This window comes from Trifolium pratense, linkage group LG7 (genome assembly GCF_020283565.1).
Source record: "Trifolium pratense cultivar HEN17-A07 linkage group LG7, ARS_RC_1.1, whole genome shotgun sequence".
Classification (NCBI taxonomy): domain Eukaryota; kingdom Viridiplantae; phylum Streptophyta; class Magnoliopsida; order Fabales; family Fabaceae; genus Trifolium; species Trifolium pratense.
Window position 1 is genome coordinate 11,302,813 of NC_060065.1, and position 72,089 is coordinate 11,374,901.

General features: G+C 31.7%; 4 protein-coding genes and 1 long non-coding RNA gene across 14 annotated transcripts; 3 read left to right on the forward strand and 2 right to left on the reverse strand.

Moving 5' to 3' along the window:
• The first annotated feature begins 9,555 nt into the window (after positions 1-9,555).
• On the forward strand, positions 9,556-14,504 carry LOC123896958 (uncharacterized WD repeat-containing protein C2A9.03-like). 6 transcript variants are annotated; one of them, XM_045947411.1, is made up of 9 exons: positions 9,556-9,797; positions 9,883-10,050; positions 10,299-10,385; positions 12,831-12,965; positions 13,090-13,200; positions 13,292-13,383; positions 13,458-13,563; positions 13,668-13,754; positions 13,850-14,504. In XM_045947411.1, the coding sequence occupies exons 1-9, from the start codon at positions 9,642-9,644 to the stop codon at positions 14,261-14,263; spliced, it is 1,356 nt and encodes a 451-aa protein (XP_045803367.1). In that variant the 5' UTR covers positions 9,556-9,641; the 3' UTR covers positions 14,264-14,504. The 6 variants fall into 6 exon arrangements, with proteins under 6 accessions (XP_045803367.1, XP_045803368.1, XP_045803369.1 ...); XM_045947412.1 differs by having other exon boundaries at positions 13,093-13,200; XM_045947413.1 differs by lacking the exon at positions 9,556-9,797 and adding an exon at positions 12,013-12,052 and having other exon boundaries at positions 10,001-10,050.
• Positions 14,505-16,358: 1,854 nt separating this feature from the next.
• On the forward strand, positions 16,359-30,226 carry LOC123896959. Its single transcript, XM_045947418.1, has 7 exons — positions 16,359-16,649; positions 16,941-17,242; positions 17,319-17,949; positions 18,052-18,251; positions 27,639-27,880; positions 28,143-30,028; positions 30,158-30,226. Exons 2-6 carry the CDS (start codon positions 16,968-16,970, stop codon positions 29,081-29,083), a joined length of 2,289 nt encoding a protein of 762 aa, XP_045803374.1. The 5' UTR covers positions 16,359-16,649; positions 16,941-16,967; the 3' UTR covers positions 29,084-30,028; positions 30,158-30,226.
• Positions 20,110-25,344, reverse strand: LOC123896960. 5 transcript variants are annotated; one of them, XR_006804709.1, is made up of 7 exons: positions 25,019-25,344; positions 24,878-24,906; positions 24,604-24,686; positions 23,298-24,513; positions 22,771-22,831; positions 21,797-22,150; positions 20,110-20,535 (listed from the first exon to the last, which is right to left on the reverse strand). It is a non-coding gene; the product is annotated as an uncharacterized LOC123896960 (long non-coding RNA). The 5 variants fall into 5 exon arrangements; XR_006804707.1 differs by having other exon boundaries at positions 21,797-21,832; positions 22,080-22,150; positions 24,604-24,906; XR_006804706.1 differs by having other exon boundaries at positions 24,604-24,906.
• A 6,419-nt stretch (positions 30,227-36,645) lies between the features above and the next one.
• On the forward strand, positions 36,646-38,622 carry LOC123896961 (ethylene-responsive transcription factor RAP2-13). The gene has a single exon (XM_045947419.1). The coding sequence runs from the start codon at positions 37,208-37,210 to the stop codon at positions 38,276-38,278; it is 1,071 nt and encodes a 356-aa protein (XP_045803375.1). The 5' UTR covers positions 36,646-37,207; the 3' UTR covers positions 38,279-38,622.
• A 14,083-nt stretch (positions 38,623-52,705) lies between these two features.
• Positions 52,706-55,222, reverse strand: LOC123896962 (probable trehalose-phosphate phosphatase J). The gene is made up of 10 exons (XM_045947420.1): positions 54,764-55,222; positions 54,521-54,661; positions 54,284-54,355; positions 54,066-54,161; positions 53,917-53,973; positions 53,705-53,806; positions 53,437-53,584; positions 53,290-53,360; positions 53,094-53,186; positions 52,706-52,924 (listed from the first exon to the last, which is right to left on the reverse strand). The coding sequence occupies exons 1-10, from the start codon at positions 55,043-55,045 to the stop codon at positions 52,853-52,855; spliced, it is 1,134 nt and encodes a 377-aa protein (XP_045803376.1). The 5' UTR covers positions 55,046-55,222; the 3' UTR covers positions 52,706-52,852.
• Positions 55,223-72,089: the final 16,867 nt, after the last annotated feature.

Consider the following 72,089-nt stretch of genomic DNA (forward strand, 5'->3'; position numbering starts at 1 on the left):
ATCTGAAGCAAATTTAATCATGGTTAAATAAACGCCTGAATAAACGGTGTTAATTAATGGGGCATATAGTAAACTCAAGATACTAGAGTGTGACGCAGTTGTTGTGCAAGGCCACGTGGTAGAAGTAGTGAGTGCCAGGTTTATTGAACTATGCTCTCAACCGAACACGTGGATAGGCAAATCACAATTGGTGGATTATACTTCTCTACTGAAAGAAACCATTGGCTAAACAGGGACCTCACTTACTTACTTCAATCCTTCTCTTCTCCAACGTTCGCACTCCAACTTGTCAGTCGACTTCATTTCTTGAATTGCAAAATTTCTAACGTCATATCATACACCATGTTGGGGTTGATTGCAATGTAAGTCCCACATTGCTAATGAAGAAGAAAAAAAAGGTCAAAGAAATTATATTGTAGAAGTCCCACATCGCTTAGAATTGTGAAGCAAGGGGGAAATCAAAACTATATAATGGACCTAAGTTCTTTGTTTGTAATTGCACCAGTCAGTAACACTTTAAGCTTATATCTGATTTTTTTGTTTTTCTCTTTTACTCTTGTATTAGAGGGTTGAGAGATGTAGTTAGGTATTTGCTTTGGAGAGTGTGGGTGTATTGGGGGCCAATGAAAGGTTGAGGGTAGTCTATGTGTTGTAACAATTTTCACATAGTGTTTATTCTCTGGTTGTCAGTTTTGACAACGGCCGTGGTTTTTTCTCCGGTTTGGAGTTTCCACGTTATATTCTTGTGTTGTTGATTGCGTTCTTTTATTTTCTCTATGTCGGTTTTTCCCAACAACTGGTATCAGAGCTCTTAGTTTGATTCAGGAGGGAGGGAGTTCCGCTGTGAAGTTTAGGCTAGAGAAAACTGATGGAAGAATCATGTTTGGCTTATGGAAAATCAAGTCAAGGATGTGTTGATGCAATCAGGGTTACACAAGGTCAGCTTGGAGAAGCGGTGGTAATAATACTCAACATCAGCCTGGAGAGGCGGTGGTAATAATACTCGACATAGTCTGGAGAGGCGGTGCTAAGAATACTCGGGTTACGTCTGAAACATCAACTTATTATGAGAATGCGAAGGTGCTAGTGGAAGTTGAGAATCAGTGGAGTGCTGAGTCATATGGACTTTGGAAGCTCCTATCACATGTGTTTGAAGAAGAAATACTTTTGAATCCCTATAGCCAGTTGAAGGTGGAGTTGTTCATCTTGGTGACGGAAAGCTTGTAAGGTTCAAGGTATGAGTGAGTTTCTTTTAACACAATGCAAGGTATTTTCTTGAACTTTGTTGCATAGATAGTAGGTAGATACTTGTTAGATAGTTCTACTATTATTGGTTATGCATCTGTTACTAGTGGTGATTCTCATGTTTTGGTTAAGTTGTGGATCTTCGGGTGGGTACTTGTTAGTGACATGAGTTTAGTTGGACTAGTGAAACAAGGTTTACTAGGTGATGTAACTAAACTGGAATTGTTGGAGCCTAACAATGGCCTGAGGTGGTTTCACAGATGTTTGAAGTTGTTCAAGTGACACATGGGCATCGGTTGACATGGATGCAAGGTGTGTGATGATAGCGTGCGGGCATTGGTTGGCATTGATGCAAGGTACGCGGTTATTTCGATGGCTGATGAACTTCCAGAGAAAGCCAACATGGAAGTTGCACTATAAATTTTCAGCAAGGTTTCGAGATAAAATTCTTGGGATGGCTTGGTTCCAAGTGAATAAAATTCTTGGGATGGTTTAGTTCCAAGTGGAGTGTACTTTTTATGGTGGAGTATGATAATTTAATTTGTCGGTATAGACAATGAGAATTATGATTGTCGGTGAAGACAATGATTGTCGGTATAGACAATGGAAAGCATAAGATAATGATTGTCGGTGTAGACAATGAAGATTGAAGACCATTACAATCAAGGTGGAGATTGTTGGGGTTGATTGCAATGTAAGTCCCACATTGCTAATGAAGAAGAAAAAAAAAGGTCAAAGAAATTATATTGTAGAAGTCCCACATCGCTTAGAATTGTGAAGCAAGGGGGAAATCAAAGTTATATAATGGACCTAAGTTCTTTGTTTGTAATTGCACCAGTCAGTAACACTTTAAGCTTATATCTGATTTTTTTGTTTTTCTCTTTTACTCTTGTATTAGAGGGTTGAGAGATGTAGTTAGGTATTTGCTTTGGAGAGTGTGGGTGTATTGGGGGCCAAGGAAAGGTTGAGGGTAGTCTATGTGTTATAACAATTTTCACATAGTGTTTATTCTCTGGTTGTCAGTTTTGACAACGGCCATGGTTTTTTCTCCGGTTTGGAGTTTCCACGTTATATTCTTGTGTTGTTGATTGCGTTCTTTTATTTTCTCTATGCCGGTTTTTCCCAACACACCAATCATGTAGGTGTATCTGATTTTAGTACTCTTATATCGTCCAATTCTAAGATGCACTACTACTCGTCGAATTCCAACATGCACAAGTGCATCATGTCTTTCATAGTGTATAAGTTAATGATATCATTATACCGAATACAAATTTTATAAAATTCATCGTTGGATTGATAGTTATATCATATTGATCATCCATGTTAAATTTTAAAGAAATTGAAAATCATATGATTAACGATTTATGAGTTTTTATTAAATATCATTAATTTTGATGGATCTCAATGACATGTCATATGATTTTCAATTTCTTTAAAATTTGACATGAATAATCTATATGATACAAACTTTCAATCCAACGGTAAATTTGGTAAAATTTGTATTTGTTATAACAATATTGTTAACTTGTGCATCAAGAAAGACATGATGCACTTGTTCATATTAGCCAAAGCCCTCTTATATCTAGCATTAAAAGGTTGTTGTTTTTAAATCTCCGCTTTTGAGCCAAAGTTTGTTAAATGAGAAGTGAATTCCGTTGCTCATAAGTTAATTAGGGCGGTCAATTCTTAGGTTAGTCGTCGTGGTTTCTATTTGACTCCTTGTATTGAAAATTAGTTAAAAAACAAAATCATTTAAGTTAGTATATGCAGTGTTTTAAAAATCGGACCGGACCGGCCGGTCGAATAGAAACTACTATGCTCCTATTCTGTGTGCTATACAGAAACAATATATTTATAAAAACGTTTTGACTTAAATGCAGTTTTACCCCCTATTTTGAATAAGTCGGAATTTTACCTCCTTATTTTAAAATCCGGAATTTTACCCCCCCCCCTATTTTATAATTTTTTGGATTTTGCCCCCCTCCCCAAATTCTGCACAAAATCTGCTTCTGAGCCTCAACTTCAAAGTTTCGCACATGACTCAATTTTGATCAATAATTCACCAAACTGGTACCAAAATGACCTTAATCGAGTTAGCTTTCCACATAATCAAACCCCGCTAAATTTGGAGTTACAGAGAGAGATTAATTCACGTTTTAGTGAAGGTCTATCCAAATTAATTATCGTATGGACCTACTACTGGTATTTTCGTCATTTTTCTCAACATTAAAATTATATTTTATTTCTATTTTTGGTATGTTTAACAAGTGCACCGGGTGCACTGTTTAACATGACCCATAAAACAAACATCGAACCAAGACAAAATATCAAAATAAACATCGTACGAAGACAGAAAATCAAACAACTTTACACTAGGACAAAATTAAAACAACACTAGAAGAAGAAATTACAAAGAAGAAAATGCAAACAAAACCTAAAAACATGTGAAAATAACATATTTAAATAGAAAAAAGAAACTATCAAGAAGAGTGATTCCAAATCAAAATTGATCCTGAATCACCTCTCTAATTGATGAAAAAAAAAGAATTAGGTTAGACGACGGCTGATTTTTGGTTGCATAACTAGTTATGGATTTGTTAATCGTGTAAAACTGTTGCCAACATCAATAAATTAACTAAAATATCTTCAATTATTTTGTTTCTTCACTTTTTTATTTTTAAAATAAACAGGTAGCTTATCAAATAATTTAGTGAACACGTCTAAACTAGACTGACACCCCTTTAAGCAACTTAAAAAGAAACTAACTCAAAATATTACTATAAAAGATAAGAAAAAAGAAGTTAATTAAAACAAAAAAACACAATAAAATAGAAGTACATAAATTTGAGGACTAAGCAAAAACTCATGTGGAAACTAAAACAATGACGATTATCTCATTAAAAAAAATTATATGTAAAATTCTATGAAAAATCAGGTGAAGGAAAAAGGAGTACGGTGCTCCAAACCACTAACATATGCAACTATAATTTAGTACTAATTCATAATCTTTTTCTAGAAAAAATATGACAAATATTATTAGGAATAATATCCTACCATTATAGACAAAAATTGTAAGCCACAAATTAGCAAGACCATCTGCGGGTGGCACCGCCACTCATAAGTGAGGGGGTGCAGCTGCACCCTTGATCTTAATATTATATATACCAATAATACTACTTCATCTATTCATTTTTATTTGTCGTTTTAGAAAAAATCATTGTTTTAATTTATTTGTCGTTTTGATAACTTAAGGTTATATTTTGTCTAATATAACCTCCTTTCAATAAAACCAATTAATGTTATATATTTGGAAAACTAAAGATTTTTTAATTTTTTTTTTGGTACCTAACATATTAAATTTGGAAAACTATTTTTTTTTTGTCTAATATATTAAATTTATTGAAAAGAGAAAGTTTTTCCAAAAAAAAAAATAATTTATTGGTGGATTAAAATTATGATATAATAGAAAAATATGGTGCAAAAACACGCTTTTTTAATTTCTTTTTTCTTCTTTCTAAAACGACAAATAAATACTGAACCACCCTGGTTTTATACTTTGCGCCATGTAACACACTTTGGCCATTCTTTAATTGTATTTAGGGTTGGGAATAGGCCAGGCGGCCTACAGGGGCCTTCGGCCTGGCCTGTATAAGCCTGGCCTGGCCTGGCCTGACCTGATTATTAAAAGTGTCAGGCTTAGGCTTTGAAAACGACCTGTTTACATAAATAGGCCAGACTTAGGCTTCTAAAAAGGCCTACGAAGCCTGATAGGCCGGCCTGTTTATAATAATTATTATTTATATAATATTATTATTTATATCTTATAAAAAAAATATTATTTATAATAATTATTATTTTTCGTAATCGTATTTGTTATTTTATTAGTTTTTAATTATTGTGTTAATCATATTATTAGCTTTTTCTTAATGTTGTAGAAATTATAAAAATTTAAATGTGAACTTTTTAAGGCCTGTTTAGCCTATTTAAAAAAACTATATAGAGAAGCTTTAATGTAACACAGACTTTTAAACAGGCTACAAAGCCAGACCAGGCTTTTAAAAGGCTCAGGCCAGACCAAAAAAAATAACATTTGATAGGCCGCAGACCAGACTTAGGCCTGTCAAGGCCTGGCCTGTTCCCAACCCTAATTGTATTGCGTACAGACAAACCTGTAATATAACTTATAACTATTATATTTTCTTTTTGCTGGCTAAAAGTAATCAATCCATTAGGCTAAGAAACAATTGATTTTTTTTTTTATTTGAAGGAAGGAAGAAACAATTGATGTTTAGTATTGAAAATATATTGCATATTGCATATGCATGTAATTTAGTTATAAATTGCATAATTTATTTGTTGTGCTTCCTTTAAAATTTAAATAATACTTATTATTTCATTGACAAATTTCAGTTCAATTGAGTCGAACCAAATTAACATGTTCTTTTTTATTTGTTTCATCCCAATTTCGCACAAAAAAAATTCGAAAAATTGAACCCATTATTTTTTATTTGTTCTGAATTTTTTTCTTTCAAAAAGTCGAACTAAACTGAACAACTTTCAATTACTTGTTATAGATTATATATGATTATAACTATAAATTAAATTTTAGGAAAATGTTTGATGTACATCAATATGAATGTATACTCCTTCAGAGAAAAATATATAAGAGATAGAGTTACGAGATATTTACTTTTGTCATCTTACTCATGTCCGCTACTTAAATAGCGAAATACCCTATCAAATTTTTTTTATAACGTCCGCTATACTTAAGCAGTAGACGTTATAAAAATAAGAAATTTGTTAAAAATGTCGTCCGCAATTTAAGTAGCGGAAGAGTAAAACGGGAAAATCATAGAACGCACGCGAAACTGGTAGGATGACAAAAGTAAATCCCGTAATACTCTATAGGGAGAGAGATAAAGATAAAATGCAATATATTGAATGAGTGTATGCGAATAAAATAAGTTCGAAATTCATCATTGTAAATTTTAGTAGTCATTACCTCTGAGCCAGGTTACTAGCTCCAGGGCGGACCCAGACATTAATTGTCGGTGTGGCTAAATTTTTTAGGCATTACTGAAAAAATTTATCGTTATCTTAATAATTCAGTTAAACAACGAACAACATATAAAATTATTATTAATACAACATGTGTATCTAGAAAAAGAACACCAACAAACCAACAATTCAGAAAATTTCTATTAAAAAAAATAAATTAACAAACTAACATATTATATCCAGAAAAGCACAAAATTTCTATTTGAAAAAAAAAGAGAAACGATTATAAATTATTGAATATATGCGAAATCATACATATTACTATTGTTTGATACATCTCAAGATTCTACTTGGACCAAAATATATAGACCCAAAATTTTACTAGCTTATAGTTTATTTTGATAAACTAATTCAATTAGCTTATAACTTATTAATTTTTATTCCAAGTTTACCTATATCTTCTTACTTGAAAAATTAAACCTATTGTTTTATGTCATTTCATATTTATATGTCACAATCGTTAATTTTACTCAATATTGCGAATTTAAGTATTTTTGACAAAGTTAAGTTGATTATTATACAATTAAAGTATATAACTTAAAATAATACACTATGTATAACCAAAAAATTGAAATCATTAATAGTGGACTATAAACTAATATTTGCACTAATATTTAAACTAATATGTATCGAGAGACTTACAGTCATTAATAATAAACTCTAAACTAATATTTACTTCAATATTTGTACGAATATGTGTACAGAATAATTTAAAAATATTTATAAAATTATTATTATTATTATTTTTAAAAAATATTTGGGCTAGGCCGGTGTGTGGCTAGCCACACCAAGCCTCACACAAGTCCGCCCCTGCTAGCTCGCCACTGCCATATACACATTGATTATCTTATTTATAGATAGGCTTAAATGATCAAATCGTCCCTGTAAGTTCGCGAATTTTTTATTTTCATCCCTGTATATATTTATTTTTTTGTTTTAGAATAGTCTCTGTATGTACAAATTCATTTGGTTTTAGTCTCTAACGTTAAGTGCCGTTACAAAATGATGACGTGACAATGTGTGACATGACAAACGAGGATGATGTGTCAATAATAATGTCCAGTCATCCACTCAGAGGGATCAAATCCAAAAATAAAATTGTAGACAGGACCAAAACCAAAAAAACGAAATTAAACCCAAGAACATATTTTTCTTCTTTTTTCTCTAAACCCAAAAATGGACTCATATTTCTCTAAATCCAGAAATTTGTGATGAATGTATTAAAACAATATTTTCTTCTTCTTTCTTCTCCCCAACCTAAAATTCCATAAAACTTTTTAACCAACAAAAAATTGAGTTTCCTGATACACCATTATTTTGATTTAATCAAAAGACCATATTAATTTACTAATAATCATCTTCAAAATTTGACATGAATTTTTAATCAAACAACTTTATATATTGTAACATTTGAGTTCCATTATATCCTCAAATGTCAACAAAAAAATTCACAAACTTTTAAGATAAAATGACTCTATTTTTATTCCTATTTTCTTTTGAATCTCTCAAATCGCATCTATTAAAACATATTTTGCAATTTATGGGTCCAGAGAAATATGAGTCAATTTTTGAATTCAGAAAAGAAAAAAAAGAAAAATATGTTTTTGGATTTAATTTCGTTTTTTTGGTTTTAGTCTCTCTGCAATTTAATTTTTGGATTTGGTCACTCTAAGTGGATGACTGGGCATCATTATTGACATATCATCTTGTTTGCCACATCACACGTTGTCACGTCATCATTTTTGAAATAACATTTAACGTTGGGGACTAAAACCAAAAGAATTTAGATATTCAGGGATTATTTTAAAACAAAAAAAAAAAACAGGGACGAAAACTAAAAACTTGAGAATTTACCGGAACGAATTGATCATTTAAGCCTTATAGATATATATGTCCACTTAAGCCAACGATTATGTAAATGCTGAGAATTTATATTAGAATTACGAAATACTAGTCACCGATAGATAAATATAATAATTTACGTATACATAGTAAGTTGCTCTAAAATCATATAAATGTAACAAGTATCATTTAACTTTTCTTTCAAAGAGAATTTCCTTTGGAAGAGTCAAATTCAGCTTTTGAACAAGACTGAGGAGCTTGAGCAAACCAAAATAGGTGTGGTATCCATGAAACAATTTTCAATCCTCTCGTGATATTGACATCCACATTGTACTAGTATTTTCTTTTCTTTTGTTGACAAAATGAATAAAATTTCTCTAGAAATATACTTTTGGAGTAAAATAAGAAACTTGGTAAAAAGAAGAAATGAGTAAAATAGGAAAGAATTGGGACAACACACACAACGTCCAAACTTTTATCTGGGTAAGTAAAAATGGGACGTAAGTAATTAGCAACGTTGTCAGAATCAGACCGATCATTGAATTGGTGAGCTCCCTGGTTCAAAGTTCAATTGTTCGGATCGGGTTTAATCGGGGTCGAATCTTTTTTAATTAAATATATATTTTAATTAATATATAAATAAAAATATATGAATAATTGCTCAATATTTCATAATTTCACACATTAAAAAGATAAAATATCACAAGTCAAAATAAAATCAAATTTATAATTCAAATCAAATGAAAAACGTATGAAAAACAAAAATCTTAGATATTCCTACGACGTCGTTGTTTTGTTTCAAATTTTTTTTTTTAAAAGTTAAAAAGAAGTCGTCTTGCAAACCTATTCCTACAACCCCGGTTCACGCGTTTTTTTGCCGGTCGATTTCCTATCTATTTTTTTGCTCAAAACCGAACCGTTTTCATGATCGGTTCACGGTCCGACCGACCGGTCCGGTCGCATTTGATAACCTTTGTAATTAAAATTTAGAATGATAACAGATGTAGCGTGTGTTTGGTTCTGCGGCGGAGAGAATTGATTTTGGCAGAATTGATTCTGTAAAATTGATTCTGGCCAAAATTGATTTTAAGCTGAAGTGGTTTATGTTTGGATATAATCATGAAAAAGTGAGTTGAACAAAAAATTTGAGTGTAAAAATTAATTCTAGAATCAGAAGCTACGATTTCTAGCTGAATCAATTCTGGAGGCAGAATCAATTTTACTTTTGAGAAACCAAACAAGTCAGAATCAATTCTACACGTCCAGAATCAATTCTGGATGCTCCAGAATTGAAACCAAACATACACGTAAACGGCAGAGAGAAGCAGTTAGTAACGGGCGGTTATGTGGACCCCACTTCCTTCCACCTCCTTCTAGTCTCCCCTCCCCCTTTTTCCTCTATAAGTACATCACTATCTGTCACTTGTTTCTCTACACATTCTTTTTCTTCCTTCGTTTTCGTTTTCATTTTCATTCGTCTAACAACAATCGTAATGGAGCAATTCAACAACGACGATCTCGAGGTCGTTACCGACGACTACTTCGAATTCTCTGATTTCGAAGACGACGAAACCTTCTCTGACAATGTTCCTTCCCGTATTTCCGTTTCCGATTCTCACCACTCCGATTTTGAAGACGATTTTGAAACGGTACTACTCCTTTTCTTTTTCTATATTTTATTCCATTCTTGAATTGAGAGATAATGAGAGGTTTGATTTTGTTTTGTAACAACAGAGTAATATGAAGACTGATACATCTGCTTTGGAAGCACGAAAAGGGAAAGATATTCAAGGAATTCCATGGGAGAGGCTTAATTATAGTAGAGATGAATACCGTGAAACTCGTTTGAAACAGTATAAGAATTACGAGAGCCTCACGCGCTCTCGTCAACACCTTCATAAGGTTCTTTTCTATTTTCACTACCTTACTTATGTTTTGGTTTCAATTCAAAAAAGTTAGTTACTACCTTCAATCATATCTTGAAGAACTTATGAAAATAACTTATAAAAAAGGAGGATATATTATGTTATAAGAATTACGTAATACTTTAATCAAAGCAAAACAGATGTCAGACACTTATTTCATTGATTTTTCTTTTACTACTTTTCTAAACTTTGGTATATATTTTTATGTTTTCGATCGGTTACCAGGAATGTTTGGAAGTGCAGAAAGGGAATTCCTTCTATGATTTTCAGTTCAATACCAGGCTTGTCAAATCAACAATTGTGCATTTTCAGGTAGAGACTTTGATCATTTTATTACTACGTACTATTCATTTGGTGGGATTGGAATTGGATTGTGCTTACTGCTTATTCATTTGTGTTGTACTTGATTAATTCACTCCTATATTTTGGATTTAAACAGAAATTTTAGTTCATTCTTCTTATGTTGTGTTGCCATATTTATATTACTTTTGTGAGATATCATGGTTCATTTTTTTGAGTTTTGGTTTTTATGAATTATTTTATCTGATTAATTGATTGTTTTATTATGTTTATATACTACTACTGTTTGTTTGCAGTGAGTCATACTTGACTTTTTGAGTAATTTTTTCGGTGTATTATTTTGGTATTCTAGTTTTGCAGGATTATGTAACCCATTCTTGTTTTGGAAGGATGGAATTAATGGCTGGCTGACCCCTTTATTTTGGTATTCTAAAGAAAGTATTTTGGGGATTTCACATGTACAAACAAGTTCTGTTAAAAAATAATATGTACAAACAAACTCCCTTAACATATGGTCCTTTTTGAGCATCTAAGTTTTGTCCATAGAAATTATGCCAATGACCTTTTCTGTTGATATTTCTGTACTGGTATAATTTATGCAAAGCCCAGATTTGGAAAATTAAATCTTCTCTGTTAAATTCTTTATCAAAATATTTTAGCCGTGTCTTTATAAATTATAATTGACCTTACTTTAGGCTTTTGAGCATGAATTTTATTCATTAAATCCATTTTTTAGGGGGCAAATATTTCTCAAAGATTATTTTATCCTGTGTCTTGTACGCTTAAATTGATCTTCTAAAATCTTTCTTAAAACCAACTGATTTTTAAAAAAGAAGTAGCTCCAATGGACGGTGGATATTGTTTTCTAATTTTTACAGACAAGTCGTTTTCATGCCAATTGATGGATATGGATGCATCAAGGCTATGGTATGACTTGCATGCTTAAAATTTTAGTGATTTCTTGTGAAGGAAAAAAAAAAAAATTCTTACATTCAACATAATGACTGTGCACACACAGCCACCTATCCATGTCCACATACAACACTTGAGATCAGATGAGAGCTTTATTGACTCTATACGACTATACAATCCCATTTCTTGTGGTCGAAAATTCAGTACACATGAGCTGTATTATACAAGTACTGTTCCTAACTGGATTTAGCAGAGTATTAAACTAAAAAGTTGACCACAGTACGCTAATTTTAGTTAAACCAACAATCAGTTTTGGGGTTCTGAAGTCAAATAGTTTAGATGGAAGAATTTAATTTGGTGGGCTTGAACTTCGGACAATATAATTAGCTGTCTTAGTTACCAATTGTGGAACAAATATAAATTCTGTACTTACATAGTTGCAGAATAGCCACTATGACTGCATGAACAATAGTTAATAGTACTTGTTCTTAAGCTGTGTTCAATATTACTGTTGTCCGCTCTAATTTTTTATCCTATGGTTGTTTCCCATTATTGCATCTGCTACTTCATATGCCTGATCATTCCCTTCTATGGCTTATTTATTCTTCCTCCTTTTAATTGATATATATATGTGCATATAATGACTGCAGCATTATTTGTTTCTGCAATATATAATATATTGCTTAACCTATTTATGCATTTAGGCCTTCTATTTCTCTCTTTAAAGCAGGTGGAAAGTGAGCAGCTTGGGAGGACGTAATTTTATGGTATGATAGGAAAACATCTGACCACATTTGAGAGGGCTCTAAAAATATCTGCTATTAGTTATTATTGATTTTGTCTTGTCAAGAGGAGCCTTGCCTCATGATGTTTGGCGGTATATTTCTAGGACTAGGATCTTGTCCATAGAATATTAGAATAGTTATCTTTCGTTGCTGTTTACCTTAATTTTTTTTTCCTACTTTGAGCACCCGATTACTGCTCTAAATATTGTTTCATTCAGCATTCATTTAAAGTCAGTCTTATTTCATGGAACCATGTTTTTTTATATATTGTTTCAGTCTATGTCTTAAGATCTTCCATAAATAAAATTCATGTCATTCACAGGTAAGATAAATAGGATTGCAGATACTTACCAGTGCAGAATTAAGCAATAGACTAATAGTGAATCATTGTGGAATTATATCTAGTATTGACATTTGAGGAATTATAAAGTCAAGTACAAACATATATTGCATACAAATTTGGTTTAATAACAATCATATATACCAACACAAGAATAAACATATTGCATTGCATACAAACATGGTTCAATAACAATCATATGTACTAACACAGTAACTTAACACCACAAGTATTCTGACATAGTATACCCACCCTACCATTCTAACATTTAGAGTAATTGTTATTCTTGGTCATTCTTCAATGTTAGAATGTGGTGCTTGATTTGTCTAGAGTGATATCAGTGTCTTATTTTATGATCATATTATGTTGCCTAGTCGGGTGTTGATATTGATGTGTTATCAATGTGTCTTGTTTTTGAAGCTGAGGAATCTGTTGTGGGCAACATCAAAGCATGATGTATACCTAATGCAAAACTACTCCGTGATGCATTGGTCCTCATTACTAAGAAGGGGTAAAGAAGTGCTAAATGTGGCCAAACCAATTATTCCAACCCTTGTACGTATTTACTGTTAGTTTTTTTATTTTTTTTTGACAATCGTATTTACTATTAGTTGATACAATGAAATTTGTTTCTTTTGTACTCAATGTCATCTTATTTTACTGTACTTACGTTCTTTAGCAGAAGCATTCTGGATTAGTTCACCCTGTATCACGAGTGCAAATTAGTACCATGACAGTTAAGGAAAACCTGATGGTGGCAGGTGGTTTTCATGGCGAGCTTATTTGCAAGGTAGCGTGCATCATGATTTCTTTCAATTGAGAAATAAACCATAACATACAAAATTCCTCTTTTTAACGGGTTTGAATTATTTTTGTACCAGAATTTGAATCAATCCGGAGTCGCATTCTGCAGTAAAATAAGTACAGATGATAATGCTATAACCAATGCAGTGGATGTTTTCCGCAATCCCAGGTAAGCATCTAAATACAAAAGCTTATGCTTGAAATTTTTGTTGCCTGGTTCATAACTCAACTGTCTCTTTGCAGTGGGTCGTTGAGGGTCATCGCAGCAAATAATGATTCCCAAGTTCGGGTTTTGGATGCAGAGAATTTTGCTTCTCTTGGTTGTTTTAAGTATGATTGGTCTGTTAATGTGAGTGTCATCAACTGATATTCCTGGTACTATTTTGATTTTCATTTCTAAGAAGTAAGAACACTTAGCAAATAACAATTATGTTTCAATATTGACTGTTGCAGAATGCTTCTGTTAGTCCGGATGGAAAGTTGTTGGCTGTTCTCGGGGACAGTACTGAGGGCTTGATAGCTGATGCTAATACTGGGAAGGTAGTTGGTTTAATTTGCAGATAATTTTTAGCTGTTACATTGTCCTTAATGTTTCGTTTAGATTCTGATTTTATATAATTTATGGTATCTCTCAGGTCACTGGAAACCTAAAAGGGCACTTGGACTATTCTTTCGCATCTGCATGGCACCCAAATGGACAAATATTGGCTACTGGAAATCAGGACACAACATGCAGATTGTGGGACATAAGAAACCTTTCACAGTCCATAGCAGTACTAAAGGGAAGAATGGGTGCAATAAGGGCCTTAAGGTTCACATCCGACGGACGGTTTTTGGCCATGGCTGAGCCAGCAGACTTTGTCCATATTTTTGATTCACAATCTGGTTATACACAAAGTCAAGAGATAGATATATTTGGCGAAATTGCTGGTGTATCTTTTAGCCCTGACACAGAGGCTCTGTTTGTTGGTGTTGCTGATCAAACATACGGTAGCTTGTTAGAGTTCACCAGAAAACATTATTATCAGTATCTAGACTGTATGATTTAATCGAGCCGAATGCCTTATAGATGTACATAGATGTGATCCATGTGCATATCTACTGGGAGATTTCTAAAATAGGTTTAAAATTTGCATTTGCAAGATGTTTTTTCAAATGTTATTTTGCCTTTGAACATGATGATGCTGTAAATAGCAAATTTTGCTCTTAAGAGCTTATTTAGCTAAGGCTTTTTTCTTTTTGTTAGAGGTTTAATTGAATAGTTGATAAATTTTGCCTCCTTTCTTGCCATTCTATATTTGAAACAATAGAGTGAAGTGAAGCATTATATTATGTTGCTTTGAACTTATTTTCTCCATCCAATTTGAGGACCTGGCAGAACGGCTATTGTTGCACACTTGTTTGTCCCACTGGGACTTATTTTCTAGTTGTCGGCAGTTATTTAAAATTTAAATTTAACCTGAAATATCTTCTTCTTTTTTTTTGTTGATAATGTTTGATAATTGAAATATCTATTTCTTTGATAATTGAAATATCTATTTCTTTGATAATTGAAATATCTATTTCGCCAGAGTAAAATTGAACAGATTGAATAATGAAGCGTGGAAAACAAGACATGTTCATTTCACACTCGATTACTATTTTTTGTGAAATGAGGAAGTAGAATGGATTAATAATCAATAAGATCAATTTAATAAAGTTATTTTTCTATTCTTTTATTTATAGTATGTTGACACTTGTGATTATTTTTCTATTCTTTCATTTATAGTATGTGACACTTGTTGTGTGGTGATGGAAGGAATATTACCTAATTTACAGTATCTTTGTTGTCGACGGTTTCAAAACTGCTAGGATGGGTTTGGTAGCCAAATGTTAAAATTGTATTATTCTAGAGGCCACTGTCATGGAGATGGTGGTTAAGGTCTTGCGGTTAAAGGTCCCATCATCATTCAAACAAAACATAGAGTTTATTGAAATATTCTCTCTCTTCCTTAATATAAGAAGAAATTCATTGAAAATGTATATAAAAAATGAACTTAAGACAGTAGCGAGTACTATATGCAACATATTTAATATCTTGTATAGTGTTGCCTCCAGGTTAATGCCCAATTCTATACGCATGGTATTACTTTTCTTCTTTTATGATCAAATTCAAATCTAAATATATGCTACTACGTACTACTGTATTAAACAACATGCGTAATTTTCTTTAAGAAAAGAGGTCATTTTCAATAGATCAAACAAGAATTGAGTAATTCAGTTTGAATGAGAAGGTGGCAAAACCTTTCAACAATCAGATATAGGAACCGACCATCATTTTTTTTACAAACATTTTGATCTTTTACACTTACTAAAATGTTAAATAACTCCAAGTCCAATTGTTTGTTACATATGGTAGCTCCAAATGATAACAGATGGAAACAAGATATGAACCTCCCAATATTTTATACCAAATCATAATTAAAATTATAAGTTTCTAATTCATCATTTCACAATATTTAATATCATATCATGATTTTTTTTGCCGTATTTCATCTTTATTTCATTGAAGTTATGAACATCCCATTATTTGAACCAATCAATTGATACTTTGATCAAATTACTTTTTCTTTTTTTAAAATAGAGGACAAAAGAAATTAGTATCAAATATATAGAAAATTAGTATCAAATTTAATACATCCTAACATAATATATAACTACATGATAATTTTGTTTTTGAACGGATTTACATAAATAGGCTTTGGCTAATATGAACAAGTTGATCAAGTGGTGCATGGTGCACCATTTGTCAATAACCATATGACGAATATGAATTTTACAAAGTCCACCGTTGGATTGAAAGTTTATATCATATAGATCATCCATACAAATTTTTAGAAAAATTGAAAATCATTTGATATGTTATTGAGACGTATCCGAATTAACGGTATTTAATAAAAACTCATAAGCCGTTAATTTTGATGGGTCTCAATAACACATCAAATGATTTTCAAATTTTCTAAATATTTCTATGGATGATCTATGTGATATAAACTTTCAATCCAACGGTGAATTTTGTAAAATTTATATTCGTCGTAGAGTTATTGAGAAGTGGTGCACCATGCACCACTTGATCAACTTGTTCATGATAGAATTTGCCATAGATCATTTTATAACCGAGACCTCAATTATGTCGTAAGAGTCCTACATGATGACCTGAACAAGGGCAGATGCACATTGCTTATCAAAAAAAAAAAAAAAAAGGCAGATGCACATTGAGCCCTATTTTTTATTTTTTTATCTACTGAAAAAGAAAGACACCTCCTTCTCTCTCTCTAGCTGAAGGAGCAGCGGCGGCACCTCCTTCTCTGCTGTGCGACCACAACTGTTTTACACCGGGAGGAGCTGAATCGCATCAAAATCTTCTCTTATCCCAAAGTTTTCTTTTCAATTTCGGTAACCAATCAAATCCCTAATTGAATTGTTCTGCTTTTGGTGCTCTTATGATTGGTTGAATTTGTTTTGTTAAGCTTGTCTCATGATTTCTTTTTGGTTGATTTGGCTATGTATCATGGAGCTGTTTACTTTATAGTATTACTAGTTGTTAATATCACTTTGCATGCACAAGTGCTGCTATATCGCTCGCAACATTGTTGTGCAACATGTCCACTTTACAAATTATTACATATTGGAGTTGTGGTGCTGAATTTTATTAACCAATTGAATAAGTTATTCTTTAATATACAGGAAAATTCCATTTAGCGTTCATCCAGAATGGCGAGATGGGATGCTATCCTATCTCTTCCGGTACAAAATCCTCCCACCTTGGAAATTTCTTCTGATGAACTAGTTTGGTCAAAAGTCGAAGGTTGGCATCATAAATTAGATACAGTTGCTCTAATCCCCTTTGCCAGAGTTGACGATTTTGTCAGGGGTCAATCTAATAATAAAGAATGTCCTACAAGATTTTATGTTAGAACAAGGCGTCGGCATCGCCCTCCATCAACACCTTTAAAGCAAAAGGTTGATGGCACACTAGATTATATTTTGTAAGTTGTAAATGTCTATTTCGCATTTGGTATCTCTTATTCCATCATCTGGTTTTCATATTCCATTTCCATGTAGGTATTGGTGTTCCTTTGGTCCAGATGATCCTAGAAAAGGTGGAGTTGTACCACCAAAGAAGAAAAATGCTGGTCGACCAAATACCAAGAGAGGTTGCACCTGTCACTTCATTGTGAAACGCCTCATAGCCAAACCTTCGGTTGCACTGATCACATATAACAATGATAAGCATGTGGATGAAAAAGGTTTGCCGTGCCACGGCCCACAGGATAATAAGGCTGCTGGAACACCTGCTGAGTTTGCCCCATATATTTCAGAAGATCTCCGACTTCGGGTTTTATCTCTTCTATACGTCGGAGTGTCAGTGGAGACCATTATGGACAGGCACAATGAATCAGTTAAGAAACAAGGTGGTCCACGTAACCGCGATGACCTCTTGACTCACCGTTATGTTCGACGACAAGAGAGGGCAATCCGTCGTTCTACATATGAGCTAGATACTGATGATTCTGTTAGTATCTGCATGTGGGTTGAAAGCCACCAGAGTAATGTTTTCTTCTATGAAGATTTCTCTGATTCGGATCCATTCATTCTGGGCATTCAAACTGAGTGGCAATTGCAACAAATGATAAGGTTTGGGAACCGTGGTTTGGTTGCATCTGATTCAAGATTTGGTACAAATAAATTAAAGGTCTGTTAGCACCTTTCTCAGTTGAATTTTAGTAACCAGAAACATATAATTTTCATTGAGTTTTAAAAAAACTAACATCAAGCACATTGGTAAATTATGCAGTACCCTGTTCATAGTCTTCTAGTATTCAACTCAGACAAGAAGGCCATTCCTGTGGCTTGGATAATAACACCAAAGTTTTCATGTTTGGAGGCGCATCGATGGATGAGGGCTCTGTATAATAGAGTTTGCACAAAAGATCCTACATGGAAGTTGGCTGGCTTTGTAGTAGACGATCCACAGTATGATGTCCTAGCAATCAGGTGGGTTCAATATATCGATTAAGTTAGATAATTTCATTAATGATTGGTGCCTTCTTATAAATGCATATAGTTTTGTGCAAAAACATGGTTGAAATGTGCTTAATACTAGTTAGGAACCCGTGCAACACACGGGCGAGGACGATTCTATTATCTGATTAAATACAACACTTAGATAATTGGTAGTTAATATAACACAACCATATAAAAAAGACATATAATAATATAACTGTTGTTATAGTTAAAACCTAAACCAACAAACAAACAATAACTTAAGAGTATCATTCAGAAAACGCACGGGAAATTGTTTATAATTTATTTTAATAAAATAGTTAGATAAATGTTAATTAACATAATATAACTATATTATAAGGAAAAGATAATACAAAATTTGTCCTAACATTATAAACATAAGATATATGCATAAACATAACTCTTTCGAGACGCCTTCCCTTCAGGTGATTCTAATTCATTTACCTTATCAATAGTCTATACTATAGTCTCCCGTGTTATAATAATTGAACATTTATCTATTGATTGTTCCTCCTCAATTTAATGACACATTTTTAGTTACCCTTAAGACTAACCGAAAGCATATAGTAAATATAAATATATTTGATGCTATAAGCAAGCTAAGTAGTCATCATTCTTCTTCTGCGGCCAATCCCTAGTATTCTTATTTTACTAATATCAAAGTACAAAATTTGAGTCTACATGTCTCTATATTGGTCCTGAGTTCGATCCCCGGCTGGTGCGAAGAAGATGAACTCTGTTTCCGCATAATTATGCAGCATTCTAACATCCACATAAAATGTGATAGGCAAGCATTAATAACACTTAGTCTGGTTCTTTAATTAAACGCGTAAGCACTTAAATATTCACTTGAACAAATAATAAATTATATCACTTTACCAATAAAAAAAATTATATCTTATATTTATGAATGAATTCAGTCTCTCATGATAGTAGATCATTAGGAGCACCTTAAAAAGATAAATATAGTACAAAAACCACTCACATAAATGTTTTTTGAACTTATATATTAGTCTGCCGCATAAAGCTCTTCATTGATTAAACTTTATTGAGTGCTTTTGAATCGTGCACTATAAAGGAAAGGGTGAAAAATAAGGCAACACCAATAGAATGTGCTTAATCTCTATGTAATTAATATATAAGTTAAGACAATATACAAATAAAAAATGCGGTGTACATACTTTTAATAGTACACGATACAATAGAAATTGAGATAACTATATCAAGAATATACAATAGAAATTGTGTCTATCCTAGTTGCACTCAGGCTTTAGCTAATCTTCCACAAACTCTAGAGTTTCCTTGTAGTTGGAGAACTGGTACAATATCAAGCTCGTGTCGAGCTTTTCTGCTTGTATATGGCACTAACCGAAAGCATATAGTAAATATAAATATATTTGATGCTATAAGCAAGCTAAGTAGTCATCATTCTTCTTCTGCGGCCAATCCCTAGTATTCTTATTTTACTAATATCAAAGTACAAAATTTGAGTCTACATGTCTCTATATTGGTCCTGAGTTCGATCCCCGGCTGGTGCGAAGAAGATGAACTCTGTTTCCGCATAATTATGCAGCATTCTAACATCCACATAAAATGTGATAGGCAAGCATTAATAACACTTAGTCTGGTTCTTTAATTAAACGCGTAAGCACTTAAATATTCACTTGAACAAATAATAAATTATATCACTTTACCAATAAAAAAAATTATATCTTATATTTATGAATGAATTCAGTCTCTCATGATAGTAGATCATTAGGAGCACCTTAAAAAGATAAATATAGTACAAAAACCACTCACATAAATGTTTTTTGAACTTATATATTAGTCTGCCGCATAAAGCTCTTCATTGATTAAACTTTATTGAGTGCTTTTGAATCGTGCACTATAAAGGAAAGGGTGAAAAATAAGGCAACACCAATAGAATGTGCTTAATCTCTATGTAATTAATATATAAGTTAAGACAATATACAAATAAAAAATGCGGTGTACATACTTTTAATAGTACACGATACAATAGAAATTGAGATAACTATATCAAGAATATACAATAGAAATTGTGTCTATCCTAGTTGCACTCAGGCTTTAGCTAATCTTCCACAAACTCTAGAGTTTCCTTGTAGTTGGAGAACTGGTACAATATCAAGCTCGTGTCGAGCTTTTCTGCTTGTATATGGCACATTATGTGCACTAATTATTACTTGGTATTGGATATAAAGTCGTGACCTATTTAATCTCATGCTTGATGTGTTACCTAAAATTGCAAAAATTAGAGTTTCAGTAGGGATTAACAAAAGGCAGCATGGTTCAAAAAAAAAAAAAAAAAGGCAGCCAAAATCTTAAAATCACTCTTTTAAGGTCGCAGTCCCGTTGATATTGAAAGCTACTCCCATATTTCCCTTCAGCTTGTATACACTTTAACCAATAGAACAAATTTTTTACTCACATAGGCCATCCAATATTAAACTCGGTGAGATATAGAAGGGAAAGAGGGAATTGAACAAATTTGAATTGAAGAGGGAACATGTGTGTATATATAATCATAAACAAAAATAAAAACCAAATAGAACAAAAAGACAATAGGTGACTAATGCATTTAAGTAACAACAATGTTTTAAAACACGAGATTATTTTGAAAAGTCTTCAAACATTAGATTTAGTTACTGAAACCAAGAACTAATAAACTGAATACAATACCTAAAGAAAAAAATGTGACTATTGAGATCTATCATTCACTAAACACTATTCACTCTCTCATTCTCTTCTACTTCATTGTATTCCTAAGAGAAGAATAAAGACCCATAAACACAGCAACAAAAGATGGAAATATGTCGTAAAAAAAAAAGATGGAAATATGAACATTTTCATATCACAATATTTTTTTTTGGATGAATCAGATAAAATTCTAAGAATAAGACTCGTAAGGTTCATGTTCAATTAAGTACCTTCCAAATTTATATTAGAAACCAAATTGTTATGGCTTGACATATTTAAAGGGATTATGTCCTAGTACGTGAATCAACAAAGCCTTCTAAGAATGAGACACTTAAGGTTCATGTTCAGTTAAGAAAAAATGGCAAGGGAAAACATGTAAATCAGAATGCTAAGGGAAAACATGGCAAGCCACTCCTTCATCATGGCATTGCTAATCTTGCTACATTCTCTCAACAATAGTTAATAGCAACTTTCCAACTTCATTCTCGTTACTCGCCGTCAAAAAAATGAATGTGTTAAAAATGTCTGGGAGAGCAATCAAACAAATCAAAACTATAGGATTACCAAACTGACCAAGCATTGCTTCTCTGCAAATTTTTTGCAAATTTCTAAAATCAAAACTATAGAACTCCAAAACCAAACTAATGAAAAACTCCAAAACCAAGTCTTATACACGAAAAAGCTAACAACCCATTGCACTATCCACTATATGTACTTGAACACTATGTATTCTGCTTCTTCCAAATCAGCCGGGAACAAAATTAAATTATGACAATCAAAATACATAAAACTTCTACTACCTTTGCAAGAAGCAAGATGAATGGATCTTCACTCACCTAATAGCATAAAATACAATCATAAGTACATGTTCAAGTAAATTTAAAGTCAAAACGGCTAATTGATTTTATTTTGTATGCATTGATATATAAAGTGGTTGCTTAATATAATAAGATGGCATCCCCTGTACTGTTATTTTGTTCTTTATATACTTCATATAAGTCTGTAGTTTTTAGGATGATGAACAAATATAAAAGATAGATAGCAATAATAAATTAATTTATGGAAGATATCTTAATGTACTACCTCTTTCTTCATCAATGAAAAGGAAGTGAGAAACTTAAATGTAAATATCGTCTTCTTGCACTTCTCCTTTCCTTTTAACGGCAACCACACATTTCATTGAGTCTAAGGCATTAACTGGGATTAAAATTGGTAATGTAAATGATTAGACAAATTTCTTAACCATCTGTTACAAATGAAATTGAACATAAAGCTATACAATATTGGTAAGGCATAACATGATCTGGTCTTGCATAAAATGGGAGAAACATTTGAAGATTGTCTGAACTATGAATCTTACACAATACAACCAAACAACCAGAATCTAAATCATATGTTTTATCGTAACTCAACCTCATTCATTACATAACAAATAGACAAAAATAACAAATTAGAAGAATCACTTTTTACAAAATCATGGAAAGCAATGGAAAATTTTGGGGAGAATGAATTTGTACAAATGTGTTCTAATGTACCAGAGCAATTAAAGTAGTGGATTGATCGAAAAAAACAAAGAAGACATAACCTCACTGAGTAGATTAAATACAAACTCATCAATAAACCACAAAGTTGATTAAACTTTCCTCACTTACCCTTTTGTTTCAAACTATCTAGCTTCACAGTTTTGGGGTTAGCAAAACATAGATAGACACAAAAGGTAAAATCACAGTCTAAAAAGGTAAAGAAAAAGTTGGTAACAAATATGTTGCTATACCTTAAATTTAGTGTCTTGAATTCATACTTTTGGTGACTATTTAAAGACTCCTTGTTCGTCACTGCACAAAAAAGGGTTAGCAATCAAATGATATATTTGTTTATGGCAATTGATACTTAGTAACTCATAACATGCAAAGATAATGCATCAGGGTCATCTTATTGTTAGAAGCATGAACAGTGAGCTTTAAAAGACTATCCAACTTAAATCCATAAGAGAGGATCTAATAGAATGAATTTGGATTCAAACATGAGAGGGTTATGTTCATCATCTCGCCATTAAAATTCATTAGGGGTTTAAACTTCAAAAATAGATAAGTGGGATAAGGATTCAATAAATTTTAATGGTGAGATGATCAACGTGATAAAAAATCCTAATAAAATCTCATTAAAGTTTTTTTCTAACGATAAATAGGAACAGCCAGTGAGTATCGAAATGTTAAAAATAGAGCTAGCACCATCAAATCTACGTCTACCATGTCCAGAAACAGATAATGATAAGAATTACTACAACTAAAAAAGACTTACCTCTTGTTGTTCCCTGATTCAATGTATTACACAAAAAAAAGAATTCTCTTCATGATGTCCTTTAGTTTGCACATTCTTCATCTATCTAATACTTAATATCATCTTGCATAAAAGAATACATAAAAACCAAAAATCATACTTAATAGTTAACGTCATCATAATCACAACAAACATGTGAAACTGAAATATGAAATAAATTGATCCAAACACCTACAAAATGACCAAGGCTCTAATATGGAAAGAAATCACACCACTTTTATTTTTCAGAAGCCTTGTTACAACGAAAGGTTTTCCAACACACAAATTCAATAGATTTCAATCACAACACAAGACTCAACAACATAAATAAGCAACAATGTTCAACAAAAAGACTAATCTAAAATTGAGTTTATTGCAAAGACTAATTTAAAATATTACAGTTAAATAACTTATGCCTTATTGTAATATAAAACTGGAGTACTCACACTACTTGTATCACCCCCAATCAAGTTTATCTTTAGCAATAGCCTATAAGAATCCAACCAAGTATAGAGAAATAAATTACAGTGTCTAAGCCTACAAAATCTACATAGAAAATGTTCTCATTAGATTGAAGATTATGATGATCATCACAATAACCACATCTGATATTCATATGAGCCCTAATTCAATCTATATTCCTTTAGTTAGGTAAAAGATTCTACCCCACCTGTAAATTTCATTACTCATTAACCTCCAAATTAATTCAAGAACCATTCCAAAAATTTAATTAACAGATAAAGTTGATGTACCAACACAATTCAACAATCAAGGATGAAAGTTTTAAACTTTCACCAACAAAAATCTAGATCTATTGAATATAAAAAAAAAAAAATCTAGATCTATTACTTCAAAATTGAACTGCCTATAACTCATTGAAAATAGAATGAAAATCAACCAAATTATCACACACAGATTGCAAATTTGATACACCTTGATAAGATTATCCATCTAGAATACCTATGAAAGTAAGTAACTAAATCAAGTTGATGGTTTATCTCATGATCATTATTAATTAATTAATGCTTACAAAGTACCTGAATTCTGAATTTGATAAACTTTCTAATAATATTGAATTCTGAATCGAAAATCAAAACAAAAACATAACTACTCAAATAATAAACATAAGCTAAATACTACTCAAATACAATCAATTGAAGTTCAGAAAACTTACTCAATCAAACCCTAATTTTGGAACCTGAACAAACAATAACATTCCAAAAAAAAAAAAATCAGAATATGAAATCAAATGATGAAATAAGGAAGGGATTGAGAAGCAAGTTGAAACCTTTCTATATGAAGAAGCTGAAGAAACCTTCATGCTTATACATCAAATCCATACAAAAGTATCTTCATAAGGTTTTGTGACTTCTGAATCCAAATATACAAATAATAATCATGAAAATCATTGTATTCCAAATTTATCAATAAAATAGAAACAATATGAATCAAAGAACAAACAATGTAATAATACAGGGGATGAATAAAAAAATTCAAAACATGAGATGAATGTAATCCATAAATTAGAGAAACCATATAAAAGATAAAAAGGGATTACTTACAGATTGACGAATCCTAAATTATCTGTTACCTGAAGATTTGCAATGGAAGTGAATTTGTGAGAAAAAACGCATTAACTAATCATTAACCATGGAAGTTAATCTGTAACAAAGTGAAAACAAAGAGAAAACAAAAATTGTTACCTAGTGGAGGATTTGATTGAGAAGAGAACTTAATGAAATCAATGAGAAAGAAAGTGACGACAGCGAAGGTGTTGGTGGTGGTGAAGATATCAGAGAGGATGAGAGAGAGCTGATGAGAGAAGAATTGAAATCCATGAGAAAGAAAGTGAGTTATGATATTGAAGAGAGGGAGAATTTGAAATTTGAAATTGATTCCAACCTAATTGAAGTTTTTGGATTCTAGCTTGCAAATCTGCCGTGAAAGGGACGGTTCTTCTGCTTCTTTGTTTTTTTTTTTGTTTGGCTGAAGCTTTTCTTCTTTCAAGGACTGGGCTTTGCTGGGCCAGATTGTGTTGGACTCAATGTATTTGGCCCAAAATTGCATAACAGAAGAGGAGGGAAAAACAATTCAAAATATTGCCCAGAAGAAGTAAAGTTTTTGGCATTTTGTCCAGCAAGGATTTGCTATGAGTGCCTATGAGCTTGACACTTGTCAAAACTTTCCTTAAAGCTGAGTTCAATTTGTGTAGTTGTAAAGATTTTAAATATAGGTTCTTCTTGGTTCAGATTATCTAGTGACTTCTTCATGTACTCTGCTTTTTTCTCATTCCCAAAATCAAGCGTTTCATTTTCATTTTTTCCCCTTGAGTTGAGACTTCTTAGAATTGGGAGTTGGCCTAACTGAACCTTACAAAACCGGCTTATAAGGTGAGGATTGCCTCTAGTTTATAAACACATATTCAAACCATCTCGCAACCGATGTGAGACTTCTTAACAACTGCATACTTAAGGAAATTGTTATCAATTGTATTTAATAGGTTTTTCATTATATGCTAGGCTCTTTAATGCAATGATATATGTATATATATATATATATATATATATATATATATATATATATATATAGGTTTTTCATTATATGCTAGGGAGGGAGGGATCTATTCAACTTTGCTGTCAACAACAACTATTCTGTATATCATTCATCTCTACTCAACTTTGCTGTATAATACCAGAAAATCTTATGCCCATAAGATTTCAAACTCAAAATTTCAATCTCAAGATTCATTATTTTCAACCATCTTCAACCTCCAGCGTGTTACTGATGTCACCCGAATTTTGACCCGCATATGTATATTAAAACCCGCACGATTCAGATCAATTTAATATAAAAAACCACCATTAGTAATCCATAAAATTCATTCAAATACCCGGATTCGATACTCTAACGATCTTAATACAAAATTATTAAGTTTTAATCATCAAAACATAAGATTTAAAGTAAAAATTCGCAAACTTGTGAAGCCCATAAAAAGAAAAGGTTTTTCTCTGATTATTCTCTATGGTTGTTGAAAAAACACAAGATCTGTGACATTAGATTCTTAAAACCACGATCTACAAAAGCCTTATAATATTTCACAGTAATTTGTTGCATATCATGTTTTGAAATAAAAACAAAATGAAAATTATCTGAAAATTAAGAAAAGAAGAAGAATTTAGAGATGCAGAAATAAAAAGGTTCATTTGCAAATCTGAAGCAGATGGATTAAAATAAAAACCAGTGTTTAAATTAGAGTGTGTTTTTGCAATTATATTATTCTAACTTACTAGGCTTGTAAATTTTATATTGTTTATTGCATAAATAATAGAAGATAGATGGATGGTCTAGATTGGGCAACTCAAATGAATAACTTAGTCCATTTTAATGTAATGAGTAGATAATAATTTGCTATTATAGTTAAAATTTACTTAACTTCATGCGGATGAATTTGATTTGTGCCATGTCAGCATAGGGCAACTACCCTCAATTTAAAGAGCCTAGCCTATAATGAAAAACCTATTAAATACAATTGATAACAATTTCCTTAAGTTGCAGTTGACATTCTTTGCTTTGCTGTACTGATATGCTTTGCTGTTATGATATACATTGACCAGCTATTTACACGCCTAGTTTTGCTGATAATTTGGCACACATTGATATCTTGATATACTCCTTAATTGTATCATATATTCCTAACACCCCCCCCCCCCCCCCCCCCCCCCCCCCCCTCTCAAGTTGGAGGTGAGATTGAAATCTCAAGAACACAGTAGTCGTTTATAAGCGTCACCTCCAAGCGGTTTACTAAAAATGTCAGCTAATTGGTCAAAAGACCGGCGATATGAAGGAGTGATAAGACCTGATTTAATTTTCTCACGAACAAAATGACAATTAATTTCAACATGTTTGGTGCGTTTATGAAAAACTGGATATTCGGCTGTGAATGGCAGCTTGACTATGACAAGATATTTTAACCATTGCAACTCCGAAGATAAAGTTGTAAGGGAACGATATTCTGCTTCAACAGAAGAACGTGAGATTGTTGGTTTATTAAAATATTGAACCTAAACTATACATTACTAAGTGCAAAGGATGGGTGAATTTGATAAATAAATAGTATAGTTTTTTGACCTTGTGCAAAGGATTGTGCTGCTCTGTTTTCTACTTTTCTTCTATGACAATGCTGATGACTTGTTCAAAATTTAATATAGCTATATATTTGACATTCTGAACTAAGAGATCTTGTGCTTTTCTATATCACTTAATGGAATTCTATTTGTCGCAATTTATTGATTGACAAGTATTTATATTCCATATATTTCTCAGGGATGTGTTTCAGTGCTCAGTATTAATAAGTTTCTGGCGGGTTCGACATTCATGGCATAAAAACATAACAAAGTGTTTGGAAACTGGTATTCAAATAAAGATATCAAGACGGCTTGGATGGATAATGGATAAAATTTCTCGCAGTCAGGGAACCATGTCACTCTTTGAAGATTTTGTGGAGGACTTCATTGATGAATCCAATTTTATGGACTATTTCAAGGCCACTTGGTATCCTAGAATGGGTTAGTAATATCTTTCTATACTTATTTCCATTTTAAATAAATATTTAATATTGTTTTTCTGTTGTAGACTTAAATTGACATAATCATCTCTAAATTGATATAAAATTATTAATAGTTTATACTTGTTACTGTTGCCTTTACTTTGCATAACTTGTATAATAATATTTGCTGGATATTTCCTGAGTGTTTGTCTGTTCATTCAATGTCATGAAGTCTTTATTGGAAGTTATGTACATTGAACTTATTTTTCCCTTTGGTGCAGGAGCATGGGTTGATGCACTTAGAACTCTTCCGATTTCTAGCCAGGAATCTTGTGCAGCAATTGAGTTGTACCACAACCAACTGAAGATCAGGTTGTTGAATGAGAAAGACATTAATGTCCAGCGTGCTGATTGGCTGGTTGACAAGCTAGTTACAAAAGTCCATTCTTATTTTTGGCTTGATGAATGCTCAGATAAAGATGATTTTGCACGATATTGGAAAAACGAATGGATGAGTGGTTTGACATCATGGCGCAAAGCACTGAAGATTCCAGATACCAATGTCTTGATGGAAGATGGGTGTGCTAAGGTGGATGACGAAGATGAGCAAGATAAAGCTTATATTGTATCGAACCCTGGTTCAATGTTGAGCATCTGTGATTGTTGTTGGGCAAAAGATGGCAACCTTTGTGAGCATATCTTGAAAGTTCTTAGTATCTGCCGAAGTAGAGGGTTTGTTCTATCGTCTATCAGCTTATTGCAGTATCGCCAGGCGCTAAATACCATGCTGCATTGCCCACCTTTTGATTCTTTACTTCGCGATCATGCCGTGTCATTGGCAGTTTCAGTACAGAAACAGTTAAATACGCTACTCGATAAAGAAAGTATCCAGACTGCTGTGGAACCTAATGAGAAACGGATTGTTATAGATATCCATCAGGAGAGCTCCAGGGTAGTTTCAGCTACCCAAGATCAAGCCTTAGTTTGTGAGAGGCATGCCGTCGATGATATTTTATCTCGGGATGGTGATGGGGCTGCTGTGTGTGGAACGAGTAATATCACTGGTCAGAGTATGGATCATGGCAATACTAGAAATGAAAAACCGTCCGAGATTGCTGGAGAGGAAAGTTTTCATGCCGACATGGACGTTGACCCATCATCGATTTGTGTTCCCTCTTCTGGATTGTATTCTATTGATGAGATTGCTGACGGGGCATTGTGAAATTCATAATGGTGTCAATGGTGCTTTCAAAGTTATGTCTTTCATGAAGGATGCTGATAGACACTACTTGAGCTCCCCTTCAACATCCATGACAGTTGAGCAAGTTGCAATTGTCATGGTTGAAAATGCAGGAACAATCAAGGAGGTTGTGAACTTTGGATCAGATACATAGATGATTTTGAGTGTCAATCTCTATTGACACTCAATCATTAATTCCTTTATAATCTACTACCCTCAATCATTATTATATGTCTAATTCTAAATATAATTTTGGTATGTTGAGGTTATTAGAGGCTACATGAAGCTGTTGGTGCACTCAAACATTATCATAACAATAGTTGAATTGGATGTTACCTTCAGATTCTTCCTTGTTTACAAAATTACAAATGGGTAATGTGAAATAAAAAAAAAAAAAAAAAAAAAAAGTGTATTCAATTCTTTTTATGGAGTAGCGATTTTTTTTAGCTGATTAGATAAATGTACCTTATTCCATTGTAAATATATGGGCCTCATTTCATTCGGATGCAGAATTATTATTTGAGTATTCAGTCAATTTAGTCCCTAAACTATCACTCTTTCACCAACTTAGTCCTTAAACTATTAAAAACAACTAAAAGGTCCCTAATCTATTTTTTAATTCGTCAATTTAGTCATCGGTTAACTTGTCTATAAAACCCTAAAATATTATCACCCTTTCTTCTTCCACGTGCTTCGACGAAAACAACCACCTTCCTCGGATAGTTTGTTAAAGTGAGTGTTCTTAAAATTACTCATCCAGTAAATACACAACTCGGATGGTTAAAGGTTGTTGGACATTTGATATGTTGTGTCGTGGGTCTGAAACCACAAATTTCTACTTAGTACTTTTTGTGAGTTTTGCCTGAATGTAAAATAAAAGTTATTTAATTTAGTTATGGTCTGATGTCCAAATTCGAAGCCAATCAGGTATTAATTCTTGTATTTGCTTTCTGTTTGACTTGTGATTGGGGTATTACAAATACTCATAACTTTAATTATTTTCCCTCACTTCTCAACCACAAACTTTGTAATAATAGTTGATTTTTTTTTGGGCAGCTTGATAATGGCGATATTATATGGTGTCAAATGTCTCCGAAAGATGGAAATGACGAACAATTTCTTGATGTTCCAGTCCATTGTGATACATGTGCATAACCATCTGGTATGATCATTTATAATAAGAATATTGTAACCTTTTTTTCCATAAATTGAGTTGTTGTATCCTTATATTTTATATTTCGTATTCTAAGAATCGTGAATACTACAAAATAATTAATATTGGATAATCATGTGGCCTCTGGCTCTATCTATCCATTCAAGCTGGAATTCTTCGTATATCTGCAAGCGTTAGTTGATTGAACCACCTGGTCTCAAAATAATCAACAAATTCTCTGGCCAACAACATAAGCTGAGCATAGCACAACCCACTAATAACAACGCATACAATTATAAGTACTTCAGCAAATGCTCTTCTTGCCTCTTTCACCAAACACTTCATCGATATCTTTGTCAATAGCTTCCCTTTGTGCCTGCTTGTTAAGAGACATTAACCCTAAAAAATTAAAATATACACAAAGAAACTAAATTTGTGAAACTTGTGCCAAAAGTATTTCTAAATGCCCCATAAACATTGTCGAGACTTCAAGAAAAACTTGCCTTAGTAAGTCTCACTTCCTTCAAAGGCATTGGAAACTTCATCCAAACAAGCTGATCCTCTCTTAACAGCTCACGAAACCCATTCAGTGTGATTTGTGAAAATCTCATATTCAGGGTTTTCCACGTTAAAATTGACGTGTTTTTATTTACAGTTTTTACTACTTTGTTGTTATTACCGTTGGTGTTGTCTGTGTTGGATAATTTGATTGTTCGGGTTCCACAAAAAGAGACTAATTAATAAACGCATCCGTATATTCCATTGTGCACTCTGATCCCGTCAACTTGCATCAGAGCTTCGGTTCTCTTGGGGAATTAATTTGTGGTGAACAATTGATGTCAATGCAACTGGTATAGTGATCTTCGGGGCCGGCTTTGAAGGAGTGCATGGTGCTCTACGGCGTCGGGCCTCCACTTTTTAGGTGTCTAAAAAATAATTTATATGGTAATATGTTTCTTAAAAAAATGATTCAAAAAATTAAATAAAAGTCCTAATATTTTTTTAATCTATTTTTGTTGGCCCAAGGTAAAGTGGTTAGGTTCAAATTTTAGAAAAATAAAATGAATAAAATAAAAGTTTTTTTTGGTCTCAAACATAAACAAAAACATGTGCTGCTTCTCCTTCTCCGTCCCAATGTTAGAAGGATTTTTTTTAAGTAGTTATAAGATATTTTTGTTAGTATTTATAATACGACTATTTTTAATGTTATTTACTGTATATTATTTACAATTTAAAAAAGTATTAATCGTTTTGAATTTTTTGCTTTTTTATTAAGGAATCCATCTTTAATATTTAAGGCCAGACTTTTAAATTGCCCGGGCCAACCCCAGGGACTTTGAATAGGTCAATGGAAGCACAGATGGACTTGATCAACTGGAATTTATGCGGCGGAGATGTAGGTTAGGTTGGTTGACAATGAAATAATATGGCAAATTCAATGCTACTTTTAGTGACACAAGCCACATGATGCAGTGAAAGAGAGATGGGTGTGCTTCATTCAGGTTCAACGAATGGGAAAATTACATACTTAGTACATACTAAGGCTCTGTTTGGTAAAAATAAGCTATAAGCTAGTTGATAGTTGATAAGCTAGCTGATAGCTGAAAAGCTAGCTTAGCTTATTGAAATTAAAGTGTTTGGTAAAATTAGCTTTTAAAGTGGTTATTAAATATAAAATTACATAATTGATAGTGGGTAGTTTATTTTTTAGAGTGTGTAGTTATTAAATTAAAGGGTAAAAATGGAATAAAGTGTAAAAAGCTATAAGCTATAAGCTCAAATGCTACTTGAAATAGCATCTGAAAAAAAGCTATAAGCTATAAGCTCAAATGCTACTTGAAATAGCATCTGAAAAAAAGCTATAAGCTAGTACAAAAAGCTTGTTACCAAACACTTCTAATTTTTTGAAACAAGCTTATAAGCTCATATAATAAGCTATAAGCTAGCTTATTTGTGTTACCAAACACACCCTAAATATGAATCAAATTGTCATCTTTAATTTTGGTCCATTTAGATGCTTGTTTGTTAGCTTCGTGTCTAATATTCACACTCAATAGTATTTCCAAATTAAGTACTTCCAACTCACACACACCAATGGAAGGGGATGGTGTCCCATATCTAGATTTTGGAATCCCAACCAAAACCATTCAATGAAAATTAAAAGCCGTTTTTTCCTCTCCTCTTAGTAAAGAGAATATAAAAAGAGTGGTAGAAAGAACTAGAAGGTGTATACATGGACCCAATATGAATATGAATATGAATATGAATCATGATTATAGGAATAGTACATGGGAAGCATGTGCAATGCCGTAAAAAAAGTTGAAATTTGTGTAACTTGCACCCCACCAAATAAGATAGAAATATCTCTTACGCGTGACTTGAAAATGACACTTTCATTGGCTTTGTTACCCCATTTGCTTAGATGGTCCAAAATATTCAATGCCCTAAACTTCTCAACAACGCAAGCATTCTAATCAATGACATCCTTGACTCAATCTTCCCACCTTTCCAGCTCAATTTGTTGACAATAAGGGTACAACTTGACAAACTCAATTAATTCTTCATCACTAACTTTGGACTTTGTAGTTTTCATTTTTACTTCCTACTTTCTTGCCTTGCTTGATTGGTATATTATTCAGTCTCGTAGTGGTTATTAAACAGTAATGTTTGTCTTAACTTTACATAAGCCTTACCGCCACAATTAAATTTTGAAACGCTATTTTGATTCTCTTGAATCACTTTTGTTTTATAACTAAAAAATGCATAAATTTCTTGCTAAGTTAGTTTTCTTGATACGGGCTCTAAACCTTTCTCTTAAAATTCATCCTGTCTTTCTTGTTTAAGTAACCACTTTAGCGCTTGTATTTGGTCCATAAATGAGAGAGAATACAACCAAGTAGATACAAAAGAGAGGTCTCTTTGTAATTTTTTTTTGGATAAACTAAATTACACCAGTATGTAACTGCGGAGATCAATCTCGTAAATGATATGAAAAGTTGACCTCTAACTACCAAGATATGTATATCCAATCTACTTCATACCATACACACTTATTCATTTTATCGAAATTGATTTCTTTATACGAGCAAATTTTGGGGGAAATAAAAGTGTTTCCTTTCTAGAAAATGCTAACATAGAGTGCATATGTTAAGGAGACAATTTTTTTTTTTTCTTTTTACACAGAATCAAATTCATATTTATTCTCTTAAAAAATAAAGTAAGAGTTTATTCTAATAAATTTCTTCAAAATTCAACGGATTGCCACTTTGTAAAGTCCGTGCCAACTGCACAACTCTTATCCATATGTGTGCGATCCAAATTTATTGATTTGTTTATAGGGGTGGTAATGTGCACCACCATGAAGTATGGATGGTGCTTAAACAAATTAATACTACTACTATTGGTAAAATTAAGCTATAAATCAGTTGAAAACTAAAAAGTTAACAAATAATTGATAATATAGTTTTTATTTAATAACTGACAAGTTAATAGAATAAAATTAAAATGTGATAAATTTAGTTAGGTACTGTACATATAAAATGACATAAAAGTATATGATTATTTTATGTGAGTTGACAATTTTTTTTTATTAAAAATAAATAAATTAAAATAATAGGTTTAAAATTGGAATGAAAGGTAAAAAGTTATAAGCTCAAATCATATTTAAAATAACATTGGTAAAAAACTCATAATGTTATTTAAGTTAGTACAATGGTTCACAACAAAGATGGATCATATAATATTCCATCCAATTTTTTTTTTACCATGCGCACTATTCATATAACATATTTTAACTATAATTTTTTTACTAATATATAAAGATAAATATTAGTATATCAGATATTAGTTTTAATTATGACCTCAAAAAAAAATAGTTTTAATTATATAGATGAATATTTTTTAAATATCAACTTTTTATAATTTTTAATAATATATAACTAAAAATATTAAAGGTCAAAATTATGCATTGACAAGTAGTTAACTACGACATTGTTTTTTTTTTGTGTGATAAGGATGAGGACTAAGCCCAAAACAAAAAGAAACAATTACAAAGAATACATAAGTATTCATCAACTATGTGTAAAATATGATTAACCACATATTTAAATTGATTTTTTTTTTGCACAACATTTTTAAATTGATTTAATCATATAAATTGTTGATGAGTTTTAATATAAAATTTGTGATTAAGATGCCATTTATCATGTTTATTTTTCTCTATGGAGTCTAAAACAATTGGAAGAGGCTGAAACTATTTAATGTCAGAACTGATCTGGAACAAATAGTGAAAAAAAATAATTGGCACTCGTATACTCCTATACCTAACAATCTTTAATTATTTATTACTAATTATTATATAAATTAATTAATTATTACTCCTACAAGATAGAACTTTCCGGTTTAATACTTGAAAAATTATAGTGCTTGAGTTGAGCATATAAGTGGGCTTTGATTATTAATAGAATTAAATGAAATAAACAAAACACTATTGATTGAAGACTGTTACTAACTCTCTTAACCACAAACAAAAGATAAAACGGCTGCCCGCTTCTCATTTGGGCACTTACGTCCTCCTCATAAATTTATATTATCTTCTCATTCACGATTTCAGATTTCAATTCTCACCTTTTAAAAAAATCAATTATTAGTTGCTTGTTAGTTGAACTGATGTAGATTAACATTTCATAATAATAATGTACAAGTTGAAACTTCTAAGCTAATTAATTAATTTGAACTAACTTAATCAAGAGCATCTAAATAAGATAGAGTTTTCTTTCAATTTAATTAAAGAGATGGTGAGATTGTTCTTGGGGTATGTTTGATTTGTTAAAGAGTAAGTACTGAACAGAACAGTACAAGATAAAACAACACAACACATGTCACAACAATAAAGAACAAACTTTTGAGATATTGAACATTTTTTTTTGTCTTATATGATATTTGGTTAATAAAATGGTATTTTGGTATTTTAGACAACTTGTACTGCGGACAAAAAGTTGTGTTGTGGTTTAGTGAGAGACAAAAAATTCTGTTTTTGTCCTGTCCATTGCCTCTCAGTTTGTTCGGTTCCTGAAAAAGTTTTACAATCAAGCAAAGTACAATTATAGTTGTCCTGTCTAGTCCCTTATTTTTTAGCAGGTCAAACAGACCCTTGAAAACCAAGTTGCGATTGTTCATGAGTAATAATAATGAGAAGATATAATTGTAAAATGGGTCATGCTAATCAGGCACCGGTTAAGGAAACCCAAAAAAGAAACTTTTGAATAGAAAATGATATATTTTAAACTTTTGAAGAGTCGACTGCATAAGTTCCATTGCCAAATTACTATTTTTGTTTTCTTAACCAGTGCCTCAGAGACACTGTTTACCATTTTCCTTGTAAAATATTGCATTAAAAGTCGAGTAGGTAAAAACATTGAGACAAATTTTATTGGAATAATTTATTTTAAGATGGAAGGAGTGTAACAATGTTAAATCTTGTTTTAGAATGGATCAGGTCTACTTTTCCGACCCAATCAACCACAACACGTTCATCTCAAATTCGCTCAACCGGCCAGTTCATGAGATGTCTAGTTGCCTCACCACAAAAGAGCACTTCCTTCACTTGTTGAACTATCCTCCAAATGTCTTTCACATCGCTGAATTTCTCAGTTACAACTTCGCATATTTAAGTGTGACTCTGAGTCATGCCCAAATACAATTTATATATTTTATACACACTGATTTGAATGTTGAAATGCTAAATTTTTATAGTTACTTTTCCCTTTATCGGAGAACAACCTCTGCTACAAGAGTTGTTTCTACTGTGTTGGAATCCTCGCATTGCGACAAGAGCTTCTTCTTTTTATAGTATAACGAAAAATATATCTTACTCTCTCGAGTCCTTAATAGAATATTGAATGTATTTGGTCTATTTTTTAGTCAATTACATTGATTATTCTATGTATCTAAAAAGTCAACTTTTTGTATACTATTATTAAGAACCGCTATTCTCCAAAAATAAAAATAAAATAAATTAAGAGTCATGGAAGCGTACAATGAACGCGATAATTAAAGCGGAAAGAGAAAGGTGCATAGTGCATTATTTATGAGTAAATTATAAAAAAAATTGTAAGAAAAGAAAATTATAAAAATAAAAATATAAAAAAAGAGGATACTGATGATGGCTGGCTGATGCAATTGGAATTGGAATGAACGCGCAAATAAGGTCAACGACTCAACATGATTAACGACAAAATTAGATTAAAAAACAACGTAACCACACTGGCACCTGTCAGTACTAAGACAGACACGTGTCGTTCTACCAAAACAAAAAGGACACGCGTCACTACAATATTCGCTATTACCTAAATGAAATCAATAATAGCAGGTTAATTATGCAATTAACATTCAAAACCAATGTAACACAAGTTGCTATATAATGGAGTGTGACTCTTGAAAACCAAAATCAAGAGTGGCGAGAGGTTCACAAAAAAGAAAAATCAATTTTCATCTTCATAAAATTTTCAAGAACTTCTAAGATTTGTGCTGTGTTTTAATTTTGTTCTATTTTAATTTCCCCTTCTCCAACACCCCCGCTTCTCTGAATCCCTTTCTGTTAATCATCTGTCTTTCAACTTATGATTTTTGGGTTTGTCTTTTAATTAATCAAAAAGTAACAAACTTAGAACAATTTTTCGAAAGCAGGTGTTTTCAGAATCGAGATCCAGGTTTAATTTTACATATCTTGTAAATTTTTATCTTTTAAATTAGCCATAGCCACAAGGGTTATTTTTGATACCTTAAGGCTCTTTTTTAATTTTCTTGATCAAGGATTGAAAGGATTGTCTATTTAAAATCCCTTCCATATCCTTTGTTTTTTTTTTTTTGTGGTTTTAATTTTTAATTAATTAATTAATTAACCTGTTCTTCAATTTTAGTAAGATTCAGGTATAATTTTTCAGAATCAAATTATGGCAGCTATGATGGATTTTTACAGTAACACACAGTTTCATAACTCAGATCCATTTAGAGGTGAATTAATGGAAGTTCTTGAACCTTTTATCAAAAGTCCTTCAGTTTCAACCTCAACCTCAACCTCAACACAATCACCCTCATATTCTTCTCCTTTTCTACCTTCTATCTCTTCTCTTCCTCCTCTTTATACTGATGGTTGTTATAGCCAAAACTTCGTAGGCTTTACTCAACCATCTTCAACTTCTTCTTCTCTTCTTGGTCTTAATCACTTAACCCCATCTCAAATCAACCAGATCCAAGCTCAAATCCAACAACAAAACTTTACCTTACTGCAACAGCAACAGCAACATCAACAACAACAACAACAACGTCTTGGTAATACTCTGAGTTTTCTCAGTCCAAAACCGATCTCTATGAAGCAAGTGGGTAATAATCTTTCAAAACCCACGAAGCTATACAGAGGGGTGAGGCAAAGGCACTGGGGAAAATGGGTTGCTGAGATAAGACTACCAAAGAATCGTACTAGGCTTTGGCTTGGTACTTTTGATACAGCTGAAGAAGCTGCTTTGGCTTATGATAAAGCTGCTTATAAGCTTCGTGGTGACTTTGCTAGGCTTAATTTCCCAAATCTTAAACACCAAGGTTCTTCTATTGGTTGTGAGTTTGGTGAGTTTAAGCCTCTTCCTTCTTCTGTTGATGCTAAACTTCAAGCTATTTGTGAAGGTTTAGCTGAGATGCAGAAACAGGGGAAGACAAAGACAGAGAAACCTAAGAAAACACCTGCAGCGAGGTCTAAAGTTAAGGCGGCGACGACAGCGGCTTCTTCGTCGGAGACAGTGACTGTGGTTGAGGATTCTGTTGTTGATTTGAAGAAGGGTGGTTCAGAGGGTTGTTGTAAGGTCGAAGTTTCGTCTTCTCCGGTGAGTGAAGGTGGTTCTTCTGAAGGATCTTCACCACTTTCGGATCTTACTTTTGGTGATGTTGGTGAGCCACAGTGGGAGGGTGATTTAGATAATTTTAATTTGCTAAAATACCCCTCTTATGAGATTGATTGGGATTCTCTGTGAAATCTGTGTTGGTTGCTAGTTATTAGTTATTAGTTATTATTATTACTAGTCAGTGTCCTCATATGTAATTTTTTTTTAATTTTCTAGTTAAGGGTATCATCTCATGCATTATTATGTAATTAGGTTTTAGTTTCTTAGTTGTGGCTACTGCAATGGAGTTTTTGACAATTGCAGTGCTACTTATAGGATATTATTGTAAAATCTCTTCTTACCTTGGTTCACAGCTGGTTTTTTTCTTGCTTGGACTGGGAGAAGAATCTAGTTATGTTTTTTAATGTTCATATTAGTAGAGATGTAATCTACATGCATTTCATTTTATGAAATTCTATTCTGTTTTAAGTTTATATTGTTATGTGAAGATGTGTGAAGAGAAGTTTCATTAACTAAAAATCAGTAGCATAAGATATGTGAATATGGAAATATACAATTGGTTTTAAGTGTTCAACATCATTAGCTATAAGAAATAGCTAAATAACTCAAACCAACCAATTTCCACAATACATTCTTCACTAATGTTTTTACAAACAAATCAAACTTTCTCTCCACTGCAAACTGTAAAATAATATGCGGACAATCTTCAAATGTTTCTCTCATTTTTTGCAAGACTAAATCATGTTATGCCTTCCCTTGGCTTCAACTCAAAGTAGCTCTAAACGAAATTCTAAATCATCTATAATGCTTAAATCAAGATTATCTAATAACATTCATCAAGTTATCATGGCCAAATAATTGTTGAGGGGATTTTGGTGAGTTTCTGATCAATCTATATGATTTCTGTCATTCCACAAAACCCAAACTATAAATTGCATAAATGACTGCAGTGTAAATGACCGCCGTGCTCGGCTACATCCCCATAAATAAGTGACTAGAAGAAGATGCTCATATATTTTTGTCATATTATTGACATTTTGGAGAACCATATTGATAACAATTTTTGTCTTCCAACTGGTCCTAATTTCCACTAGATTCAAGGATACTACAGCTTCCCACACTAAAAATCGTGGAGCTCGCATTCACCACTTAAACTTATATTATCTTTATGTGAATGTGAGCTCCACATTCTCCCTTTAATTTTCTTTGTCATTTCATTTGTGGTTTGGAATGGAAGGCCAATATATGGATATTCCGAAGCTGACTGTTCCTTTTTCATTTGTGTTTGTAAGGTGATGAAATTTGGTTTCAAATCTGTTACTCATTAAATTGGGACAGGATTTTGAAGTGGAGACAACTAGTATTAGTTCAGCATTGAACTTTCGCGAACCACATTCAAACAAAGATGCAATATATTGGGTCAGTGTTGTCATTTGCTTGAAACAACCAACTTAAGTGTTGATTAAGCCACTATATTTGATCTAGTGGTAAGAGATTTGAGTAGTATGTATGAGGTTCTGGGTTCGATCCTCAGCTCCATTGTAAAAAAAAAAAACTTAAGTGTTGACTGGTTTCTGCGACTCAACATTAATTGTAGCTAGGCAAAGGGACTATTGGAGACTATTGACAATGTAGTAAGACGAATGAATAGATTGATAGAAGCCCCAAAATGCAGACTATGACAAGAGTGACTTGAACAGATGATCAACGAACAACTTGAAATTGATCGCAAGAGTTGACATATGACCACATTATGTGATAGAGATGATGGTAAAAAACAAACTTGAAGAAAAAGATGCGCAAAACCTCACCTCTGCGCATCTTTTATTATCTTTTCCGTCTCTTGTCGGCTCATCTAATTGGTTTGACGGTGCAGCTGGACCAGCCAACTTAGATTTCAGTGATCTGACAAGATGATTTTGGATTAAGCTTTTTGTCAAAGAAAACTGTTCAATGTTATCACCAATGACATTCTTGGTTTCACACTATCTCCTAGGTGACTCAGATTTGATCCTTGGAGTTTTTGCATTCAAATCTGATGCCAAATCTTCTGGAACTTCCTCGACTATTCTGTTGGTTAGAACCTCCTCATGACAACTGCTTACAGTTTCCATTGGTTTAATAGGATTGCAAAGTTCATGAATTGGATTGTCACTAGCTTTATGTGAAAATTTCTTAGTGCTATCATTGGAACATGATACCTTACTAAACAAAGACTTGGCCAAGTAAACAGAATCTCTTTTCAAGCAATCACTAGCTTTCCAAAACAGTTTCAATCCTCACATTATTTAACCACGCAATTTATTTATTGTTTGGTTTCCATAGGTTCCCTCTTCCAGTGGGAATTCGAATTTGATTTGCCACGTTGTGAAAATCTAGCCTCTTCTTTTAGACCCAACCCTCATTGGTTTTTGCCAAGGATTTTATCGAGAAACTCGAATGACTAGCTAGGACTTGCTATCATTAAAAAATAGTAAAAAAGAAAAAGCTTATGGTGTACCACTTCTATTTATAGTTTATGGTGTCTTGTTGTTCTGTAATAGTGCATTTTTCACTTGTACATCTTGTGCTATATAATAGCTTTTAATGAATTCCTAGAAAGATTGTTAAAAAATAAATTAATTCCTAGTATAGTAGCTTAATAAATATGAAGGTGAAGGGACTGGAGTTTGAGGCTATTATGCAGATCATGGCAACTTTGAAGTCAATGATGATATTGATTTTGAAATATTATTTTAGAGTATAATCTAAAGTATCACAAGATCATTTGTTCTCAATAATTTTAAATCCTTAAAATATGAAAAATTATGAGAAAAATACTACATGAACTTGTTCTATGAAATGGGATATTAAAACTAACACAGTAACTGTTAGGCTCATCACTCATGTTTAGCTCATGTGCTTGTGCCCAGGATTTAGGCGCGCGCCTATGCTCTGGTCCTGCATCTGTCTTAAGTGCAGCTTGAGCCCATGACTCTAGTTTGTTAGTTTTTAGGTTTACTTGTTGTACAAGCCTATATAAGGGGCAATTCATTCTAATCCTAACAGTAGCGAGACCACAACCAAGTTTTTTTTTTTTTTGACTAAGACCACAACCAAGTTGATCACCGATACAATGTAGTTTTTTGTGAAGAGACAAGTAACAGAGTAGAATTCAATAAAATGTGTATTAATATCTGTGATAGAGATGATGTCAAGTGACTAGAAATAATCAATAATTGACTTTGAACTAATACTCGCACAAAGTTGATCTATGTTTTATTATTATATTACACATTATAAATATGAAAATCAACCTTTTTTTTTTTAAGAAAATGTCCTTGCTAATGGCTTGAAACAATGTTTTGTCACCAAAGGAGTTAAGATCCTCTCCATATGGGGAAAAGAATATATATAGAGTAAATTAAATGCAATTTGCATTTATTAAAACTTTGTCTTTTTGCTTCCAATTTGGTACAAGAAAAATTATTATTTTGCTTATAATTAAATTGGAAGAGAGTGAGTATATATATTTTTACTACAGTGCTATTCTGTATACTTAAATGACATGGTTGACCCGTTAAAGCAGCTCTAACTCTACTAATTAATTTACTCTAATATTAGGAATTTAGGATGTCTCCTCATTCTCTCCCTTTTCAACCAAACCTTCACCCCTTTCTTTCTCCATCACAAATTATCTCCTATCATGCATAGTACCTACTTCCATTCCCCATGCAAGCTATACGCCCCTCTCTTCCTTTCTAATACTATCCCCCCATTTCAAAACCACCTCTTTCATCCCTATCTCCCCCCTCCGCTCCCCATACTCCCATGGAGGAGCGGCCCTCACCGCCGCCAGCACCTCCACCACAAGATTCTAATTCTAAACCCCAACTCCCCACAATTAGCCCCGGCACCTACGTTGTCCGAGTCCCTAAGGACCAAATTTACCGCGTTCCTCCACCGGAAAATGCACGTATTGCCGAGCAACATCGTAGCGCTCCCCGAAGGGAGACAAATGGTACCCATTGTTGCTGCATTGCGTTCATCATCTTCTTCCTCGCCGTTGCCATATTGATCGGAGGTGTTCTAGGTGGCCTTTTCTTCATGGTACTTACACCAAAAGACCCAATTTTTTTAATCCAACACATTCTCTTACAAGCTAAAGCCCACTCACAATACAAAATCACATTACAAGCCCAAAATCCAAATACAAACGTGGACATTTTGTATAAAGGAGGAGATATTTCCCTCTCTTTAAAAAGACAAAATATTGCTTCAAGTGCATACCCAACATTCTCTCAATCCCATCAAAATTCAACAGAGTTTGATGTAACTTTAAAAGGCACAACAACCACATTGCCCAAGGAGGTGGAAGAAAGCATGACAAATGATAAAAACAAAGTGCATGTTACATTTTCCTTATTAATTATTGTCCAAGCTCAAATGAAAATGGGCTTGTTGCACAGTGGGTCTATGAAATACAACATTTCTTGTCAAGTAACGGTGGATACATTGGTCAAAAACACTCGTGTAGTTTCTCAACAATGTCTAACTAAACGACATTAGTTGTTGTAGGAATTGTAAAAATTTATACATAAGTTTTAAATTTCTTATGTATGATCGATTTTCTCACTTTTGTTGTAGTTTTGAGCAAAATAGATGTTAATAGAGAGGGTTTATTTCATATAATCAACATTTTTTAATTTTTATTTTGTTTTGTTTCGTAGAGTCTAACAGAAAAATTCACGCACACTAAATATTTAGAACTCAGAAATTGCACGTTTGAACTTGCAACATTCCAGCATATTCAATGTTCGCGGTTTCAATTGAAATATGAATTAAATTTATGCTAGATGAATTCAATATATGATGATTTGGATTGAATTACATTAGAAAAGTGATCAAATTTACATCAGCTTCAGGTAGATAAATTTGTCTTGATCATCAATTAGAGAGGTGATTTAGGGTTAATTTTGATCTGAAATCACCTCTCTTGATCGTTTTTTATTTTTTATTTTATTTAAATAAGTGATTTTCACGTATTTTTATGTTTCATTTGAGTTTTTTTCTTTGTGATTTTTTTATTTGGTGTTGTTTTAATCTAGTTTTAGTACGAAGTTGTTTGTTTTGATTTCTCGTTTTGGTACAATTTTTTTATTTTTTTTATTTTCCGTCTTAGTACGGTGTTTGTTTTGTTCAGATTTGTAGATTTGCTTCGATCCATATTCAGTGCAGATTCAATAGCTATAACACCGTCAAAGTTGCAGATCAGGAGGCACAACTATTTTGGATATTTGAATTTTTTTTATATCAATCATAGACTACATTAGGCCGTTTTATACTATTAACTTGGATGCTGTGAGCTTGTTCACATATTTATCCTTTTTAGTTTTTAGCGAATTTGAATATGTAATGATTTTGATCGATGTACTTTATTGATTTGAATGAATGAATATCATTATGTTTTAGTGAAAATAAAATTTACATCGTTTAATAACTTTTTAATAAATATATATTTTTTTTAATAAATATTTATATTGTAACATCTATTGTTGGATTTTTTTTTTTGAATCATCTATTGTTGGATTTTTTAATATTTTGACTAGTCTATTGTTGGATTTAAAATCTATTGTTGGGTTTAATAACTTTTCATGTCATTTTCCATCTTTTACCGTTTTGTGTATACAGGCATTTGCATGTATTTTCATTCATTGAACCAAGTGATTGTGTAAATCAGAATCATTTCATCCTCTTTCGATCTATATGAATTTTTTTCTTTTTTGTTTTCACCAACAATATCCGGCCCAATAGATTGTCTAATCTGGTTCGGGGTCAATTCTGGTATCAAGTGGTTTCAACTCTCTTCCTATTACAGTTGCGGGGATCAAAAGAATTAAGTCCATAGTTGACGGTTTTACTAGATTGTTTTATAAAGAATTAACACTATGTTTGGATGCCAAAGAGATAGGGAAGAGAGAAATAGTGAAGAGAGAAATAAGAGAGAAGAGAGATAGAAGAGAAATTTGATAGAAATTTTATATGGTTTGGATGAATAGAAAAGTGAGAAATTAATAAAATTGAGAAAATAACAAACTTACTCTTTTCTACAAGAAAATAAATTAGTTGAATGGGGGTATTGTTGTAAAATTGTTTATTTCACTTCTTGTCACACAAATCTCTCATAATATGAAGAGATTTATTTTTGGCAGTTATTAACCATTATATTTCTCTCTTTCCTTATTTCTCTCCTCATTCAAACCATATAAATAGTTAATTTCTTTGCTATCTCTCTCTTTCTTATTTCTCTCCTTTATAAATCTACCTAAACAAACACACCGTAAGTCTAAAGTGAATGATAATGTGTCGGATTTCACTATTTTGGTTGAAAATCTGTTTGCTAGGAGAATTAATAGGTTAAGGAGTGACAATGGCACTAATTAAGTTCTATTTAGTTTATGCAGCTACTCATCATGGTTAGGTGTCAATAGTTCTCTTTCATTTTAAGGATTATTTATATTTACCTACAAAATATATATATATTTTTTTTAACTTAGTCTATTTATTTATCAATTTTTTTTACTTTTTCCATATTCCTTAATATATATATATAGTTTCAGTCCTATGCAAACTCCAAAATACGCCCCCTGTTTTGCTCACTTCAACAGCTACAACTTGCTCATAACCATACTTATTTAATTCTTGATTCCCAACTACTGTTAACCAAATACTTACCTTAATTGGCAACTTACGATGTTTATTGTATTTTAGGGTATTCGATAATGCATACATATGACAATCAAAACCTATATAATATATGCTCTTCCCTTTATGCGGGGTCCAAATCCAATTCTTAGGTAGAGAGTAAACGTGCCAATGGATATGCTATAAAGATCCATTTTAGAGTATCTCTTTATACAAAAATTGCAGATTACCACATGGTTGGTAATGGTAGCTAGCTAACTTAATTGTTAATGAAAATAACAGTATAGTTGATTAATATTTAAATGAACTAACCCATATATAGTTGTTAAAATCGATTGAGTATTTTAAGAGGGCAAATGAAAAATCCTTAAATATATCGAATAAGATGAGTACGTATGATCTGTCAAACTTGGACTGCGAAGTGTACTCTGACAATTAAACTTTCCATGGCTCTTGATGCATATTCTTCTATTATTTTGGTAATTTTATACTATTTTTTACACTTTTTTTAATAATATTTTAAAAAAATTAAAGATTTTGCCCGTTTAGGATTGGGTTGCCCACAACTTGTATAGGATTGGGCTCGAAAAGTATATTGAGTCCATTTTTTAAATTGGGCTTTTTAACTCAGTCCAATAAAACATGTGGCTCGTTAGAGCCAGTCCGTTAAAAGTCAATAATCTATACTTTCTCCGTAATACTTTATAAGTAAAAATACATTTTCTAAGTTCATTGTATATTTAATGTATCTTGTCCATAATATAGGCTAGATACATTAAATATACAATAAACTTAAAAAATGAATTTTTGCTTATAAAGTGTAACGGAGGGAGTATTACTAAATCTCATTTGAAATTAATAGTTATCAATTCTAACTTCAAAGTTAGTCAAAATCAATTCCAACACTCAAACATTTCAACATCAATTTTATGTATCTAAAATCATTTTTTGTTCTTGAAACCAATCACACATATTAATTAATTAATATATAACAAGTAGGCTTTATATTTTTGTCACTCACTAATGTGCAACACCTAAGTGAATAAGAGCAATTTGACTTTAATAAAATGGATGTAGGGGGAAGTGTCCATTTTTGTAGCAATAATTGAAGGTTCCATGTCATTTGTTTACTTCAATTTAAGGTATGTAATAATGAAAATGAATCTAGTGGCAATTTATTATCTTTACACATATGAAAATAAAGGCTTGGGTTTCTTAAGGCTTTGAAGCATGTTTGATGTCCCCATTAAATAAGTATCCCAATGTCTTATTCAAATCAAACACTTTGAGTGGATTCCAACTCCTCTTCAACCATTTTCTAAGATTCACAAAACAATAGTGGGTTTCCCTTTCACACACCTAACCCTTTGAAAATAACCCATTAAACTAAAATCAGATCTTACATTCTATTTAATATTACAACTATTTTAAGGTTCCACCTTTGATGATATTTCATTCAGTTGGGCTCTATCAAATCTGTGTGCCCAATGGTTTTTTACTTCATATCCGATCCGGAGTGGAATGATAACGACGGCCTTGGTGGAGGACGGCGTTGCTATTTCATAAAGATGTATTTGTAAAGATTCTAATGTTCAAGTAAATAAGAATTTTAGAGGAGTCCATAGTTTAATAAAAATTAGAAAATTTAATTTTTTTAGCGGGGACATAAACCTTTTTATAGATGTAGTGTAAGGAGTGTAAGTTTCAAAAGCAGTAATTTACTTGTTTGGATTGCGTCTTAATTTGTAGAATATAACCGTCTGATAGTAATTAGAGAGTGATGATTTGATCACAGGGAAATTTGACGTGTTGCAGAAATATGGTAGTGTTTGGTCTTTTTATTTTTTTTATAAATAGATAAAATGACAAAATTATTATAAACTCTGACACACAAATGGAAGTGTTGGGTTTGAACCCCAATAACGTCGTCTGCCTAACAATTTTGGCATTTTTTACCAATTGAGCTAGGACGCGTAGACAATGTCTATTCTTTTTTATTGAGAATCTATGTGGATTGGATCCAAAACAATATCCTAATTAAGTAATGTTGGGAATTAGAATCAAATAATTGCAGCTCCTGCTTCTGTCAATTAGTCTATTAACCAAATCTTCACTTTAGCTTTATAAACCATGTTAAATATATAAATAATGACCATGATTAATAAAATATGCTCAAGATTTAGTGTTCTTAGTTCCTATGATCGATGGTGCCAGCTGCTACAGTGTCATATATATCATGTGTGCCATTAACTAATTAATTAAAGATTATTAACGTTAAACCTTTTGACCCATGTCTTTTTCTAACTGTCCGACAAAAGGATAATGATGAATTCTTCCTAGAATACAAGTTGGAAGCTGGGAAGTATACAAGAGGGGAGGGGTTTATCTATTTAGAGAGCATATTCATTTGAAACTATTAGCATAAGAATGGAGATATACACTTCGTCCAAAGATGTTCTGTTGTATAGATTAATAGATGAGAAATATATTTATGTAGATTTAACTGAAATTTTCCGACACATAAAATTGTGGTTCGAGAATTTTACCACGGGACAGGCAGGCACGGATTTACACACAACACATTGGGATCAGCTGACCCGACTACTTACATATTTTTTCAACTAATAGTAACATAGTTACGTTTTATATGCTTCACCCCAATACAAATATGGATATGACCCCAGACACAATCCCACACTCACTTAATTTATATGGTTTATGTTATATGTATATTATCATAATAAATAGTTAATGTAAATTTATCTTTTAAAGCAAAAATGAGTTAAAAGATTGATGTATTTAGTTTAAATTGTAAACTAAATACATAAAAAAATCTATCAATTTGAATAAAAAAATATACAAATATAATATAAATAATTTTTAGTATAACTTTGACCCATTTATTAAAATTTCTGAATCATTCCTTGGAGACGGGCTATCCTAAAAGCTGCTTTAAATGAAATGATCAAACATGAGAAAGTATCCTCTGATCACATGGAAATTTGGGGAAACTATTTATTTTGTTCAAATTTAATTCCCTATAATTGACTATGTTCTAACTTCTAAGCACCTTGACGGCATGATCACATGGAAGTTTGGGGAAATTGTGGAAGTGTCTTTGAAGTTAGTTGACAATGTCAAGTACACCATTCCTAAAAGAGACAATGGCCACAATTTTTTATGATGGATATATACTGTGTATAGGGTTAATCCTTTTACATGTTAATTGTCTGATTTTGGCAACCAAAACAGGAACATGGATAATTAATTTGAAGCTTTTTTTTTTTTTTTTTTTTCTTTTTCGTATTAGAGTTTCAATTTTAAATGATGTTTGAAAATGTTACACAAACAAGCCCCACAACATAAAAATGAGAGTAAAAAAGAATAATATTAATAGATATCAGCATTACTTGCGACCAGGGACGGACCTGGAGGGGGCAAGCAGTGGCCAAGGCCCCCCTCCCCCTCATCTATATATCATATACTATTAATTTGTAAATATATCTATTATTTATCATTTACATTATATAAATAAGAATTTAATTGATATGTATTTACGGTATAAAAATATTTATATTGTCGAACAATTATAAGTGTTGAATTATTAAAAATATAGCATTTTAATAAATAAAAAATTAGTTGTTTCGAGTGGTAAGAGTTTTGAGTCTCTTAAGTAAGTGGTAAAAAAAATCATATTTGGCTCTTGCGTATGAAAATTAAAAATTAAAAATCTATCTTTAATAAAAATCTATATTTGGCCGGTCCCGAGTATTTGGAGGCACTGTTTGAAAATTAAAAATTTATCTTTAATAAAAATGTAATTTTTTTAAAAAATTCATTCTCTATTTAAATTGTAAATAACATAAAAAATAGTTATCATATTAAATAACATCTAAAAGCGAAATATTTTATTCAATAACATTAAAATACATCTTCAATATAATCTCATTATCAACTTTACATTTCCTTCGGAAATAAAGAATTTTCTTGTAATGTTGCTTCCTTTTTTTTACGATCAACCGCAAATTACTTATAAAATTAAGAGTACGTCCATTAAATTTTTTATTTTTTTTAAAGTAATAAAATATTTTTATTAGTAACAAAGTTATTAATTTTTTTTGTACATATATAATTTTTTTAATAGATCGATATAAACAATTAGAGGCCCCTAATTGTTTGAGGCCCTGTGCGGTGGCTCACCTTGCACACCCACAGGGCCGGCCCTGCGTATGAACAAAATTCGATTGAGCGGAAGAACTTATTTTTTGTACCCTACATATTTCCCGGAGGCGATTAATCATCAGTCACCATTAAACAAGAACTTCGTAAATATAACACAATAACATCAAAAAAAATTATATGGACAGGTGTAATAGAAAAATCTACATTTTTATTATTATTTTACTATTTTTCGGCCCCCGGCCCCCAGTATGATAAGCTTCTGGATCCGTCCCAGCTTGCGACCAAGTAAATATTTTTCACGAGTTATATGAGTCATAACTCGTAATTAATCTGCTTAGACATTTTTGAACACATGGGCAGTAACCCAACTGCAAGGTTGTTAATAGAGCCACCACACATATATGCTCATGTTTTGAACGGAACAAAATTAGATGACTCCGATGATGAAATTCAGGTGAAAAGTTACTTATTGCATTACCTTGGTGTGAAAGCTTTTACGCTTATATAGGAAGGACGATTAGGGCTGACTCACATGCATTTCAGAAGGTGCAGCTGAATCCCCTCAATTTTATAATTTATACATATTAAATTATTAGTTTTTACAAATGAATCCCCTTCAATGCTTCTGATCTCATGTTTTTTTATCAAGCAAGCTTTTGATTTCATATGGTTCTAAATCTAATCTTGGCTTTTGATCTCATGTGATCATAAAACCCAATTTCTTGAGATATACATCCATACGTGTTTAACCACACTCTTTAAGTTCAAGACAGAAGGTATCTCTATTCTTCTGTATAACATGGCTCTGTCTGTGGAAATGAGAGAAAGAGACACCTAGTTGAAAATTTCACATGGTAAGTTCATAAAAAAATGTATAGTAGTTGGTATAAACCCATACCCAAAATTGTGCCTAATCGAGGTCTCATACAAATGACTGAACAATTACTATATCAGTAGCATTACAGATAAGGAAATTAAACGTGGCTGTTCAGTAGTGGTATTATACTGCATATATACAAAGAAAAATGTTATTTAAACTAAGTAAGTACCTAATTTTATATTTTTGATTGTCAAATCAGGTTTTAGAGTATACTAATCTTTTTAGAAAAATCTTATTTCAACACAATATTCTAACAAAAATACAACAAAGTTTTATTTTATGTTTTTTTAAATATTTTTTGCACATTTCAATAATTGTGCTGTAAATGGAGAGATTGATGTCGTATTTTTGTCTCATATAATGGCCAAATGTACGATAAGTACAGTTCAAAGCAACAAAGTTAATAAATTGACAGCTGCGCAATAAAACATCTGTCTTTCACTATGCGCATGCAAACGTGAAACGTGTGGGTGCACCAAATGCCAATCAAACTTTTTTTTCTTTTGTCGTGTTATGCAAACTTTTTTTTCTTTTGTCGTGTTATGTTTTAAGTTTCAGGTGAAATTGTTACTTTTTCATACGAATTTTATCTATAAATAAGATTTAAAAATTGAATTTGTAACCCACTTATTTAAAAGGTTTAAATTATTTATCAATTTTTTCTTTTGTTTTTCTTTGTTTGTAAATCAAAGGTATTGTCTATACGCAACTGTAGAGATTTTTTTTTAACAAGCTAAAATGATATATATATATATATATATATATATATATATATATATATATATATATATATATATATATATATATATATATAATAATAATAATAAAAAACAGTCTTCTCAGTACAAGATGTGCTAAGATAGACTACCCAAGTTTACAAATAGTCACAGAAAGAAATACAAGCAATCATATAAGGCCCAAACATAGCAAAGGACTAGACCACCAACTATGGTAGTTTGAGACTAAAGTAACACTCGTCGTCTTCAACCACCTATAAGAAAAGAGCTTGATCTTGTCCAACATCTGATGAGGAGTGTTAGTTGAACCTCTGAACAATCTATGATTTCTTTCCGTCCACACAACTCATACACTAACAAGTTAAATTAGCTGCAGAAAAGACCGACGTGCTCTAGATCCACCAGCTGATAAAGTAAACTGAACAAAATGATCCCGGATAGAGGTTAATCTACTCGAGGTAACTGAGATTCATTTAAGAGGTTAATTTCTTTCAACAAATACTTCTTCATACACATCGACCGGAAATCGAATCCAAAACCAATTAGTTAAAAAGACTCAAGTATTTATTTATTTATTTATCACTTTAACCGATTCATTATATGTTTTGTTTTACATTAGAATACTAACATTTTACCGCACCAAATTTTCTTTTTTTTTTTGTCATTATAAAATAGTTAAAATAAAATCCAAAATTACTAATGTCGGACGTCAGAATCGGAATTCAAACTCCGATCACTCTACTTTATGTGTGTGAGTTTTCAATCGCTTTATCATTCGTCTATAAAAAAAATATAAAAACTAATATTTTTATCATTAATTTGAATCATTTTATTCCCCTCTTAATTCTTACACAAAATTAATATTGAAACATAATTCAGAAACTAAAATTATTAGGCTTAAATGCAGTTTTTCCCCCTGTTTTGATTAAATCGGAATTTTACCCTCCCTGTTTTAAAACGCGGACTTTTACCCCCCCTGTTTTATAATTTTTTGGATTTTGGCCCCCCTAAAATTCTGCTTTCGAGTCACAACTTCAAAGCTTCGCACACAACTCAATTTGAATCAATAATTCACCAAACGGATATCAAAATGACCGTAATTGAGTTATCTTTCCACAGAATCAAACTCCACTAAATTTGGAGTTATAAAGAGAGATTAATTACCGTTTTAGTGAAGGTATGTCCCCCAAATATTCTGCACAAAATCTGCTTTCGAGTCACAATTTCAAAACTTCGCACAGAATTCCATTTGGATCCATAATTCACCAAACTGGTACTGAAATGACCGAAATCGAGTTATTTTTCCACAGAATCAAACTCCACAAAATTTGGAGTTACAGAGAGAGATTAATTATCATTTTAGTGAAGGTCTGTCCAAATCAATTAATGTATGGAACTACTACTGGTATTTTTGTCATGTCTCTCACCCTGTAGCTCATTTTTCAATAGTATTTACATTTCCGGAAAGCTAACGAAATTACCCTTGTTTTCATTTAAATTTTGTCCAATTTGGAGTTACGATGTGTTTGGTAGACGATGTTGAATTTGAAGGTCATAAGTAGATTTCTGCAAAATTAGTAATTGGACAGACCTTAACTAAAACTGTAATTAATCTCTCTTTTTAACTCCAAATTTAGTGGGGTTTGATCCTGTGGAAAGCTAACTCGATTATGGTCATTTCGGTATCCATTTGGTGAATTATTGATCCAAATTGAGTTGTGTGCGAAGCTTTGAAGTTGTGACTCGAAAGCAGATTTTGTGCAGAATTTTGGGGGGCATACCTTCACTAAAACGGTAATTAATCTCTCTTTGTAACTCCAAATTTAGTGGGGTTTGATTCTGTGGAAAGATAACTCGATTACGGTCATTTTGATATCCGTTTGGTGAATTATTGATCCAAATTGAGTTGTGTGCGAAGCTTTGAAGTTGTGACTTGAAAGCAGAATTTTAGGGGGGGGCAAAATCCAAAAAATTATAAAACAGGGGTGGTAAAAGTCCGCGTTTTAAAATAGGGGGGTTAAAATTCCAATTTAATCAAAACAGGAGGGGCAAAACTGCATTTAAGTCAAATTATTATGAAACAATGGTACTATTTTCCATTTCCAAAAGAAAGTGCATGATACAATTGGATCGATCCACCAGTTTGAGCAGTATATATTTAGCTAAAGTGGTGTCAATTCCTTGAACTGGTCATCATCTACAATTAATCTAGCTACAATTCTATGCTCTCGTGGGGTTCACAATACTACTTGATCTTTTCCACTCCACCAATCGCCGCAAAAAATGCTCAACCTGCATTCATTCAAGCACATACTGGATATTGTTCATATTTTCCTCATATACATCAAGGGTATTAAAACCACTTCATTTAGAACTGATCTCCGAACCAGATTAAACGGTCAATTGGATCGAATATCAGTGAAAACCAAATATATATATATATTGGATGGAGATATGTTACCTTTGATGGATCTTGAAGTGTGTAGGAAGCGTTTGTTTCTTTTGGAACACTGGAAACAAGAATTCCAACCCCTTGGTCCCTTCTGCGCAAAACCTAATTAAATTAACTAAGTCAGTCAAAGTACATAATTGAAATTTTTTACATTTTACAAATGACAATGTAATTAAATTAACTATTGTGGCAACATTTTTTTTACCTTAAATGCATCCTCATCAGTACGATCATCACCAATATAGATTGGGAATACATCATCAGAATTCTCATATCCTATAAATAGTACTATAATTAATTAGTACACATCATAAGATAATTATATAATTAACTATAATAATATAATAATTACCTAATGATTCCAATAAGAATTCAAGAGCTTTTCCTTTGTCCCATTTGATGGTGGGACGAATTTCCAACACTTTTCTTCCTTGTGTTAGCTTAAGTTTTGGGTATTCATTTAGCACCAATCTAACTTTCTCCGCCAATGGAGCCCAACTCTGAAAAACAACATATCCAGGTGAAAAAAATGATTAACATAATTATATTTTTATCATAAATAAAATAAATTATTTATAAAAAAAAATCAAATTATACTAATTCATTAATTTTTGTTGTACCTTTTCGTCAACACAACGGAAGTGCACGGACAAGCAAAATTTGTTGTTCTCTACCTTAGCTCCCGAGACTGATTTTGTTTTTTCTAACAATATTTTGTACACCTGAAATTAATTATATTTTTTTTATTAATTATAAAGTACAATATGTGTTGAAAAATTCCAATTTTGTGGGGGATGAATAGAGATTTTAAGAAGGAAAAAAAAAATCTAACCTCATCAATCATTGGTAGGAATTGACTTGCAGGTTGGAACAACACTGCTTTGTTAGTCTGAAACAAAGTACTAACAAATAAGAAAACTAGAACAAAAATAAAATAAAATATTTAACAAAATTTTAATTTTGTGTAAGAATTTCTCTCACTTTCTCAGCAGCAATTTGGTTTTTAGTTGGTCCCATTATATCCATACCATGGCTTGCTGCATAGTACAGTTCTGCCAATTTTACAAAGTTAATCACCTGAAGAAAAAAAATTAAACAACTCAGAAATTAAGAACCATAATTAATAATTATCATGACAATTTTTCATTATCATATTTAATAATCATTTCAAAAGTATTTTTGCTTTGAATAAAATGTACCTTGTCTCTGCACCTTCCTGTCACTATGGCTGTTGGAAAATTTCTTGCAATGTCTTTAAGCGTTCCTCTCATCTAGTTTCATAAAAAAAAACATAACCAAATTAATAAAAATCACATCCATAAAAAAAACTCTATTGTCTTTTTTTTTTTTTTTTGTGAGATATTCCATAAACTTTATTCTATGAAAAAGAATGAAATTATATGAAGGAACAAAACTTAGGAAGAAGAAAAAAAAACCTTTCTAGTCATGAAAGCTTTATCTGGATCAGCAACAATGGGAGAAAGAGTACCATCATAGTCAAGAAAAACTACAACTTGTTTTCCTTTTGCACTATACAAAATCTGATCAAACAATTTCAAAGCTGAAGGATGATAAAGCTGCAACCAAAACCAATTCAAAAAACAGAAACACAGTCATATCAACATAGCCAAAACATTTCAAATGTTTCAAGAAAAGGGTTACTCTATATATATACTTACAATCCAAGAACATTTTTCTTGATTTTCTGAAGATTTGTTAACAGTACGAGTAGGAGAAGCAGCTCTCATTGAATCAATCCAAGCATTAACTTTACTACCATCAAATCTCTTAATAAATTTATTATTGTTATTATTATTATTATGAGAAAAATCCAAAAACCCACCAAGCATAGCCATAGATTCTGGCACAGTTGTTGCAGTTGGTAAAACCACGGTAGAGATGAGATTATTAATACATGAGTTAATTTCAGGTGTTACTACATTGTTCTGTTTCGTCATCATAGAAAAACAGAGTATAGATAATAAGAGATATATGAACTTGTGACTATTTTGTTTGATGAATCTAACGAAGGATTTATAGAAAGAAAAAAGAAATGAGAGAGTTGGTTACTTGGGTAGCTCAAAAACGAGGTTGAGTATGGTCAATTTATAAAGAAAAAAGGTTCAATTCAACGGCACAAACCGACGAAAAAAATACTAGTTCTTTTCAATGGCCATTGTACTTCTCTGCAGTTAATACTAAATATGCAAATGGTGGGTGCCACAACAAAAATAACTTTTTATTTATTTCGTTTTTGTGCTGTAAAATGAGTGTATGATTATTAGCAGGTGACCATAGTTTTGGTAATTTTTTAAGTATGGTAATCTACAGTTGAACAGTAGGATAATTAAAGTCTTAAAGAGTGTTCGGAAAATGATGATTAACATTTATCATACTTTATTAATTACTTGAGTTAAATATTCTAATTTGTTTGGTATCTTTATTACAAGTGGATTATGTAATATCCTGATGTTTACACTTGCCATTTAAATTTTAAATTTTATTTGTCGTGTATTCTAAGATAAATGCACAACCTTGTTTTGGAAAAGAGTACTATGCTAGCTCTTGATTATTTTTATCTCAAAAGATTCGATCTTTCGTTATTGGAGCTAATTATAATGGTTAAGTAAGTTGTACTATAATATTCTAGAAGATATGTCCTGTAAACATGACACGATAATCGAATAGGGTAAAGGAAAATTTGGTTATTTGGTTTTTCTTTCTCAATGAATAATGTTAAATTTGAAATTACTTGACAGGAATACTCAATCTTGTCACTGTAATAAGTAAGTAAGTTTGATTATTTTAGTATATTAAATGTAAAAGTTGTTTTTTAATATATAACTAAGATACACTGGTACAAAAGCCACACAAACAATAAGTTGCGCCAAATATTACTTCTAGAGTTCTAGGAGATACTACATTTCTATGCAAGATTCTTTAAACTCTTTTTAAAATATTCACAGTATTTAGTGCTAAGAAACCAAACATGTCAAATGCAAATAATATAAACAGGGTCGGCCCGACACATTTTGAGGCCCCGGACAAATTACATAAAGAGGTCTAGGAGACACTACATTTCTATGCAAGATTCTTTGAACTCTTTTTAAAATATTCACAGTATCTAGTGCTAAGAAACCAAACATGTCAAATGCAAATAATATAAACAGGATCGGCCCGACACATTTTGAGGCCCCAGACAAATTACATAAAGAGGTCTCCAAAGGTAAAAGAATTAATAAAGTTAAAAAGTTTATTCCTGGCATTAGAGGATATGAGTCTTCTGTAAAGAGTTCAAAATATTATGAATAACAATGTTGTTCCTTAAAGTTATGAATATTGTTTTTTAAATAATTGATTTTGCTATTCAAAAAGGATTAAAGGCGCAGCTTGTTGTCTGTTTATCTATCTTTGATATGTAATTTTTCTATATTTATTAATATATTGAATAATGACCCTTCTTTATCTTCTTAGCTTCTTCATCAACAAAAAAAAAGAAAACTTTTATTTAAAAAACACAATATTTTTTTATAAAGAATAAACTTTTATTTAAAATGTAAACATCATTATTAAACTGATTTTTCTTCTTTTTATGGTTTTTTTGTTTAGATTTTCAAGTCACTAAATGCAGGAGAAAAACGAGATTGTGTTCACTAAATTCTTTTTTATATATGGTTTTAGAAATATTTTGTCTAAGATGTGAATATATGGGATCTATGTGATTTTCATGGTGGAACTGAAAACTAATGTATGTATGTGGGGAGAGTGTCTGCAAGAGTAACTATGTGTGGATTTGTAGGTGAGAAAAATACAAGCAGAGAGGTTGAATTAGGGCTGACAATGACCCGAGCCAACTCGGTAATAGTTCGAAGTTCGATTCAATAATTGATTCGTGAACTTGGTTCATGAATCAAATGAGCTTAACTTAAGTTAAAAATTAAGTTCGTTAAATAAATGAGCTGAACTATATATAGTTTGACTCACTTGGCTCATGAACTAGCTCGATTATATATATATAACTTTCCAAATCTTTTTAATTGTACACATCAATGAACTTTTTAGTTCTCTATGTACGACTATTACTCACTCTTTCTTTACCATAAAAAGTAATTTTACTCCTTTAAACTCTCTTTTTCAAAAGGCTTTTAATATATATATAAAATGTGAATATGTGGGATCTGTGTGATTTTCATGGTGGAACTGAAAACTAATGTATGTGGAGAGTGTGTGCAAGAGTAACTATGTGCAATGTTTTTAAAACCGGACCGGACCGGCTGGTCCGACCGATTCGCCCGTGAACCGGGCACCCAAGCGGTCCGGATGACTAGCCAAAACCGCTAGTCAGTGGAACCGGTAAAAAACCGGTGTGAACCGGTGAACCGGGAACCCGGAAAAACCGGCCGGTTTTTAACTCCTTAAAAAAAACGATTTTTTTTTTAAAAAATTCATTTTTGGGTAAATGATCATTTACCCCCCTGCAAAATAAGGAAATTTTCGTTTAGCCCCCTGCACAAATTTTTTTTCTGTTTACCCCCCTGCAAAAAATAGATTCTCTCATTTCGCCCCCTGGGTGTACAGCAGGACAAGTGAATGTGCAAATTTGCTGACGTGGCTTGTACACATGGAAAAAAATCATTTATATTTATTTTTAAATTCCACGTCAGATATTATTTTTTTCAAAAAATAAAAATAAAATATTTTTTTTCCTACAAAATTTAAAAAACGAATTTTGTTTTTTTTTAAAAAAATTTTAAAAAACATTTCCTAGAAATAACTTTTTTTTTTCGTACAAAATTATTGAGTATTTTTTTCCTAAAATAAAATAAAAAACGAATTTTCTTATTTTACTCCAAAAATAAAGATTTATTTTCAAATCTTTTTGAATTAAAAAAAACAAAATCTTCGCCGTAATCGTTTGCTTCCACTGTCATGATTGTATTCGTCGTCGTCTTCTTCAATCGCCGAAATCATCTTCTACTTCATTATTGTCTTCTGCTTCTTTATATTTTTCTAGTTTTAGGGCAAATGGTTTTGATAGAAGAGGAAAACACCAATAAAACTTGTTTTTCTATTTTATATTTTTTTTGAAAATCTTTTTCTATTTTTTTTAATTCAAAGAGAATAACAAAAAATAAAGTTTTATTTTTAAAAAATAAAGATTATGTTTTTTTTAATTCAAAAAGTTTAAAAATATATCTTTAAAATTTTTATTTCGGAAATAAACTTTATTTCGGAGTAAATCTTTATTTTGGGAGCAAAATAAGAAATTTTTTTTTTTTTTTATTTTGGGAGGAATTTTTTTTTGTTGGAATTTTTTTTAAAATCATTTATATGAAAAAAAATTAATTTTTTTTTGTAGGAATTTTTTTAAAAAATTTTGGGGAAAAAAAACAGAATTTTTTTTTTATTTTGTAGGAAAAAAATTATTTTTTATTTTTTTAAAAAAATATTATCTGACGTGGAATTTAAAAAATAAATATAAATGATTTTTTCCACATGTACAAGCCACGTCAACAGGTTTGCATAGTCACTTGTCCTGTTGTACACCCAGGGGGCGAAATAAGGGAATCTATTTTTTGCAAGGGGGTAAACAGAAAAAAAATCTGTGCAGGGGGGTAAACGAAAATTTGCTTATTTTGCAGGGGGGTAAATGATCATTTACCCTTCATTTTTTATTTTTCTTTTTGGTGAAATTGAACACGCGTGAAAACACTGAAACATCATCTTTGTCCTTTCAAAGAAAGACTTTTCTTTGTTTCATTTTCTATCTTCCACTAAAATTCCAATATTTATTGTTTTTTTTCTTTTTTTAGATTTATTGATTTGAAATCTTTAATTCCCTTTTCACTCTCTCATAAGATCCAAGAATCCCAAAAGTATTTGATGGAAGTGAAAGAAGAAATGAAATTGGAAGATGTTTTTGAATGAAATTGAAAGAAGTTTTTGATAGAAGTGAAGATGAAGAAACCATTTATTTGTGTTGTTGTTTTTTAATTCATGTTAATGGTTAGAGAGAGAAGAGGGAGAGGAAGAAGAAGAGATGAATTTGAGAAGAGATAGATAGTGGTGGCTGTGTTTTCACTGTGTTTTCATTCTTTTGGCATATGTATGTGAGTTTGCAACTTCCTTTTATATCTAGGGTTAGTGTAATGGGCTTGGGCCATGTCTTCTTGAAATGTGGGTTAGTGAAATAGACATTTGTATTTTTATTTTTTTTACTATTGAAATTTGAGTTTGATGTTGAAATATATATTTTATATTTTATTATATATTTATTTATTTATTATTCGGTTCAAACGGTTCTAAAACGGTCGAACCGATTGAACCGGTTGAACCATGAACCGGAGGCCACAACGGTTCGACATCCGGTCCGGTTTTTAAAACATTGACTATGTGTGGATTTGTAGGTGAGAAAAATACAAGAAGAGAGGTTGAATTAGGGCTTACAATAACCTGAGCCAACTTGTTAATAGTTCGATTCGATAATTGACTCGTGAACTTGGTTCATGAACTAAATTTAAGTTAAAAATTAAGTTCGTTAAATAAATAAGCTGAACTATATATAGTTTGACTCATTGGCTCATGAACTAGCTCGATTATATATATAATTTTCCAAATCTTTTTAGGGTTTTGCTAACATATGCCCTAAGGGCACATGTTAAGGAGCTTAAAATGAAAGTTTTGTATTGGAAAAAACAAAATTTTAACTTTTTAAAAGTTAAATGCACAACTTTTGAGACTAATTTACTATATGAAGTACCTTAAAATATGTCTTTGGAGCACATGTTAGATTTTTCCATCTTTTAAATTGTACACATCAATAAACTTTTCAGTTCTCTACGTATGACTATTACTCACCCTCCCTTTACCATAAAAAACATTTTTACTCCTTTAAACTCTCTCTTTCTCAAAAGGCTTTTAATATATATATATATATATATATATATATACACACACACTTATATAATATTATAAATGCATCAATAATTTAAAATTTCAACTTAATTTAAAAACTAAAATATGCTCAATCATCGTAATAAAATATAATAGGAAAAATTATACTGCAGGTCCTTTATCTTTTTTTTGTAACATTTTGGTCCGTTATTTTTTTTGTAACACTTTGGTTGTTTATCTTTTTTTATTTGTAACATATAGGTCCTTTATTTTTTTTAAATAAATACCATAATGGACCAAAGTGTTACAAAAAATGACTAAAATGTTACAAATAAAAAATAGATAAAGGACCCAAATGTTACAAAAAAAAAGATAAATGATCAAAGTGTTACAAAAAAAAATAAAAGATCAAAATATTAAAAAAAATAAGATAAAGAACCTGTGGTGTAATTTTGTCAATATAATATTAATAAACTTTGATCAAACTACACAAATTATCCTCCAAATCATCAAAGTAAAATCCAAAAATTTATTCCAAAAACAAGAGGTTCATATTTCATATGTTTTTCAAGTCCATAAAAGTGTTTTCATCTTCAAATTGATAAAAATTCAATCTTTCAACATCATCATCGATGTCTTCATCTTCAAACTTCATGAAACTCTTTTTCGGATGATAAAAGTTCTTCGATATTGGGCATTTAAAATTTTCAAAAAAAATGTTTCAAAAATAATTTACCTAAATAAAAGGTAAAATTGTCTCAAAGAGTTAAAACCTACGATTTTACACGATTTCAGCGATTTTAGAGAATGTAGACTACGTTTTAACCAAAAACGACTCTGCTAGCGATTTAACACGAAATGATTACCTAGAAACATAAAATCTATGGTTTTTAGGTTTTAAATCGTGATTTTAACAACATTGCATACAAATGATTTTTACACCACATCTTCAAGCAAAATCTTAAAAAATTAAAGTTGTGGCCCTTCGTCGGCCCTCGAGCCTCCTTTGCGCCGCCTTTTTCATAGAAGCCGCTGAGGCCGCGTATCTCACTTATATAACGTTGAACATTAAGTCTTCGATCTATCATCGGATTTAATACATTGACATATCAGAAAACTATGTTGTTGTAATACCTCAAAATTAATACTCTCAAATTCTGTGTAAGATTGTTTTTCTATTTTTCTCTCCTCCCATAGAGTCTTCTCCTCTCCTCCAGACTCCCAAACTGAACTTTAGAGACTTTCCTTTCCTTTCCTTTCCTCCGACATTCACTGATTTGAGCGTTCAATTGCTTGCAGGTACACCACCTCAAGCGCAATATCAATGTCGTCATTCTCATTCAATTGGCTCCAGTTGTCATCTTTAGGTACACTCCACAACAGTTAACATGGAATATGAAAACAAAATATCAGTGGACCAAACTTCTATAACTCGAATGGACTTTGAAGCCTCTTTTGATTAAATTTTTTGTCGCTGTTAATAAAGAATAAGAAAATATTCAAATTATCTGACTAAGCAAACTTTACATGTTGCTACCAAAGGAAACCAAAGATGGAAAATCAATAGCAAAAGGTTCAAAATCGACATAGGAAACTCAGCACCTATTATGCTTTACCTAGTACGGGTACTGCTTTTCTTATGTGTATAATTTTCTGTTTGTTCCCTTTCATATTTTCCATGTTTTCCATTTCTAAATACCAGCTAGTCTTATTTAGACACAACCTCAGATAAAAAATTTATACACGTTCAAAGAAAAAATAAAAGCTAAATAATTAAATTACATTAACTAATTAGCTAATAATAATCAAAAAAATTATTTTTTATTCTTTTTTAATTTATGTATGTCTGCCTAAATATATTGTGTCTATGATAAAACTTGTCGTTTATATCAAATTTTCAGGAAAATGTAAAAAGATAGAAGGGAAAATGACAAAGTTTTTTATATTATTTGATTGATTTGTGTGGGGCCTTTGTAAAAGGAGTAAGATATTATGAATATGTGTACGTGTATCTATCGTGGCTATAATGCAATTGGGTTACTTTCGGTTGGCTTATTCCATTGGGTAGGAAGTAGGCATGAAGATTTTTTTTTTTTGATAATCAAAATTGGCATGAAGATCTTTTAAATTAACATATCAACTCATAATCGTACATTTGTTCTCTTATCTTTATTTTAAGTTGGTCTTTTATTTTTTAAAAGTTTCAAATTGATCCTTAACTTTTCTTCCATTTAATAAGTTAGTCCCTCCCGTCAATTTATTGACTAACGCCGTTAAATGTGGATATGTGGTAAACAGAAAACAAATTTGACTTATAGCAGCGGCATATGTCCGTAGGTAAAAGTGGCATAGCTTTAAAATCACTTTTGGGTTCGGTGAATGAATGAATATTTGAGATGGAATGGAATTGTTTCAATTGATTTGGTGAATGAGTAAGCTTGCAACAATATCTGCACAATTACAGATTTGTATCAACACTCTCTCGACTCAATTCTTTCTCCTTCCCGAGTCCATACTGAGTCAAATCGCAATCCAATTATTGTGGACTCGGTCACTCTCCCTTTCTCTGCACTCTCTTCCGCCACTCACCGCCCAATTTTCAATCCACGAGCTTGGCCGGTTTCCGTTGCTTCCACAACTCTGTTCATCTTCCAACTCTTCGTGGTTCCCCTCTTTTCGCCGCTAATACACTCACAGCCAGGGACGGATCTAGAAACTCATTCGACGGGGGGTTGAAAAAATAAACTGTCACAATAGTCTTTTAATGTATTTAAATTATGAAAAGAAAAACTTCAATGTGTCTTTTGTTAGACAGATTAATTCTCAAATTGGTGTCTTTCTTTTATTAGTTTGGTACTGTATTGGTCAATTTGTCCAAAAAATACTAACAAAAAGACACATTAAAAATATTTATTTAATTTTAATATACCCTATTGACAACATCGGAATAACTCATTGTTTTACCCTATATAACTCATGTGTTTGTCTTACAATATTACTAACAACTAATATTATAATATTAGTTATATGTATGTATATGATCAATGTCGTATGTGAGAGACAGGAGTAATGGAAAATATATAGCATTTGTACATTCATATATCGGAGGAGGGGGCCTTGGCCACTGCCTACCCCCACTGAATCCGTCCCAAAATATATTATAATTGGGGAATCAACCAACTAAATAAACTGCCAGCCACTATTGAGATATCTGGTCAGTGAGACTTGAGAGGCCTTATTCCTTCAACTTAACTCATACTAGTAGTTAATAATAATACGAACGGGTCCCCATTAACAAAGGAAACCCCAGTTTCTACAGGACATACATCCTCTTGCCTTTTTGTCATGGTCATTACAAGCCACGATACAAGGGCAATGATTCACATTGGACCTACAAATCATGGCCTACTAGGCCTAGTGCCAAGCCCACTAATATGCCCACCATCCCCACTAATCTTTCAGTTCCACCCACCACCCTTAGTCACCTATTCTCACTAGTAAACCACGGCTTATATGAGTTGGATCTAGATTGGGTGGAGTCGGCATCCATGACTGCACATGTAATCAGTGAAATTAAAATTATTCGATTGAGATCGGCGGTTTATATTTAAAGATATTTCTTTTTATATATTTTAACTGTATTTAAATCAGAACCGTTTGATTTTAATTAGACTATTGTAGTACACTAACTGCATCACAACGACTATATTGAATCCATGTCCATATGAGTTGGAATGTGTATCTTCTCATATTTAATTTGAATGATATGTTTGATTAAAAGCTGAGAGATTATATTGATCATCTAACCATTAAGATTTATTTAGACGTACATTTTTTTTTTAATGAATTTTAAAGGAGAAATCATCAATTTGTTCATGTTGAATTTAAACACGAAAGAATCTAAATTGGTAGGAATCTTTTTATTTTGTTAAATAAATTGAGAGCTTGATTTGTAAAAAAATATATATATATATAGTTAATTTCCGGCAACATTAAAATAATAATTTTCTTAAAAAAAACTTTTTCTGTCTAAAATATATATAGTTGATTTCCGGCAACATATATAGTACATTTTTTTCTACTTATTATTGTGTGGACTAGGTGTTATTAAAAAAAAAATATTTTCTACTTAAATTGTAGACATTAGTTCTAGTTTTTTTGACCAAAAAAAAAATGTAGACATTAGTGTCCCGAAGCGTTTTAGGCACAAAAGGAATCAAGACATTTGTGAGTAGTGACACCAATTAATAATATTGTCATAGAAGATTTGGATGACAAGATATACTTTATGCGTATAATATGATGATTTACTAACCCATTAGTAAAACCAATCCACTTGTGTACAAAAAAAAAAAAAAAAAACCAATCCACTTGATAGAACTTCGATTGCATTGATCTTTAAGTTAGAAATTTTCATAAGCAAAAACTAGTTAAATTAGTGAGACGAATAAGAACATTCTACAAACAAATTATTGTTATAATCTAATTTTATTCCGAGAAATTATGCTATGATATTGATAAATAGTAAATGGATAATAATATCTAACGATGTTTCCGTCCGTTTATTTGTTTATAATTATTAGTGCATAGTTTTAAAAAAAAAAGTCATGTTAAATTGTGCAACCGGTACGCTTGTTAAGCATAACAAAAATAGAAATAAATTATAAAGTTAATGTTAATAAAAACAAATTTTTACACTTTCAATGCATTGAATGCACGAATTTCAAGATAAAATTTCTTTATTCATGTGTTTACTTAGTGCACCAGATGCACTATTTAACATTTTCCAAAAAAAAATTATTATAGTGCATAGAGCACGATACTAGCTAGAGTCGTCCTTTGATCTAAACTACAATGCTCCCCCATAAAAAAACACATTGCATCTTACTCCCTCCGATCTTATATATAAAAAAATTTGCTTTTTAGATTAATCGTATAATTGATGTATCTAGACTATATTATAGTCTAAATACATTAATTTTATAATAAATATAAAAAACAAATTTTCTCTTATATATAGTACTTGAGGGAGTATAATTTTTAGTTATTTCATTAGAGTCGTGTCAGACACTAAATACAACTATCTTTAATAGTGGAAATTCAAATATTAGTTTAGCAATGTTCAAAAGGTTATGAGTAGTAATGTTGTGTCCCCTAGATCTATGAATGTTTTTTTTTTTTTTGAAGGAGATCTATGAATGTTATTTTTAAGTGAATTGGTTATTCAAAAAGGGTGCAGCTTGTTGCTCATTTGTCTTTCATTCAAAACAATTATGGAAGATAATTTTTAATTGGTTGAATGTGGATTTTATCCTTTTGAAGAAGGTTGGAAGGATTATCTCTTTTGGAGCTTTGGCGAAGTATAAGAATTTTGCAAAAGCCTGACATGTAATTTAGCTGGCAACTACTTGAAGTTTATGGCGAGCCCGTAATAATATAATGTTTACATGAGATGTTATCAACTTGCAATCCTTAGTAGAACAGATTATTTATGTTTCCTGATTTTGTTTTATAGATAGAATAACAACTATGACGCTTGTATTTTCAGTTTGGTGTAAAAACCCATTAACATGTATTTTAACCACCTAATGGTATCTATCATAATTGTAAGGCTCAGATACTCCTTATAATTCAATATTTTGTTTATAAAAAAAATAAAAAAATAAATAAAAATATCTCCTATTGTATTATTGCTACAGTATTATTATTATTTTTTTTAATTTACCATTTCTATAGTTGCATTTGTATAGCCCTGGCTAAATGTCAAACAAAGTCATGTGAATCATCATTGTGTTCCTTTGTATATCAATCATAAACTGAAGTACTAGGTTTAACCTGCGCATCATTGCTTTTCTCCAAAAGAAAACCACTAACTACATCAAAGACTCATAGCCAATGGCCCAAAAGTAACTCATGATGATTGTACAATGCATGTATATCCCGTTTGCAAGGGAAACTTATGAGAAATGAAATACAACAGGTTGTGTAAAATGACCCCTAGAATATGAGACAAACAACCTTTCCGGTATGAAAGATATTTTGACAAATTAAGCTAGGTGTATGGCTATATTCATTTGTATTAACATGTGAAGTTCCGATACTCCAAAAATGACAAAGTATCGTGTCTGATATGTACTCGATATCGATACTCGTCTGATACTCTTTGATACACGTATCGGAAAAGTATCGGAAATTAATATGAATTTTTTTAAAAAAATATAACCGATACGTGTCGGATACTTCTCTGATACACATATCGAAAAAATATCGGACAATGAATGCTCTTTAATGATGAAAGATGAAAACGTAGAAAAGGAGACTGATACAATTCGTGTTTTCTCTTAAGTATTGAATGTTAGAGTATGATGTTACCAACTATGTCTTTGGGTAGTACGTATTTTTTTTAATAAGCAAATTGTTAGTATATTATATTGTTATGTTAGTTATTCCCCTTGTCAGGACTTGAACCCCTGAAACCCACTTGGGTTGGTCCGATGATATTGGCTTGTGACCTAAGAGTGAGCTTCTCCTTAAGGTCTCAGGTTCTATTCTCTCTGGTGCCAATTTGGGTGAGCTAATTTAGCTTCTTCAAAAAAAAAAAAGGACTTGAACATCTGGATCTCCAACTCCTTAACTCTTAGCTCAACTAATTAACCAATTAAGTTACTCATCCCCGCTCCTGTTTTTGGATAGTACTTAACTTAAAGATATGTAACTGTTACTTGGTTGCTCAATTTGAATGTTAATTTTTTATTATTATTGATTTTAGTTATTTTTGTATATATTGTGCATTTATATATATATATATATATATATATATATAGGGGTTTTCTAACTTAGACCCTAGTTAGGTCTAAGTTAGCAAGGTGCACCTTTTCAATTGGACCAAAATACTCATTCTTTTAATTTTTGAAAGAATAGAGCAACAGGGGCATTTCTGTAATTTTCCCCAACAATACACGCGCCCCCACCTTCTTTTCCCAAAATACCCATTAATAGACGCGGATCCAGTGTCGCGCGCGTACCGAAGGACCATGGTTACAGACCGTTGATTTCCATCAGACAGCCAAGATCTGATCTCATCAAGACTGTCTGATCAATCAGACAGCCCAGATCATCCTGATCCATCAGATTCCAGCGCCTGCGCCACACTGGATTACAACCTGGAGAGAGAAAAATTTGGTTTTTAAAAGTAGGACACGTGTCACACAATGGTTGGCTGGGCGTGATTTTTGTTCATTTAATACTTTGAACTCAATTATTTCGTTGTAAATTAATTTTTTATTTTTTTATTTTTATACCAAAATTCATAATTTTTTTTTGTTTACAAATAAAGACTTGGTTCGTTTGATTTGGACACTGAAAAAAAAACGCAATTTTTCACTACCTTAATCTCATTTTTTGTCTACTAAATACGTTACTTTTGTGTTGTAATTTAACACGCACCACTCAACCAACTCACTGAAACCATTATACCAGGAAAATAGTAGATAATATTCTGGAACTTTTGGTATATTTTATGAAATTTTTGGAGACCTGAAACTATTTTTAGTTAATTAAATGAGATAAAACGGTAATTAAAAACTAATGTTTGCTTCTGAAACCATTTTACTGGTAGAATGGTTGCACATAGTTGTATTCTGAAACCATTTTACTGGTAGAATGGTTTCAATGAGTAATTTATTAATTGTGTTTGCTTCTGAAACCATTTATCTGGTACAATGGTTTCAGAGAGTTGTAATCTGAAACCATTTTGCTGGTAGAATGGTTTCAGTAAGTTGATTATTAGTTATTTGCTTCTGAAACCATTTAGCTTGTAGAATGGTTGCACATAGTTGTATTCTGAAACCATTTTACTGGTAGAATGGTTTCAGTGAGTAATTTATTAATTGTGTTTGCTTCTGAAACCATTTATCTGGTACAATGGTTTCAGAGAGTTGTAATCTGAAACCATTTTGCTGGTAGAATGGTTTCAGTAAGTTGATTATTAGTTATTTGCTTCTGAAACCATTTAGCTTGTAGAATGGTTTCAGAGATTTGTACTCTGAAACCATTTTCCTGGTAGAATGGTTTCAGTGAGTTGATGTAAGGTAGTGAAAAATGAGATTAAGGTAGTGAAAAATTGAGTTTTTTTTTTTCTGTGTCCAAATCAAACGAACCAAGTCTCTATTTGTAGAGAAAAAAAAATTATGAATTTTGGTATAAAAAATAAAAAATTAATTTACGACGAAATAATCGAGTTTAAAGTATTAAATGGAAAAAAATTAACGCAGCCAATAATAGCGTGACACATGGCCTGCCTTTTCAAAAAGTTTTCTCTCTCCGCGTCATCCTTCCACCCACGCGCGCCTGTCGGCGCGTGTGATGCACGTGCGCGGATTTTGTGCAATCACACGCTGCCACGCGTCCTGGGGGGGGGGAAAGAAGTTGGGGGCGCGTGTATTGTTGGGTAAAATTACAGAAATGCCCTGTTGCTCTATTCTTTCAAAAATTAAAAAAATGGGTATTTTTGTCCAACTGAAAAGGTGCACCTTGCTAACTTAGACCCAACTGGGTCTAAGTTAGCAGCCCCCATATATATATATATATATATATATATATATATATATATATATATATATATATATATAATTTTAATTTAATTTTTAAATAACGTATCGCGGTCATATCGTATTGAAAATTTTGAAATTTTTTCCGTATTGCCGTATCGGTATCGTGTACGTATCGGAGCTTCATAGGACATAGTATTAATCATCTAACTCGTGGACAAAATTTAGATTAATTTAACTGGGAAACAAGTAAAATTTGGATATGATTATTTCCTCAAGTTAGAAATTGAATTTTTCAATTAATCTAGAGTCTAGATTGATTTGACAATTAATAAAATTCATTAATAATCTTTTAAATTCAATCACTTCATTTCTTTTTTTTTTTTTGGTACATATCACTTCATTTCATCATATAGAAGATAGATACAAAGCCGGACAATATATGTATTATTTTTTTCTCAAAAGAGGTTGGAAGCAAAACGCTAACCAACCCAAAATAATTCACAGATAAAATAATGAAAGGAAAAGGAAAATAAGTAAAGGGCCACTTGCATATATTTTTAGTCAAAATAATTAATTATGCGCATTTTTTTTTGTTTTTACCACTAGTTTAATTTGGTTCGGAGATCAGTTCTGGCATCAAGTGGTTCTAGCTTCCTTTTGATTGCAGTTGTGGGGATCGAACTGCGATTCTCTCTACCAAATTCGGTGTCAATCACCACTGAATCAACTAATGATTGGTAATTATGAGCATCTTTATCCATATATTAAGAATCATGTTAATATGGATCACAAGGTACTACTCCGTCCCAAAATATAAGCAAAAGGAGGTAACAAAAGTGAATGTATCTGGACTAAATTTTAAATCAAATACATCAACTTTCATTGACCAATTTTTACTTATATTTTGGGACGGAGGGAGTACATGTTAGAAATTTGCATTTAATAATGTAAAAGAATTTAATGTTTAAATAATATAATTTCCAAATTCCAAAAAAAATATTATTACATTTAGATTTTTAAAGGGCACATGTTAATTTTTTTTTTTATATATATATTTTTTTTATAAGAATTATTTTTTTTTTATTTTTTATTTTTAATACAAAAGGAAAAAAAGATGGAGGCATTTTCAATGATTATTGTTTGATGGACTAATTTGTCAAGAATACTTCTGTTGTAGAATTTGAAACACTGCCCCCACAACGAGCCTCATGAATAAATAAAAAGCTATAACTAACTAGCCGTGATCAAATTTTTTTGCTATATGATTTTCCATGATATGATCGTACAATTAATAGCACCCATATATATATTTGACGAGACTAGACCTTTGCTCACAGCCCAACAAGTTCCAACTTTCAATTCCAAAATTGCGACGAATTTTGAGCAGTTCTTGTCATGTGCTTATATGCAACTAGTATGTGACATGATATGACTAATTTATTTAATATTTTTTTATTTTATGAGTGTGTCTAAATGAATTTTTGTTGGGGTTGTGCCTAACTAAGAATTACTCCTAATATGTACTATATTTTCGAAACCTTTTTTTGACGTAATGGCGGAAATAATGTGATCGATGAATCAAAGTTTTATTTACCTCACTCCAAATTCTTCTTCCTTGCTAAGAGGCAATTATAATTATATTTTATAATTTATAATATTCATGATAATTATGTTGTAAAAAATTGGACCTAATCACAATAATAAACATATAAATTTGAATAACTCAACAAATATTATAGAGAATAAATTAAAATAGAGTTCATAAGAACTTATCTCTTGTGGGTGTAGTAGTTTGATGTCATTCACATAGTAAACAACCACATAATCATAAACCTGCAAAATAGAAACCGTGATACAATACCTGAGGCGTGCTGATCGCACTGTCCTTAAGGATTTATCCGCCTCATAAGCGCAAATTCCCCAGGATTCAACAAGTCCTTCCCGGATATAAATCATATCCGAGGTGACAGAACTAACAAGATATTATAAGACACCAGTGATGTAATCCAGAAAAATAACACTCAATTTTATATGAAAAGGTAATATTGATTTTTTATTGGAAACTTTATGTGTCCTTCAAATGAATCATGTGTATCCACCCCACTCTTCTTAAGCCACATCCGTATATATGTATATACTTAAGATCAAAAGCTTTCTTTCATTAACCATAATGGCTATTAACTAGGAATGAATGGCTATTGATACCAATTGAAAATAAAACGTGTACTTGACCAAGTAAACACATGTTTAACATTCATTAATAATAATATTAATTCATTTAAAACAATATATAAAATTATTTTAAATAACTTTAAAATAAATTATAATATCAAAATATCCAACAATCCCCCACAATTTATTTTAAAGTATAAAAGAATACTCAAAAAATCATTTACTAGATTAACATCATTGATGTAATGCATTAAACTGGTGTAGCAAGCTATATGAACCAGCCCTAGACTGATAGTACTTAACACACAGTAACATTGGTGTAGCAAGCTATATGAACCAATGAAACTTAGCGTATGTTAGCGGTCTACCAATCGCATTACACCCCACAGTTCTTGCTATTGCCGCTGTGTTGCGCGAATAGGCCGTGCGCGTGCCTGGTTTCTTTCATGAGTGCTCTAGAGATTTCGCCAAGATCTCATACAAGCGGCCCCACTTGACACTCAAATAGGTGACTTCATCAAGTGTATGCTGCAAATCATACACCACCCATAAGGGATATGAAATTCATTAAAAGCTTTATAGTAAGCTTAACCTCTCAATAATGCAGTTTCTAGCACTTTCTCACTCACACCATAGGAAAAAGACTAAGACAAAAATTAATTAGCTAATTTTTGTGTGCTAGCAGATCTAACAAGTAACTTGTTCTTACCCATATGAACCTTATTCATGGGATCTCCAATCACAAAGGCTGGGTTCCTATCACTTGTTGATTTCAATTGGCTATATAAAGTCCAATTCCCCTCGACGTGTCACAAAATTATTTCTTCCCAGGGGCTTGTTTTAGTAGCTACTTTATACACAAATGATGAAGACATAATTTTCTTCCATCAAGTAATATTGACTAAGACGTCTCGAAGTCAATTAATCTCATATAATATTTATTCAAGTCTATAACAATAAACTTGTTCCTCACAATAAATTCACTTATCGATTTTATTTTCATCGGCTCTTATATCCGATTAACATCATTGTATTATTTTAATACAATGGCTCATCCACTATAAATAATATAACACATATTGTCAAATCGACATTCATAATATAATTCATCAGGTCTACTTGAAAGACTATCAAGCGACACCACCCCCACATTTGGTAACATAGGTGGATTTTTATTCAGGTCTACACAAATGATTTCTCAAGTGACAGTGTCCCAATAATTGGAACAATTTATAATTCCGCATAGAGATATATTTTCTCATAAACAAATTTACTAAACATCATTGTATTATTTTAATACAATGGATAATCCACAATTTCACTAAACATCATTGTATTATTTTAATACAATGGATAATCCACAATTTCACATACATCGTTGTATTAT

Coding starts and splice junctions, on each gene's coding strand:
- LOC123896961 (XM_045947419.1), top strand. CDS start 37,208: ATGGCAGCTATGATGGATTTTTACAGTAACACACAGTTTCATAACTCA.
- LOC123896962 (XM_045947420.1), bottom strand. CDS start 55,045: ATGATGACGAAACAGAACAATGTAGTAACACCTGAAATTAACTCATGT. Junction 54,662..54,763: donor AAGAAAAATGTTCTTGGATT/GTAAGTATATAT, acceptor TTTTGGTTGCAG/CTTTATCATCCTTCAGCTTT. Junction 53,187..53,289: donor CTGATGAGGATGCATTTAAG/GTAAAAAAAATG, acceptor TAATTTAATTAG/GTTTTGCGCAGAAGGGACCA.
- LOC123896958 (XM_045947411.1), top strand. CDS start 9,642: ATGGAGCAATTCAACAACGACGATCTCGAGGTCGTTACCGACGACTAC. Junction 10,386..12,830: donor CAACAATTGTGCATTTTCAG/GTAGAGACTTTG, acceptor TTGTTTTTGAAG/CTGAGGAATCTGTTGTGGGC. Junction 13,201..13,291: donor ATGGCGAGCTTATTTGCAAG/GTAGCGTGCATC, acceptor TTTTTGTACCAG/AATTTGAATCAATCCGGAGT.
- LOC123896959 (XM_045947418.1), top strand. CDS start 16,968: ATGGCGAGATGGGATGCTATCCTATCTCTTCCGGTACAAAATCCTCCC. Junction 17,243..17,318: donor GGCACACTAGATTATATTTT/GTAAGTTGTAAA, acceptor ATTTCCATGTAG/GTATTGGTGTTCCTTTGGTC. Junction 18,252..27,638: donor TATGATGTCCTAGCAATCAG/GTGGGTTCAATA, acceptor TATATTTCTCAG/GGATGTGTTTCAGTGCTCAG.